Consider the following 71,367-nt stretch of genomic DNA (forward strand, 5'->3'; position numbering starts at 1 on the left):
ATCGACGCATGCTAGGGTTTTGAATTTGTTTTGCACATTTTGTAAATAGGGCATATGACAAAGCGGCAATTAAATGCAACGGCAAAGAGGCCGTCACCAATTTTGATCCCAGCATATATGATAATGAACTTAATTCTGGTAATCGAGGAATGAACTGCGGGTTTATGTAACTCACTAATGTTTCTGCTCGAAGTTTATGTATTTTAATATTCGCATCTACAATTCTCTTTAGTTAAATGGAATATTGGGTGGCAGATTCCTCAGGTGTAGCTGCTGATCACAATCTTGATTTGAGTTTGGGCAATTTGAGCTCTAGACGTGGCAATGGTCAAATATCGGGGAATCACTTCCCAAATTCTGCGTCCGATCAGCACCTGCCATCTGCATCTAATTGGCAGAATGGAGGAACAAAGCCTAAGGTTCGTGTAATATTTCATAAAATTCGTTCTTTACTGGTTGGTTCAATCTTAATTAGATTAATTTTCCGTTGAGTTGTACATTAATCACCCCTTTTGTCTCTTCGTTGTATTTGATTCAGCTTGTAAATATACTACCAAAACCATGTGATAGGAGCAACATGGAAACCTATGCAAGAGATTGGCTTGGGGAGAGTGAAACCTTGAGACTGCTAAACCAAACTCACCTTCAATCTCCAACGACTAAAGAAATGCATAGATACGGTCCGTATAGGTCACCAGCCGAGCCTCAACTGTCTCACAGTTTTGCAATTCTTCACCCACCAAATTTTCATGTGGGTGCCCCTTCATTAATTAATATCCTGGTTTTGGCTCATGCGTTCAATTTTAATGACAGAAGATGGTATTGGGTAAGCGCCTATTTATTATAACATCCAACTGAGTTTAATTTCTTTCCCCGGAACATGCAGGTTCCCAGCAGCAGCAGCAACGGAGGCCGTATTGGAAGCGATCTTTCGTTATCAATGTCTGATCAACAGCAATGGCAAGCCGGGCATCCACATTTGTTAGCAACTGCTGCAGCATCATCAGGATTCCCACCTCAGATTAGACCCTCCCTAAGTTGGTAGCAGAAAAATGGGTTCCACTCCCTCGAATGACCCTTCGAGATTATTTTTATACCCTGCCATTTTACATTGAAAAACAATCTCCCGTTGTTTTGTTTTCTGAGCATGTACAAGTGGATCCAGTTTAGATTATTGTTCATGTCATGTCCAACATCCCCTCCTTTAGGAAGCCCATACATAACTGTAACTTTACTATTGGGGGGAAAGAAGGGATGAAAAAAAAGGGGAAAGCCTAATTGTGAACTCGTTGGTTTTTGTACAATAGGTCAGTCAAGCTAACCAGCAGACGAAATCTTGAATTAGATATTCTGGGCGCTGACTAAAATTTTCTGATCTTATATTGCTCTATGATTGCATTTCTGCGCTATAGTATTTATGACAGCACATATTCGTTTCTTAATTTGGGATGAATATCCAACACACACACATGGTTGTCAATTTGTTCCTTATTTCTGCTCGGATCGGTATTGGCCTCGAAAACTTTGCAAAGGAAAGATGCTAGCTTGTGGATTCCTTAACAGGGTAGTGCAGGTTTTGTTTAGCTTGACATAAAACACCGAGACAGATTTTAGTTTCTTATTAGCCTATAGCTCGAAAGCATGGAAAATAGTAATCAATATTTTTTACTCCTATGCAAAGAGAGACAGTTATACAGAGTGGGTTATTTCGTGTCTTGGAAAAATCACCGGATGGTTATGAGTGGTCTCCATCAATGGTGTCCTTTGAGTCAGTTCACTTGGCCAAAATCAGTCAGACAAGGCTATTATGACGAGAAGGACCTATCATTGTTCGTTTAAAGCTCCGAAAGGACAATGATGCATTGGGAGAGAGGGAGAGATAAGGAAGCTACCAAAAGGGTATAAATGGAGAGGGGGTTGGCTTGCTTGGTGGTTTAAGGCCTCTGTCAGTTTTAACTTTTACGAGAAAGAAAAATTGATGAGTGCTACGTACTAAGACCCATGTTAATTAACTGGGACCATTTATTTATGGGATGTAACTTTATGGGAACAGAGCAGAGGAGTAATTGGTTTGGGTAGAAAGTTAGGTTCAATGATTATAGACTTGTGAGTATGAGAGGGAACAGCATCTGAATGGCTAATGAACCAGAGACTCGATGTGAGCATGATGCCAAGCCTCTGTCGTACAGATCTTACATTTGTGTTGCTTAAAAAATTTCCCTTCTAAGTAGATGGATTTTCTTTAAATTATTTTCATAGTATCTACTTGCAATTTAAATAGAAAATAGTATGAAGCACAACAGATTTCATTTTTCGACGAACCAGATCCAAAACTTTGGTTCATGGTTGGTCGGAATAATGTTAGAATAATCATACTTCCAACCCATTTGTTTTTGGGATGCTGTGCTGGTCGAGTAAATATGACTTAAAAAATGGGGAACGTGCGCTCTTGCGTCATCACGACCGTCATCCTAGATATTTTAGGAAAAGTGGGCCCAAATTCATGCCATACATAGGATTGAAATTACACGTGGAAGTTTTTTTTTTTTGGGTAGACCATGTGAAGTTTTATATGCAGTTGGGTTTCTCACTTTCTCTAATTACTGTCAAAATATTAGGAAAAAGGCAAGAACATAAAACGAGGATGAACAACGTTTACGTGAGAGGAAAAAGAGCTACTTTTTCCAATGATACTTGCTATATTTCTGTATCTCACCTACCAAAAGAAGGCAGTACATGATACTAAGTAAGCTTATGAAATAGTAATATTTGATCACAGCAATGAGAGGAAGAGTGGGTTAACGACAGCAAGTTCTGTGGTCCAAAAAGTCATAGCAGGGCCTCTTACTCTAAACGAAGACAGAGTGGGACTATGTTATTCACTGTTCAGTAGGTTAAAGTTCGATCTGTATTCTTTTACTTTGAATCGGATCCACGTGACATAGATTCATGTATCTCCCTCTCTCGTTTTTCTAACCTAGAAGTAATTTAACAAAGGTTGACAACATTTTTTAATATTTTAACATCATTTACGTGTCATTCTGTAATTGGTTCATGTTGGTGTTTATGATTATTATTATTGATTCTGGAGTAATTTTGGACCAATCACAGAATGATACGTAGATAACGTTAAAATATTATCAAAAATATATTGTCAAAAAAATATTGTCAAAGTACCATTATCCTTTAGCAAAAGAGTCGTGTACACTGGTATCATACTAAAACGATCAAACGCAGCAGAATCAATTAGTACGACCGGACGACTAAAGGTAGGACATCCAGCCGCGATCGAACAATCAGGTTTCGAAACAAAGATTAAGGTAATCGGTGATTAGAAGTATTGGGTTGACATTGAACCGATATTAATATTTCACTAATCTCGAATCCGTGACTATATAGGTCAAAGATAAAAGGTAAGTGTTCGCACTTACTGCACATTTATTACTGTTATATTAAAACACCATATGGACACTGAACTGAATTAACCTCACATTAGAGAAATTGTGTATGTATTAGTGACTCGACCCCGAATATGTGGACTTGTTGGATTTGCTTATAGAAAGTGGACAGTGTAGCATGCGTTTGAGTTTGTGTTTGATTGAATGATAATAAATCTAGGCACATAGAGTTATATACGGAAGGGTGATGGTGAGTGAGAGTGAGGAAGAAGCATTTGTCCTATCGTTCACGTTGTGCCCTAAATTGTTAGATCGCTATCACCTTTCACTAAGACAAACTAGTTTTTTGTTTTCCTTATCTAGGACGCCCTTGCCACCTCATTTTAATTACACCTTCTGCATTCAGTGAGCCACTCTGTATCTAATGTGTTTATGTACGTTTTTTCCTCTCTGTCTTTTCTGTCCATAACGCTTGCTCATATATACTTTCCTTATCTGGCATGTTTTGCCCTCACCTGCATCCTTTTGCATTTTTCTATCTACCTTTTACCCAAGATTTACATGAGTTCAAGAATCCGTATCTTTATGATTTAAATTCTACTATATATAAAAACCATAACAATTTTTTTTTATTAAATTTATTATGTCACTTATTAAATTATCAATGTATAACATGTGCTTCAATGCAATAAACTATGTTAAAAATTCAGAGATAAAGTGAATCCATAGACGTCCTAACTTGATATTAACTTTGTAATTAAATAAATTGTGATGTTTTATTATAGATATACATCATGTTAATTGTGTAATCTATTAAATTTGTTATACCATATTATATGTGCAATTGTTATGCACAATTTTAACTTGATAGTCAAATTCTTGTAATTATATTATTTTTGGACTAATAAACAACTTTACATTTTCAACTTTAAGCAAATATATGATTAAACGATTATAAAATTTTCTATTATATTGATTACATGAACTTTAAAATTGGGAGCTGTTAATATTCATAAATTGTGTGAAAATACTAATACAGTCAAGATACATGATAACGGTTGTTCTGACAATCGACAATAATTTATGAACCAAAACATATTGAAAAAAAAAAGTTTTGACTTTAGTTATGAACCAAAGTAAAGAACTGAAGCCATAAGTCCACCTTATGGGAGTGATTATTTAAATAACCAAAACCATAAGCTCTATTAAGAGACGTGTCAACTTAAAATGTCAGTTTTCAAAGAGAATGTTAGTTTTGGAGGACCCTATAGCAACGATTATGTAAATAACCGAAACCATACGCCAAGTTCAGATACTTGATAACTTAAAATGTTAGTTTTACAAGATCTTATAATAGCTTTAAATAACTAAAGTCATAGGTCCTATTAAAAAACATATCAACTTAAAATATTATCTTTAATTTTTTATTTATTTATTATCATTTTAGGCTTTGAATCTTTTTTAACTTAGGACAAAAGATAAATATGACTTCATTTTTTATTAAACCAAGATTTATATATTCACAACATTTTTAAAGATATCACTGGTCATTTTATGATTCAGTTTTTAGAAACCAACATGTATTGGAGATGTTGGAAGTTTAATTTTGTTCTAATGAAATAATGTATAATAAATTTGAAACATAACAAGAAGATTAAGTTTCAAGAATAAATGAGATAAAAATAAAAAATAAGATTTTAGAGAAGAAATTGTGATTGACAGTGATTGAAAATAAAAATAATTCGTGAAATAAATCAAACAAAGCAAGATAAAAGCAATATTGTCTTATTTGTTCGAGAATAATGGAGGAATTAAATCATTTTCATACTTGTAACACTATTAAAACTGAAATCATTCTCGCTCTGAGGTCATTTGCTTTTTCATGCAACATAAAAATTGAAATAATAACTAAGATTTTTTTTTCTTTGACTGATTTTGATATATCACGTGTGAATAGTTCTTTGTGTTTCATCTAGGTTGCATCATACATGTTAAGAATTTTAGGAATTGAGGATTTGAACATGGATAGTGATTATGGACACCATCAACCCATTCGGTTGTTGAATACAGACAAAGTCCCACATATAAAATATGAAATACACATGGATTTATATATATATTTCTTAGTAAGAGGTTTTTTGGAACGATACTAAAAGCAAATCTATAAGAGCTTAACCTAAAACGGACAATATTTTACTAATAGAATGACATATGAATATGCATGTATATTAAACCTACACAACATCTGGTATCAGAATCCATATTTATTAATGGAGTGACATATAAATATGCGTGTATATTAAACCTACCCAACATCATGGATTGTAGTGAACAATGATGCATCAAGGACCACATATGAAAATGGTGAAAATGGTCGTTTTGGAGTGAAACTTTCTGGTAAAATCTGCTTTCCATACACAACGCTTTTAAAAAATAAAAAAAAATATTATAATTTTGCTTTTAAATCGATATATAAATATGGCTTTGTCATTCGTAATATAATAATATTTATTATTATAAGTTTAATTACTATCTAGTGAGATATAATTTATATTTTAAATATTTATAAAAGATATTAACTTTACAGTGAAGCACGCTTGAGGGTGGAACTACGTGGGGTTACATACTGGACCCTATTGATAAATTGGATGAAAAACCTAAATCAATCAAAACAGGGTTTTTTTTTTTTAAAGTCAAAATAGGGTTGTATAGTGCCACATTCAAATTTAATTATCATTCAGGTCATTGAATGAGAAAAGGGGATGATGAATTTTCAAAGCAAGAAGAAGTTGAAGTGTGGACAAAAAAATACACATGAAAGGGATGACATTTTAAAAGTTAAGACAGAAACAAATACTTTTTATACTATATCACTAGAAAATCTTTAAATAACAATCAGAGGCTAAAAATAATTAATTATGACAATAATTAATTTAAATATCACTTTATAAATTAAAAACTATTAATATAAAAAATAATTTTTATTATAAATAAAAAGTTATAATTAATTTATAAATTAACATATAATATTATTATTTTGGCTAGCGATTAATTAATTCATTATATAACGTAATTATTATATTGTTCATGTGTTTTTTATTAGGTGTCAATAAGATAATGGATTATGAATTTATTTATGTACTATATTAAAGTTTTGTTATAATTAACAACAAAGTATTTTAATAGAAATAAACATTGTTAATTTTTATTATTATTAAGAAAATTATGATATTTTGTTAAATAAAAATCTGGTCCGGGTCTCATATGATTTTAAAAATTAATTACATTAAAATAAAAAAAACCTAAAATTATAAATATTAAATATATATTTGAAATTAATAAATTATATTATTTAGAATTGCTTGACTATATTTTAGCCTTGCATACATGTGAAGTTCTTGCTTCTAGTTCTTTCTTATTGACAATCGTGCTAAAAATTTGATTACAAAATGACTATATTTTGTTTATCCATAAATATTAGTTATTAGGTATTGAGGTTGAATCTATAATATCTTTCACACCTTTTTTTTTTCTAGTTGAATCCATATTTTTCTCACACTTTTTTTTTCTTTATTACTAAGTCAACTTTATTTACGAAACAACAACATATAAAATCTTATTAGAGCTTAATTTAGAATTTTTGAGACATCAACTGAATTTTATATTCAAATCTTCTAATTTAATATAAAGTTTGTTTGATAGTAAAAAAATTATCATATTTACATTGGGGAAAAAATGCCATGTCAATATTAAAAAGAATTTCACTTACATTTTGATGTTAATAGTAAGCTCTGAATGTCTTCAATAGAAAATAATATATATTTATATAATTTAAAAAATTGTATTTGTCAAGAAAAAAACCACGCTTTTGATATTGAAAATAAATATTAAAAGTGTTAGCTAAAAAATAATATTAATTCATCTTAAGAAAAGAAAACTTTCAAAATGTCAAAAAAAAAAAGAAAAAAAAACTTCAACCTGCTTTAAACTATAAAAAATAACTTATTAAAATATATGTTGAGTTCGCTATGATTTAATCTTAGTCAAGTCTATGATATTTACTAAAAAAATAACGGAAGTTCATTGTTACTTTATCCGAAGATTTAGAACATAGTTTAAAAGTAAAAATAGTTTTACAAAAAAATATTTAAACTTTTATTATTAAAAAGTACAATTATAAATAAATTTTCTATTAGTTAAGTTTTATTTTACAAAAATCATTATTAATCTAAAATCTTTTTCTTCTTATTAATTTTTTACTCTGTCATTTACTTAATCAGTTCACATTTTACTATTTTTGTAGTTTTTTTTAGTGAAATTTGTTGTGCATAAGATTTGTCAGGATTGTAGGTAAGAATTAAAGATTCAAAATTAATCTTTATTCGATTAAGATTGTTAGAATATAATTAAATTATTGATATGATTTTTTTGTGTAATTATTACATTTCATGTGAGTAAATGTTTCTAAAAATAATAAAACTTCATGTGTTAGTAGCTTATAAGGAAAGTTAATATTTTATAATAATACTTAAAGTGTTTAATTGAATGTGTGATAAACAGTTCTACATTGTTTCAATTAGATTAAAGTAACCATGATGAGTTTTTTAGTGTTTTGTATGAATTAAATTGGTGCTGGTAAACTTTTGAATGATGAAAGTTAAGATCTGAATTAGAATGTATCTGATTGATTAATTAGTACGGTTTAAAAATATTAAGTTAAATTATACTTATTTTGCAATTTAAGAAGAGTAAAAAATAATTTGAATAAATTAATATACTAATTTGATATATATTGTTAGAATTCTTACGTCGATTAGATATAAGATATATAATTTTATTTTATAAGTTGATTTTGAGTTAAACTTAAAATTTAGTTATGAGATGATATGTCGGGATATTTGTAATGTGTATATAAAATCTCTAGCATATATTAACTACATTTTACAGTTGTTGACACAGTTATAGTTAACTTTACCTGCATAAAGTGATACTATAATTTTCTGCGTCCAGCAGAAAAACAAGATCAGAAGAGGAAAATTTATTGTTGAAAGTGCGTTTTTAATATTCGAAATAATGGATCACTCAAGACTTGTGTAACGCAAATCACAATCTATCTTGCTAACATCCATGGTCAATTCAATCACTTTTGGTTTTCCTTTTACAACGGTTAAGGTTTGATTGGTCAAATGATCATACGTTACCATATGCCTGTATGATTAGGATTTCTCATCGCATTCTGTTTGAGCTGGGTGATTACGTAAATGCTATCACCAATAATGGTAATAGGAAAATGGAGTGGCGAGACGAAGAGGAAAAAGAAGAATCCTGATCAATGATTGATGTTTGACAGTTGCGAAACTAGGAATCCAGCTAGTAAAATTGACCTGCAGAAAAAGACCAGAAAACAGAACAGCCCTGTTTGCGGTTGCTTGATTTCGAGAGCAAAAACAGGTTGTATGAATGCACATGTTTTCCATTTGTGCCTATGCTAATGAGAGATGGTTACGAGTTTCTAATATGGGAATGGGAGGAGTTTTGTTCAGTTTTCTAACCGATTGTTAGTGCCAAAAGAAAGAGGTTGGTGTCTTGTCATGCACTGATGTTGGTGATGGGAACCTACTTTTTCCAAAACAAGCAAAAATGTTTGTGTGGTGAGTGAATAAATCTATAATGTGTCACGAGGTTTTTTCTCGATTGGGTTTGCATTGCTTTTGCTTTTGTGGGAACAAGGTTGGTGTTCGAACGCTAACTTTTTACCGATTACTGAATTCTGGTGTCGGTTGTCACGGCCATATTCTTTTTGCTAAGCTAAGCATAATCACTGCAAAAGGCTCACCAACTCTATCGTGCCTTTTCTTTCCAACTCTCCATAAATAGTTTAAGTGGTTTTATGCCTAATTGTTGCAACTTTCAAGAACCTGTTTTCAGTTTTTTCTTATCTCATCCAACTCTATGACTATGCCCTAATCTGCTAAATAGGTCCAAAAACAAAATGGGAAATTCTTCCAACACCCCCCATATTTTCGTCCTTTCATGATTATAAAATTTCTCATCTATAAAATTTCTCATCTTATCAAATGTGTAATTAGAAAATAAAAACTAATTTTGGATTACACAATTTTTTGAAAGCCAAAATTCACTTTTAGAAGTGGAAAAAGATTAAGAAAAAAAAACTTTTAAATTATACAATCTAGAAATTATCTTTTTTCTTTGGATTGTATTAAAAGTATATTTTTTTAAAAAAAAACTTTTGAAATATACATTTAGAAATCATTTTTTGTCTTCAAATTGTATAGTTTGAAAATCATTTTTATGTTTAGATATTATAATTTAAAAGCATTTTTTACTTCCAAATTACACCATCTCTAAATTAATTTTTATTTTCAGATTGTAGAATTAAAAAAAATATTCATGAGAGTGCAGATCAAAAGTATGGAATTGCAAGAAAAATTTTGTGAAACCAAATTAAGAACCAAACAATATTGGCTATTGCTTCCTACACCCATCAAATTTCTCATCCACCTCATCAAGAAGCTTTCAGGAATTTTTTTTTCCTTAATACTATGGGAAGATTGCTTTCGCAAAAAAAAAAATCCAGAATTGTTTATTGTGTTCCTGAAAATAATTTCCAAAAGTGACGGAGTGCTAAAAAAATATTATGAGGTGCACGAAGTAATAGCTTATCAATGAAAAAGAAGCTCAAAAGTCAACCTAGGCCCAAATTGGCCCTAAAGCCCGTAAATTTAACATTTTTTAAATCGCTAATTGGTTTAGGTAAAAAAACAACTTGCTAGTGTGGAATAAACTAAGTGGTCATCTTATTTATTTACTATTGTACATCCATTTTTCATTTCATTTTCTTATGTTTTTTTCACTTGAATGGATTTGGAGGAGTGATTGAAGGAATTTGAGAGAATTTGAAGGTATATTTTTTTGTTGTTTATTTGAGTGGATTTAGAGGTAAGTAGGAGTGAATTTAGAAGTAAAGTTTACTTCCAAATCCACTCTCACTTACCTCCAAATCCGCTCCAAACAACAACAAAATTTACCTTCAAATCCTCTCAAATCCCCTGCATCACTCTCTCCAAATTCATTAAAGTTAACAAAGCCTTAATTTCCTCTCTCCCCAAATTCATTAAAGTTAACAAAGCCTTAATTTCCTCTGAGATATGAAGATCCTCGTCGGAAATGCTTAATTCGAAAAAAAATGGGCATTTAACTGACTGTGATCATGCTATTTGTTTATTCGTACTATGAATTATTTGAATTTAGTCACTTGGTTTTCTATTATTTTTAAATTAAAAAAAGTTAATTCCTTTATAAAAAAAATTATTTTAAACATTAAAATGTTCATTTTTTTATTAAAATGCCCTGAAAGACCGTAAAATAATATTAAAATTATTAAACAAAAAGAGTATTAGAAAGTGAGACAAAACTGAAGAATTTTTTTTATGGCAGGATAGAATTTGAAATGGATTTTTTTAAATTTTCTCATTGTGGATAATATTTATTATTTTAGTTGATAGAAATTTAATAGAATAATGAAAATGTTTAAATATATTAACCATTTGAACTCGTAAGAACAAATTAAATCAAATTTTTTAAAAACATATGTGAAATCCTAAATTAAAATAAAAAGTATACATCTTATACCATCACAATAAAACAACGCAAAGAGAATTGCTCTTATTTTTCATAAACCTCTCTATGGTTTCTAACTTCTCTCTTCATTTTTTCACTCATATCTCACATATTTAGATCAAAAGCTACTTTTTGAGAGTGTTCTCCAAATCCATTCAAACAAAGATATTAATAGAATCGGGTTTATACGAGGAGTCGTGGAACTGTGTTAAAGAACTTAAAGTTCTTTTAGGGTGATGGGAGATAAATATATAAATAATTGCATGTTGATGTTCATCAAAATTGTTGTTTACATGCATGTTATTGAGGTAAGAAACTTCAAATGTCTTGTTGATTTCTATAATTTTGTGGGAAGTTTCTCAAAGAGTGGTCATTTCCCTGTCACAACTGATGCGAAAGGATCATCCTTTTAGTAAACATATAGGTATGAAAAAAGTTGAAGAATATCGAAGAAAGGGTTTACTAATGTTTTGGTGTTGATAATACCTATTACGAAGAATCTTCTAGAGTTTATCATGAGGTATCGCATCAAGAAGTGGGATATATTTTAATCAGAGGAGTGCAATGGAAGGAGGGTGGGTTATGTTTTTCAATAATGGAGGTGTTATTTTAAGAACATTGGTTACTGATGTCCAATGATCACAAAAGAACTAGAATGTTGGATTGACTAAAGTGAGGTAGAAAGGACGAGAGACGGGTGAGTGAAGTTCTTTAAAGGTTTGGGTTTTGGATTTGTGTTATCACTCGGGAGTGAAGACAAAGCTATTAGATTCAATAGGAGAGCTGGTGTTTTGGTAAATGAAAAGTTAAGCAAGGATGTGCTAAGAGATGGTTACAGGTTAAAGAGGTAGAAAGAAAAAGGTGGAGCATCCAAGGTCAAGGTGGTATGTTGCAACAGTTTGAGATGCTTAAGTGGAAATGAGATAGCATTGTCATATACTTTGTTAACATTTGCCTTAATAAGTGTAGGTTCATGAAGCTTTTGGGCGAAGATGGATAGTTGATGAAGAGTGCTCTCTTCCTACCAGTGAATCTTATGATGTTTATGTCTAAGTTAACTTAGTTATATACAAATGAGATAGTAACGCTAAATAAAGTATCATTAAGTGTCATAAGGACAAAAGTCCCAGTAGGATGATTTTTGCTTATCATTCTCAAACGAATGAGAAATCTGAGAGGAAGATTTGGTCTCTCAAAGATATGCTAAGAACATGTGTTTTCAAGGTGGGTAAGATACAATAAAAGAAGGATTTATCTATGGAGACAAAATCAGTAAGGATTGAGGAGCGTCAAGTTATGTAGCACAAAGGTAAGATTTTGAGTTGGGGTACATATGTGGTGGACGATAGATCAAACGTTGTCACGTTGAAATTAGAAGAAGAAATGAGAGAGTTTTATCCCTATTTGTTTCCTAGTAAGTAAATTTTTTAGGACGAAAACTTTGTGTTATTGGGAAGAATGTGAAATCCCAAATATTTTTTTGAAATACTATCCTCCTTATACCACCATGGAAAACCAACATAAAAGAGTTTCTCTCATTCCTTGAAAACCTTTCCTATGATATTTGACTTCTTTCTTCAATCCTTCACCCATATCTCACTTATTTTTTCGATCAAGAACTAACTTTGGAATCGTCGTAGAGCGTTCTCCAAATCCATTTAATAAGGAGGCAAATAGAATGAGGTTTTTGGGAGAAGGATATGTGGAACTATGTTGAAGAACTTAAGGTTCCTTTAAGGTTAGAGAAGCTAAATTTATAACTAAATTGCATGTTGATTTTCGTAAAATTTGTTGCTTGGATGTTGAATATTTTACTTTGGTATGATTTGTACGATGTAGGTTGAGTTTTAGGTCCATAAATGAGATCGATTTGTGATAGTATCTGAGTTTAGGGTTTGGTAGGACGAGGAAAAATTTTGCCTAAACAAGTAAGGTTATTGCCTAGGAAAAAATAATACATGACTCTACTTTACTCTTTGTCAAAATCTTATTGTCGTCCAAATAAGAAAAATTTTGCCCAAAAAAAATTGTTAATGCAAATTAATTTTTGTTATATTGTCACTTAAGCGACAATATTCTTATTTAAGCTAGTAAATTATCAATTAAACGACACTTCATATATAGAAATTTAGAAAAAGTAATCATATCAAGAAATTGTTATTTATAAAATATTCTAATTTAAAAATTTATTTTTTAGAAAACTAGTATTTTAAGAAATAATGAATTGGGATTTTAGTTTTTTAGAAAATTAAATATTTATAGATGTGGTTATTTAGTTTTATAATCCAATCGAAAAAATTGTAATATTAATAATTATTTATATATAAATAAAATACAAATCAATAAAATGTACGTGTAAAAATATAAAATTAGAGAACAATTTTAAGTAATTTTTCAATTTTTTTTCATCTAATATAACTTTGAAATTTATTTTAAATCACACACATAATTCTTAAAATAATTACGATAGTAAGAATATGAATAAAAAGAAGATAGCGTTACTTATAAAAATATAATTTTACAAATTAATAAATTTTTTGAATAATTATTTACAAAAAGTGTTATTAAATTTATTAATATTTTAATTATTACATTTATTATTCACAAGTCAATAATTTAAATTATATAAAACATTTCCCACTCTTTTTTTACTCTTTTGGTGAAAATTTCCGATTCAAAAGTTACAAAAAAAAATATTTAAAAAAATGTATAAATTTTATTTTTGTTGACAGTTTCCCTATTTATATAGTTCTAAATAAGTACTATTTAAAATATACGTTTTAAAAAAAATTATTTCTTTAAATAATTATTTTAGGAAATATTATTTTCCAAATCAATTCTTTTAAAATAATTATTTTTCAAAATATAAAAATCATAAATTTATTTTTGTTTCAATTTTAAATAAAAAATAGAACAAAATCGAAACAGTTCACAATTTATTTTTTAAAAATCAAATTCTGAACTGTTAAAACAAACCATGCTATGTTTTACACATGATATTTAAGAAAATAAATTTATGTTATTTTAGAATCACAATTTCACATTTAATGATTTTAAATTTGAAGAGTTAAAACAACACTATACGTCCAAAAATTAGTCAATAAATGAATCCATTAAAATAGACAAATGAGACAGAAAAAAACAACGAATTGTGGGCTATGGCAAAGCTTTATTCAAGAAAAGTGTGGGCCTCTCTAGAGCCCAATGTTTCTGACACCTCTATTAAATAAGAAAACTACTTAACTACATTAATTTAATGTTGCAACAACGTCATTCAACTATTCTGTATTATTGCTGCAGGTATAACCCAAAAATAAATTTAATAGTATATCATTGCCGTAGAGTTGAGGTATAGTAACTTTTTTTAAGGAAAGTTTTTTAAATCTGTGATATTCATTTTTGAAAGATTTTTTGAAAATAAAGAGTTTATAAATTATTTGATTTACCAAATCTGTACAATATTTTTAAAATTATAAAAGTAAAAACAATAGTTACTTGAATGTGAAATACACACTATGTATCAATTAAAATGTTTTAAAATAAATTTCAGAGTAAAATGCAAGTTTTCAGATATTTATTACACAGCAAACAGAAAATGTAGAATTTTGTCCTTTAGATATGCTTAACTTAATTAAGTAATTCTAACAAGACTGCACCAAAATTAAAATTGAGTAATAATAAGATATAAGAATTATGATTCCTATTCTATAAATTGCTCTGAGTTTTCAATATTCTGAATTTCTGCAGAACAGGATCTGTTCCTGAAGCTGAAAGGAAGGAAAAATTGCAGCCTAAGCTAGCTAGAGAAGAAACAGTGCTGGCACATTCTCTTTTTTTCTTTTGGCCCAGATATACTTTAGGATCACTAATGAATTTTAATGTTCGAAATTCATGCAGAACAGAGATAAGATATTTTTAATATATAAATGATAAAAATAATATTTTATAATATCTAAATATAGTTGTTATTTATTGAACTTATAAGTGAAAAATCTCATTTTATAAAATTGAGTAAATTTAAAAGTTTATTTCTCAATATTTATAATCACCTCATCACAATATTAATTATTGGTGAAGATCAGTTTAGGAAAGATTAGAGAGTAAGATTGAATGAGTATAATCTAACTAAGGCTTAAAAGGTGTATCTCTCTTATTAAACAATTCATCCAGTTGAGCCTTTCTACTTTAAGTAACAAGCACTCTATTTCTTTGTCCTCTTGTCCTCAGAAACACTTGCCCATTTTATAATATCATTCAAAAGTTTATATTTTATCAATTATTTCACACATCTTTATATGTTACACCAGAAAAGATATTCAAAAAGATGCTACTTTACTGTTTGCTTTTTATTAAATGTATAATAATTGGGATATAAAGAGAAGTTCGATAGAGTTAACTGAATCCTACTCTCCAATTATTTAGTTTATAAACAGAAAAAAAAGGGTAAAATAAAAATATTAAAAAAAATAAAGGGTTTATGACTTGCATTTAAAAACTTTCATTTTGGTTGAAAGTTTTATCTTAAAGTAATTTAGAATATATAAATAAATATAAATCTTATTTTATAAACCTTTAAAAATCTCTTTTCAGTTAAAAATAAAATTAATTTAAAATATATAAATAAATACAAATTTTGATATTAAAAATCAATTTCATAAAATTAAATTAAATTTAAAATTTACTCCAACACAACTTCGTACAAATCCAAATGCAAGTAAGACATCATCAATGATAACGGTTGAAAAAGTTAGAAAATGTATAAGAAGTGTTTTGTCCTCATAATGATTTTGGTGATAAAGGAAACATGTCTGCAATTTGAAAATACAATTGAAAATGGTTTTTCTTAACCTGAAAGAAAACTGAACAGAAACAGAGAAAACACACCAACCAGGTAAAGCAGTTTGGCCATACAACCTAATACATGGATTTTATTGTTTACTGCTAACTGATATTGATTTTCTTTGCTTCTTGTGACATCTATCAGTCGGTATGAAACTATATAGCATAGACTTCTTGGAGAATGCAATTCCATTGCGAAAGAAGAACAAAATAGACTAACATCATCTTTGGAGTATTTTTACCACTAGTACAATAAATAAGTTATATATTAAGCATTTATAACTTTTTTTATGATTTTTTTAAAGCATTGTTAGAGGGGAGAAAAATAAAATAAATTATTTTGTAAAAAAATTATCTAATAACTTTTTAATTTGTGTAGAACAGTGTGTTTTCACAACTAAATATTATTTAAAGACACTAATCTAAGTATTTTATTTTTTGGAGACTAATAGTTACATGCAAAGGAAAGGTAACTGAAACCTATATGAATAACAATGGCAATGGATGTAATAATTCTGGTGAAAGTTAAAATTTTGAAAAAAGAAAAAAAAAATAGTCGTTAGAGAGAGTGTTTGCAAGGGAGAAAAATTTAAATTTGAATATGGAAGTTTAATTGTGACATTGAATATGTGTTTTCTTTTTCAGGTAGATAATCAAAGTTTTAAAGTACTTTCTTGGCTGTTGTATGCGAAGTAGGTGAAAGATTGTTTCAAAGTACTTTCTTTCTTGTGTTTAACATATCCAATTTTTGTTCTATTTATTATAATGTAATTTTTTTATGGTGAATGGTTCTTTATATAAGAACAAGTTTCAAGATGATTAATTAATTGTTTTTGGGGAATTTCGGATATCCGAATTCTTAATCTTCTTCCAAGGTGGTCACGAGCAAGGTTTTGGTTTTTGTCATTTGCGAGGAACACACTTATCACCTAAGGAAACAACCATACACATATTTTTGTTTCATTTACCCGTGAGCATTCATTCAATTGGAAAAAGACACTTATTAAAAATCTGAAAACCCCAGATCAGATTTTTTTTTCTGAATTTTTTATCCTGTCTATTTGTTAAGTGTTTAAAATATACTAATGATAGTATATTAATTTTTTTAATATATTTTATAGCATTAAAATTAGCATTCTTTATTGATTTAAAAACTTAGTGAAAGAACAATACTCAATAATAATTCAATTTTTTAAAATTTTATTTTTCATTTCAACAAGAACATACAGAAAAAAAAAGCAGAAATAACACAGTTTTTTTACTATAAAACAAATAAAATTATACATGTTTCTAATATCTGAATTTTGATATAAGATTATAATTTATTTTTGTCCGAAATTTTGATATACTTTTATCTTTAAATTTTAAAAATAAATAAATATAGTATTTAACTCAATTACGATAATTCTTTTTATATGTTAAACGTAATTTCGGTAAATATTAAAAAGAAACATATCAAATATATAAATAACTCAAATATTAATACGAAATGTCTTTGATATAAATAAAAAAATTTAACATAATTAAATTAAAAGAATTATATTTATTATGAGAACTAAAATATATTAAAATTTTACACAAAAATAAATTTAAACTTTATGTCAAAATTCAATGACTAAAATCATGCTTATAAAAATAAATAAGGAGATCAAATATATAACACTCAAATTAAGTAACGAGAATAGAAGTAGGGTTGATGAAATTAAGTTTTAAGGAAAGCAGAGAGGGGACAAATATGAGCAATAATAGGAGGAAGTTGAAACTTGTAAGGATGGAGAAAAGAGTACATCAAATAACTTAAACCTATTCCACGTACCAGGCCAACATTTAAATTATGCAATTTTGGTTTAACCAAAAATTAACCTGTAATAGTTTAACAAGATGTGGTTTTTTCTTCTATGTTGTGATGCTAACAAAATGTTAATGTATCACTCTTTTGCATAATCATAATAGTATTTTTATCAAATATTACATATTAAGATGCACATGCACAACTTTTAATAAATTTAAGTTAGTGGTAAAGAAACTGTTATAGAGTGCATTACTCAACTGTTAAGAGTTAGAGTAATTTTCAACATACAGTAAATTAAATTTTATTCAAAAAAAGATGTCTGTGTTCGGAACAACATTAGTATATATCTGTAAAACAATATTGTTTAAGTCGAGCAAAATTAATCACATTAGACCATATTAGGAAATATTATTTTTTTGACATGCATGAAAATATGGTTTTTCTTTCGTTCTGAAATTGGTTAATCTTAAAAGACATGTTTTCAATAATTTTTACAATCAAAATTTGCATCCATGGCAGTGTCTTTTTGCCGTTTGACTTTTAGTCCAGCAGGGAACACTTTACTGTCTTTTCACTTCTTTCTTTTCCCTTTCCTGCAACCAAACTCCCCTCTTTTTTCTCTCTTTAAGGTTGGGAGTTGTGGTACCCTCTGCGTCGGTGAAAAATCAAACATTGCACGTTATCATATGATGTCTGTGTCTCTCTTCCTTTAACCTTCTCAACTCCCATTTCCTTAATCTCCACTTCTATCCATTTTTCCTCTCTCGTTAACTGTCCGTGCCAGAGTTAAATCTCCTCGCCATTGGGTCTCGGATGTTGTTCTTTTGTCTTGGATGATCCACGTACTAGCAAAGTCTCACACTTCATTCTTAAGAGGTCAGAAACCAAAGCACACACCTTTCATCATTATGTTCTTATATTGTATCATCATTTGATTCTGTTCTTTTAAAGAACCTTTTTTTTAACTTAAATTTTAGAAGAATGAATTTTGAGCTTTCGGGCTTTCTGCTAAAAGAGGTTTATAGTACTTTATATATATATAGAAACATTGATGCGTGGAGATTTATATTTATTTAGTGATGTATGTAATATACCTCTTTTGCATACTGGTAAGATTCTGGTAACGACCATTGCATCCTCTGCAACCACGAAACGACAGTACTCTCGAGGGATATATTATGCTTAGGTTAGAAATTAAATGAACAGCACATCAACCAGTTCGTGATTCAGTTTATTAACAGTACTTCAATTAGCTCAGAATTTTGAGTTATTTGTGAAATCAACCTAGTTTAAGCTTTTCCAATTGGCTCATTAGTCCATAGGCTGATTCATATATAGTAATGTAGTGTCCTAGAGAAATGAATATGTTAGCTGCAATTTTTTTATTTAACATATATTAGCATTCCATTTTGTTTTTGGTCTCATCAAGGGGATGTTTGGTTTGAAGTCTCTCAACAGTTAAATTGTGTCAATGTGAAGCAGTTCTGTTGCTTCTGCGTCATTTGCTCATTTGGATATTATAACTTGCGATTTATGTGCATCTCAGATATCATTCCAAAGAATCAGTGAATCATTTTTATGGAAGAGTTTGCTTTTAGCGTTATACAATTTTGAACCCAATTGATTGAGCTTTAATTTAAAGCTCAGTTAATTGTTGCATTAATTAGATAGGCTTAGCTCATGTGATTTCCAATCCTGGCTATGGTTGAGTCGTTCTTACATCCTTTTATAGCATGACATCAATGATGAAATATTGAAATAGTGTTTCTGAATAGCAGCAGTTATTTACTCAATAAGTTATCATTGTTGTGATTTATTTCTTGTTAGCTCATCCTTCCAGTTTGACTGTAGTAGCATACTTTCCCTAACCGAAATCTCCATTCAGGCTTCTCACATTTGAAGCCTTCTTATCGTTATGGATCATAAGTCTTGGCTTTGGGGGAAAAAATCCACACAGAAGACAATAGCAACCGACAAAGCAAATCTCACCTCAAAAGAAAATGGAGAGGTAATTTAATTATGTCTCACATCAAATATTTCAGTTCTCATTACACACACATACATGTATACACACACATATGCCATCGAAAATTTATGTTCATGTATAGATTAAGAAGGCTGCTATAGTAATTAGTAAAAGTATTAATCGAGAAGGGCTTTTTTCCTGTGCCCTTGATCTTGAAATGTTTTGTAATTGCAAAATGGGCAAATAATTGTTTATGTATGTATTTGTTAGAAACCTAGATTTTTCCTCCCTGGAATTTTTGAAATATAACGATTTCTTTATTACTTGATAAAATAATCAATATTTTTGTCTTGTTTTGCCTTGCGGTTTTAGGTACAGGAACCTCTAACTGATAAAGAAAAATTGGAGAAAGACTTAAAAAGATTAAATGATAAGCTTGCTTTTGCACTTTCTGAATGTACTGCTAAAGATGAGCAGCTGAAGAAACAAACAAAAATTGTTCAAGAAGCAGTGGCAGGTAATGTTCATGCAGTTGAACAATAATAATCATAGAATAATTTTACCTGTATCTCATTAAAGATTCCTTTGAAGGATGGGAGAAGGCGGAAGCTGAAATATTATCTATGAAGCAACATCTCGATGAATCTATACGGCAGCAATTAGTTTATGAAGAAAGAGCGGCCCAATTGGATGGTGCTCTCAAGGAATGTATGCAACAGTTACGTTTTGTTAGAGAAGAGCAAGAGCAAAGGATGCATGATGCTGTGATGAAAGTTTCTAAAGAATTTGAAGAAGCACGCACAGTTTTGGAGGAGAAGCTATCAGAGACCAGTAAAGGGCTTGCTAAATTTGGGGTTGAAAATTCTCGTCTTAGTAAATCTATTATTGCTAAAGAAAATTTGATTGAAGATTTGAAAAGACAATTGGCTCATGCAGAGGATGATCATAATGCATTGGTGATTAGATTAGAGTCCATGGAGAGAGATAATGCTTCCCTGAAGTACGAAACTCAAGTACTTGAAAAGGAACTTGATATCCGGAATGAGGAAAGAGAATTTAATCGTAGAACAGCTGATGCTTCTCATAAGCAGTACTTACAGAGTGTTAAAAAAATTGCCAAGTTAGAATCTGAATGTCAGAGGCTGCGTGTTCTGGTTCAGAAACGGTTGCCAAGTCCAGCTTCCTTGGCAAAAATGAAAAATGAATTTGAAATGTTGGAACGGGATTCGCTTGAAATGAGAAGGAAAAACTTGAACTCAACCAGTTTGGTGGTTGAATCTGCACTTGACAGTTCCGAGACTGCCATTAGAAGAACCACTGCTTTGACCGAGCAACTAAATGCAGTGGAAGAAGAAAACAAGACATTGAAAGAATCACTAAATAGGAAAATAAATGAAGTCCAATTCTCAAGAGCAATGCTTGCTCGCACGGCTTCTAAACTGATGCGACTTGAGTCAGAGATTGAATCTAGAGGCCATGTGACCTTGGAGCAGCCTATGTGTAATCTTGCAACTCGAGATTTATCTTTGTCGTCAATGTCTGATATTGGCAGTGATGACAAGGTTAGCTGTGCTGATTCCTGGGCTTCTGCATTGATTTCAGAATTGGAGCACTTTAGAAGTATACGGCAGAAGGAATCATTATCATGTAAAAATGTTGGACCCTCAGATTTAAGCCTTATGGATGACTTCCTTGAAATGGAAAAATTAGCAGTGGTCTCTGTTGAAAATGCCACTGAAATTTCGCAAGCTTCTGTAGAAGAAAATAATGAAATAGATGGCTTCTCGGAGACTAGACCAAACGAGATTAGCTCTGGAGTAACAGGTAAGGAGATCGTTCCTGTGTCTGATCATTTGTCAGAGTTCTCCATTTCAAATCAGGAATCATGTTCTAATGACATGTTAAAGGGTGATATTCCTGGCTGGCTTCTGGAAGTAGTTAAAATGATAATGGATCAAAACGGTGCCACTCATAAGAACCTCGATGACATACGTGAGGATATTAGACTGGCTTTGAGCTATCTAAAAAATACAGATCAATATACGTTTGATTCAAGCAAAGGCTCAGGTCACTTTGATGGATCTAAGCCTCTCCATTTTAGTCAGCACACTTCATGGGAACCTTTGAACAATTCTGGGCAAGATCCGTGTGGTACTGATGCTCAGATTTTATCAATAAAGGGAACTAAACAGCAATCTCAAAGGGATATTGGCCAGTCAATAGGTAAGATAATTGAGCTTATTGAAGGGATCAGCATGCCTGCTGAGGATTTTGATAATTCAGATTCTTTGTACCAAAGAGAAAATAGCGGTACAGATAAGAGTCAAGGAATGCCTACAGGCTACATGGTCCGTGTTTTCCAGTGGAAAACATCTGAACTTAGTAGTGTCCTACAGCAATTTCTCAATGTGTGTTACGATTTACTCAATAACAAGGCTGACCATGAAAAATTTGCCACAGAACTGACTACGGCTTTGGACTGGATTATGAATCACTGCTTTTCTCTTCAGGATGTTTCAAGTATGAGGGATGCCATTAAAAAACAATTTGATTGGGATGAGACACTTAGTGAAAACGAAGCTGAAACAGCGATGTCTGCAGATGCATATAAGTTGCATCTTACTAGGGAACAGGTATCATGTTTGCCTCCTCTAACTAATTCAGATTGTCATGGTGTTCCAACTGAAGAGATGCCATATGTTGACAAGGAAGAAATTAAAAATATTGAAGATAAAGTGATCAGTTCTGAATATGAGAAGGAAGCCTTGGAAGGGATGCTCCAATCAGCTACAAATCAACTTCAGGAATCAGAGAAGACTATTGGCAGCTTGAGATTGGAGTTACAAACTGTGAAAGAATTGAATCGAATACTTGAGGATCAAGTACAAAATCATGCATTCATAAATGAAGATCTTGACACTCAGCTTACAGAAACCGAACTACAAGAGGCTAATCACAGGGTTTTAGCATTAGAAGTGGAACTGGAGAGCAAAAATCAATATTGTGAAGAATTAGAGACCAAATGTGTCGAACTTCAGCTCCAGTTTGAAAGGTATCCATAATCCTAATCTTACAATACTTGTTACTATATGATATGATTTTCAAACATTTAGTTTTTAATCTCTTATTTGAAGATTGACACACTCACATATCAAATTTATCTTCACAGCATGACAAAGAAAGACAAGGACATTAATCAGAAAGATGAGCCACTACAAACTGTAAGCTCTTCTCAATCCCATTTTATTCCTGTTTGGCCTATACTCAATGGCTCATAGATTAATTAGATCACTATCTTATATGGCATTCTGGAAGATATAATAAATTTGAAGCGTTTTCAACTAGATATGGATTTGATATTGAATAATATATAGTTCTTATCCTAACTTGGATTTTAAAGCTAAATCGGAAGATCCCAAATTCGAGGATGATGAACAACTTACTTCTTCAGTTCATTGATTTCTTTTAAGTGCTTTTGAAGCATTGAATGCCAAAACCATATCCAATATACAATTCTCCTAAATCTAAGAAACAAAATGGAAATTGGCTCACATAATTTGTTTCCTTCCAAATAATTATACCCAGGTGCTAGGCTGCTGTAATTTTAGTGTGGGAAGGTGGAATAGGAATTTTGATTAGTCATGAAACGAGACAATAATTTCAGGAGACTATTTTATCTTTTTTGCATATTACGGCTGAAAATATTAACAAAAAAGTGTTTTCCCTCTTTAGTTTTTACTTTTGATGAAGGTACTAAATTGTACTGCCAGATATCAATATGGAACCCCATACGTCCTGTTTCCACTCTATCATAGCCTTTAGCAACTGTTAGATATGAACTTGTAGCAATCCTTTAACAAATGGATACAAATAAATGAAAATGAAGCCTGATTATGTGTTTAATGTTTTGAGAGGTTTGATCAGACCAAGGGCCATCTACCCTGGTGAGTGAAGAATGGCTGCTATTTAGTATAAATTTAACTACTCCATTATGCAGTAAGTAGAATATTGACTTCATTGATTACGTGTGCATATCAATATGTACTTTTTGATTTGAAGGCTGTTTATCGATCCGGATCCTGCAGGACTGGGAGATTACCGCGGCATCGGAAAAGTTGGCAGAGTGTCAAGAAACCATTCTTAACCTTGGGAAGCAGTTGAAGGCATTAGCTGCACCAAAGGATGCCTCTCTTTTTGACAATGCCATTGCCTCTCAACGTCGTACAGTCACAAACACGAATCCTGTCCCCCTGAAAGAAAAGAAAGTGAAAAATCGATCTTCTCTGTTTGATCAGATGGTGGCAGATGATGATACCAAAGCAAATGGAAATGCTGTCACAGCAAGTGAAAGAAGCTCCAGTCCTATCAGCATTCCAAGTTTCAAACAGCCCCTGGAAAAGATTTTACTTTTGAATGGACTTAAAGGCCAGGAAGACAGTGCTAGTGTTAATTCTTTGGCCATCGTACCTACCAAGAAATCTGGTGGTCGAAATTTTTGGAGAAGGCTATTTGGGAGAAAGAAATCCAAAAAGAAAGCACAGTTTTCGTTGAACACATGAAAAGCATTTGTAGTGCTGTTTTAGTAATTCCTGAGACAGGGTAACAAATTACATCTTTGCTATATTTCTAATGGAGTGATGTTTATTGTCTTTGCTCTTGGCTCTCTTGTTTATACGACTGAATTAACTGCTGAAAGTTCCAAGTTATTGGATGCATGAAACAGTTGTTGTGGCATATACACTTACCAGGTTTTGTGAGTTCGTGTCAACCTTCCTAGTTGTGTAACTTTTTCTTTTAAGTGTTGAGCTAGGGTTATAACATATTGTTTTTTCTATGTAAATTTTATTGATGAAATAATTACCAAAATTATGTATGGAAGACAATTTCATTAGTGGCCATCTGATTTGTACAAGCACAGGTATATTCGTCTAGGGCGAGTTTGTATCAAATTTAAGTTTGAATGAATTTTATTTCGTAAATTGAATTTGCAAAAGTAGCTTTTGATTTTCTTCAATTCCAAGCTTTGTTTAGGATAATATTCAACTTACAATTGGATCAAACAAAAATTAAATAAAAGCCTTGTCGGATAAATATAACATCTAATATTTATAAGCTCTCTTTAATGTACTCAATATTTTTTTTTAATAAAAACTCTCAATATTTTCAGAATAAGAAAATAAAAAACATATTTTAAGTGATCTCCTACTGCAAAAAAGTCGTGGGGCCAACAAGAAATTAATAAGATCTTAAAAAGATATCTACCAGTAGAGAAAAATTGAAAGACATTGAAGAGATTTTATATCTTGGCATTGAAAAACTTACCAAAAATTAGTACCAAATTTCAAAATAAAATCTTATAGCAAAGATGCTTTAATATAGGTTTTTTGACTTCATGTTGATGCACCTTTTACTAAACACCATTCTTAAAACATACATTATTTTAACTAAACTCGTGTTTAATGTCTTTTTGCATAAAAGAAACTTAATGGACAGTGAAGGAAGTGAAACTTGAATAAAACATTAAGATTGTAGAAGAACTAACATGTTATAAAATTGAGTGAAGAGGTACGTCTCTAAGCATAGAAGCTAAATTTAAAAGGTATCCATCCACTCTCTTATTCTAGTTGAACACTTAATATTTTTATATTAATTGTATTCATGATAATGTAAATTTTTGAAGTATTAAAAGAAATAAAGACTATTTACACTAACAATTTATTCCTTCTTACTATTCATAACAAGGATAAATTAAAACTTCTGTACTTTCCTCAGATACTTCAATATAAATACATTATCATATATCCATATGCATAAGGTATCGTGTGGTGTGCTGTTTAACCTGGACCAGAACAGAAGATGAAAAAAAAGTTCAAGCGAGTAATCACTAAGCTTAACAGCGTGGGACGCACATGAATTACAAGTTACTACTGGCACTGATGTAGGCCTCGATTAGCTTCAACACTAATTTGCTTGGCCAATCTGCAATAACATGATAAGTATTGATTGTAGGAGTAGGGAATGCAAATAATCCAACAGTATACATATATGTTTACGAGAGAGAATAAAGACTGAGCCAAGTGGATTAGGAATGAAAAAAAGTCATTTATTTTTGCATGTATAGAATGAAACAAAAACAAACAAGCATCTTAGGAGTTCAGGTTAAATGGATTGACTGTAACGAAACTCAGGGAAACAATATCAAAACCTGCGGAATAAATCGTATAATTTTCCTCTAATTATTTTCAAAACTTCATACGAAGCACTGGACATGCCAAGATGGACATGCCAAGATGGACATGCCAAGATGGACATGCACTGATGCATGTTGGAAACAAAATTAGTTAATTAAATCAATCTCTATAAAGTATAAATTTGGCAACATCTGGAAGTCCTGCTTCCTCGTAACATTTGGCTATCCGCTCTAAGTAGTCATCCCATTCTCCCTCTACAGAAGCTAAATCCAACAAGAAAGCGGCTTCGTCTAGCACAACCTGCGGTTGATTTGAAGATTAAAGCAAGATGAAGATGAATACCAGCAATCACCCCAGCCATGAATGTTTGATGCTATAGACTTGAATTAGATATTCAAATTAAATTAATAAATAGTTCGCACTATATTGCACCTGCTCAGGGGCCTTTCCTTTTTTAATATCTTCTTGCCTTCCCTCTTCAGTCACCCTCTCTTTAATGTACTCAATTTGCTCATCATCCCATTGTGCTATATTAGCTACGTCCTACACAAAAATGAATATGACAAAAGAAATACAAAAGGGTAACACAGAAAAGTATGTAAAGAAAGAAAAGAGATATGACACAATTTTATAGTTAAACTAGAAAACCAAACTGATGATCATTTCATACCTCATACTTGCAACCCAGAGTCCACCACGGTGATTTCAAAGCTCCCCTAGCAGCATCTTTAGCTTCTACTTTACGACCAACCCTGTAGAAAATTATTAAACAGAAAGGCAGCAATAAGCTCAGTTTTCCCATCTTGAGCAACTGGAAGAAGTATCAGAAAATTTTTACACCAACCTCAGCAAAACCTCCGCATTGAACGCAAAAGGTCGTGCAAATCCTGGAAAATGCTCCTTCTTGGTATAAAATTCTCCAGTTACTAATGCTGAAACCTTCCCACACACAAACAAACTCAACACGTATCAACTTATATGAATGGCTAATAATTGAGTGGCAAACTAAAATGTAAAGGCGTCTTACATGATCTCCTTCCTCAAAATGCCGCATCACTTTGCGCTCTATGATATCTGGAAATATACCGACCTGAAAACAAGTTAGGCTGACGCATGATTTTACAAGAAGGTCAAAACCACTGTCTAAAATCTTGTAAATACCTTTTTCAAAAGATAGACATCAAGGTTAGAAATTCCAGACTCTGCAAAATCACCCGTTCTGTAAAGTTTCTTCCCAGCATCAGCCGAAGCATTAAATACGGCTTCATTTCTCTCCCGACTGTTCTTTACATCTTCCTCAACTATCATTCGGTGTATAAATTGGTCTACCTGTAAATTGAAAATAGACAATTGAAATCGATTCCCAATTAATCAACAGCACAATGTAGTAAAACCAAACATGGTAATGCAGTGAAATGACCAAGCACACTCCACTTACAGTCTTGGCCAAAAGCCATACTCCATGTTTTCTTACTTCCACCACTGGCATTTCCATCCTGCAGGTATTTGTTCATAACCATGGGATGATTCAAACAGTAGTAAGTAAACAACGGCAGAGAACAGTCACGAAGCCTTACTCGGGTGGAGCCGTGGGCCACCGCAGCAGTGCAGTCACATTACCTGCCAAGAAAGTTGTCACAAACAGTGCTGAACTTGAAAATTTGTCACAGTACATAACTGGTTAACCCTAAACCCATACCAGAACTATTTTTTGTCAGCGGGATGGCAAGAGGTATTAATCCTTGCCTGGCACCCGGTGAGACAATAGTTTCACCTGTTAAATCAAAGGCATAAACAAAAATAAAACATAATTCAATTACTAAAATCATTCTTCAGTGAAAGAAATTCAAACCACATGTCTACCAAAAAAATGAGCTACAGGTTCAAGTATAACGACACAAAACTTCAGATTCATGAAGGAATTCATTTACCTCTGGTTTTCAAAATATTTAGGAGATGTGAAAGATGTTGAGGAGGCTGAGTCGCAGCCACATCCTTCACGAAAGAAACGTGGTCTGCGGAGGAAGAATGAAAATGACAAATGAAAAAGAGCGAAACGGTTTAAAGGATAAGAAGATAAATGCATTACCAGAAATGGAGGAGTAAGAGGAAGAAGAAAAAACGCGGAGGGAAACTCTGCGGCGGCGGAGAAGCAGAGGCACAACGCTGCCACGTGGAGCTCCGCCGTATACGACCACGCCGCCGATCTTCATTATCTATTCGCCTCATCATTTGTTCTCACTCTCTCTCCTTTTATTTATTTTTCTTTCTTTTTCTCGGAAAAAACATTGCCACATAAAACGAAAGGTGAGTTCCATGCCCTTTCATCCAAAACAAAACCACAATTATCTTACGCGATAATAATATTCCAGCAAAAACACTTAAAAACATGGTAAGATTAATTTTCTAAGAAAGAGAATTATATATTAATAATGTTAAATAGTATTGTCTTTTACAATACTTAATTCACACATTTTGTAATAAGTATAAATATGTTTCACCGGTTATTAGAATAAAATCTTGAATTGACGTTAAATGTAATAGTTATATGAAAAGTTATTGATTTACGTAAATTTATAGTTAAAATTACTTTCATTGTTCTTAGAAGATTAAAGAAGAATAAAGTTGATTCAATAGTTTTCTACATTCGAGATAAGATTATCTGGAGAAGATTGTTTGTTGCACAGATTCTGAGATACATCAAATGGCATCACTGGTTCATTAGACATCAATTGACGTTTCCAATTACAGAGAAAAAAAATGGGAATTAAATTGTTTGTTGGATAAAAATGAAAAAAAAATAGTATTGACATTATTTTATTTACTATTATAAAAGCATTTATTATTTTTTCAATTTATTAAAAATAAATACTATTAACTTGTATTACTAAAATTATAAAATGTAATTGTATCATTAATATTGCTATTGTTATTTTAATACCCAGAAAGGAAAAAAACTGAATTGTTATGTTTATTGACACCTTTTCATAACGCTTGGATTAATCTATTACTTTCTGTTTCGGCTGAGTCCGGGCGGATCCTGTAAAAACACACAAACTTACTGTCGAAGACGGACGGGCGGGCGGCGAAGATACATGGACCGAGCGGACACTGCTGAATCCTACGAACCGGAGCTAGCTGCATTGACGGGCGGCACCAAGATGGACGATCGCTGTTCCATGGCGCTTCAAACCGGGCGGACGTCCTCCAATCCGGGCGCTCCCTCTTTGCTCCAAGACGGGCGGACGTCCTCCAATCCGGACGCTCGCTCCACGCTCCAAACCGGGCGGACGTCCTCCTCTCCTGACGCTCCCTCTTTGGACGAACGTTGTTCCTGGATGGGCATCCTCCCTCTCCTAGCGCTGCTCCACACTCCCAGTTGGGGAGGGGCCGGGTACCTGCTAAAGGCACTCCGACGCTCAAGTCAGTATTATGACAGAGCGATTGTAATGCGTGTATGCATCGTTATTCAAGTTAGTCCAGAGTTCATACCTGAGACCTTTATTTATAGCGAATTGTAATGGGCTTTTACCTTTTGGGGGCCTGGGGACGGCCCAATAATACCTTAATCTTCGTTAAGGACTTTAATGTGTCATTAGCATTTAACCGTGTAATCAGCAACGTGCGTCGGTTGGGAATGATGGTCGGTCAGGGATGTTATCCTAGGTGGGCGTCCTGCTCTCGGGCGGACGTCCAATCCTTGGGCGGACGTCCAGCTCTTGGGCGGTCGTCCATTCCTTGGGCGGTCGTCCACTCCTTGGGCGGACGTCCAGCTCTTGGGCGGTCATCCACTCTTTGGGCGGACGTCCAGCTCTTGGGCGGTCGTCCACTCCTTGGGCGGACGCCCAGCTCTTGGGCGGACGTACAATTCTTGGGCGGGCGTCCGGCTCGTGAATACGTATCAGATTATTGGGCGGACTGGCGGATGACGGACGTCCTTGGACGGACGTCCGGTTCCTAAGGACGCTCGGTCCAGACTGTTTGGTGGACGTCCGAATTATTGGGCGGACGTCCACTTCTCAAATGGTTGGCCGCTCGTTCGGTCCAGCCTCCGGGGCGGACATTTTACCTTGCGCGGACGTCAAGCCTCGGGCGGACGTTCTACTTTGGGTAGACGTCCTCTATCGGTACATATGGCGCCGTCTATGTGGGCGTCCTTCCGTACGGCATCCGGCACCTCTGGTACATAAGCCCCCCAAGTCCTAGTGCACGTAGTGTGCGTAGGATTATGAATAATCATCTAAAACACGAGAAGATTTGACGCCATGGTCATACATATTTCCCAGACGTTTCGTCCCTCGACATTTTCCTGAAGAACACTTTTTGTGAGTGTAGAGAGTGCGGTGCTATCTTGTGGTGATAAAATTCCATGTGAGTTCTTCAAATTTTCTCTTACAAACAGGGGTTCTACCCGGTTGGCGGATGTGCATTTGGCCATTTAGGTGACGCTCTGCACTCCCTGGTACATACGCTCTGCCTTGGTTGGCTGGACGCTCGCCTCATTGGATGGGCGTTCCATCTTGGGCGGACGTCCAAATGGCTGGACGCTCGTCATGAATTCCATCTCTGGGCGGACGACCCCTCTTTGGGATGACGTTCTGTCTTGGTTGGCCGGACGCTCGCCATCTTGGGCGGACGCTCGTCATTTTGGATGGGCATGCCATCTTGGGCGGACGTCGTTGGACGCTCGCCACATTGGACGGGCGTTCCATCTTGGGCGGACGTCCAAATGGCTGGACGCTCGTCATGAATTCCATCTTTGGGCGGACGACCCCTCTTTGGGATGACGTTCTGTCTTGGTTGGCCGGACGCTCGCCATCTTGGGCGGACGCTCGTCATTTTGGATGGGCATGCCATCTTGGGCGGACGTCGTTGGACGCTCGCCACATTGGACGGGCGTTCCATCTTGGGCGGTCGTCCACATGGCTGGATGCTCGTCCTATGCCGGGAGGTCCTGTTATTACACTTTCAATTCATAATTAATTAATCGTAAAAAAATATCTAGTTGCTCTCTTTCAATAAATTAACTTTAACATAATGTAAATTAGTCTGATTTTTTTAAAAGTATTTAATAAGATATTTAAAATACCTTATTTAATTTTCTTATATTATTATTTCTTACACTTTAATATATTTTATATCATTATTAATCTTATTTCACCTATTATAAACTTCATTTATAAGTATTAAATATTTATTATTTTTTTCATTTTTTATTTATTCTAAATTGAAAGAATTAGCAGTAATTCATATTTAATCACGTTATATTCTTTCAGAATTCAGTATTAAAAGAATATTATGTAAGATTCATTAGAAATATTTATAATAGTAAATTTTAGTATTTTATTAGTAATAATATTTTAATGGATAGAAAAATGTAAATTTTGGATCTAAAATTATAGTAATTCTAGAAGGAGAGGTTCAAATTTTTGATAACTTATTTATGATTTTTTTTAAGAAAATTGAATAGTAAAAAGTGAATAGTGAATAGTGAATAGTAAAAAGTGAATAATTTTTTTTTTAAAGGATAAGAATTCCTTAGCATGGAAGGAATTAGGATCAGATTTGATCAAGTGGACGATTAAAATATTATTTTTTAAATAATATTAAAATAATAAATAATATTAAAAAATTAATGAATAGTAAATTTTTTTACATAAATAACCATGGGAGTGAATGGTATTTTGCACAAAGAGAAGAAAGAGTTAGGGAGAAATTTTTAGTTGCAAGAAGAGTATAGGTTCTGAAGGGTTTTCGGGGAAATAAATTCAAAGCAAGAGAAGTCTAGAGGGGAGCTAACCCTTCTAAATTTTTATATTATGATTTACTATTGCTTTATTACTATTCATGTCTTGAAATTTTGTGTGAATATTGTTAATGCTTACTGTATATCTATCTATATTGAATCTGTAAATAATAAATTTGTTAAAACTAGTTGAGGAACATTTTGGCTAAGGAAAGATTTGGTTCTTAAGTTGTCCATTGTGACGCACTTCTAAATTTTGTTGAACAGATTATGTACTGTTAAACTATTATGCAATATATCTCGTTGGAATGAATTCATGTTATTGTGATAAATACGAAATTATGAATTATAATTGTGATGGTAGGATAGAGGAATCTTAAAAACCGAAGTTGGTACATCCCTGGTCATAGAGCAGCCTTGGTCTAATCCAGTAAGTTGTGACTAGTCATATGTACTGGCGTTTATAGTGAGTTTGATTCGTCAAACATTTGATTCTTCTCCGGTGACCATTTATAGTAATATTTTAGTATTGTTAATTTATTTATACATTCATTTTGTATGATTTCTGTGAGGATTGCATTTTATTTGAATTTATGCATCTGAACATGATATAAGTATTATGGGGAGATTTTGTAATGGTATAATGTGAGTCGAGGAATATGAGCATGGTATGAGTCTCGTGGAGAGATTCTGTAATGATGTGGTATTTGTGTATATGTTGATGTTGAGGGTCCTGTTGTTGGAGGTTATCCTGATACTCTAATAATCATCCAGTCTCAAGTAGAGAATGATGAATTATGTGGTGCGAGGGGCAGGAGGTCCTGGTCTATGTACCGATTTTGAACATAGTGGTGAGGACTAACCTTGTGAATGGTATGGAGTATTTTGGAAGTGTATTTATAAGAAGAAGTAGAAGTCATCACAAGTGCATAACCTCCCGTGATCGCTCATCAATGTATCATCCAGATGAGTGTCTATTGGGTATTGTGGTGTTTATTGGGTATTATGGGACAAGTGTCTAATAGGAATTGTGGTATGATGGTATGAGGGTGTCGGACATAATTATTATATGATGTTTATATCAAAGTAATTATGCATGTTTTATAAAAGATTTGTTGCATGTTAGCTCATCTTACTTGTTTTTGTTTGTGTATGTGCGATGATCGTATAATTCGTTATACGGAGCAGATGAAGGAATGTCGTCTGATCCAGTGCCAATAAAGAAAGAGATACAAAAATAAATTAGAATAATTTGAGTTATATTTATGAGTTTGTAGTTGAAATATGAGTTTAAAACATATGTATAGATATATATCAACTATAATTTTTGAAAGTGTGAGATTACGGGATGTTAGCGTAAATGTAATGTTATAATATATAAATTATGAATTATCAAGTGTGAGATTATGAGATGTTACAAATTAAACGTATAAAAAAAAATTAACTGATACTCTAATCAATTTCTGTTAAATAATTTATCTATTTATCTCTCTGTATATATAACTTTTGAAAAAAAAAAATAAAAATATATATATATATATATATATATATATATATATATATATATACATACATATGTGTGTGTATTTATATAACATAAGTATGAATTTAACTTTTGAATGCATGAGTTAAAAACTTATTCCAAGACCAATTATTCACAAACAAATAAATATCACCATAACATTATCACAACATTTAGCGTGTGTTCGTTTGCGTGGATGTTCCTGTTCACGTTAATATGAGAAGATAGATTTGCGAAAATTAGGACGTTCGTTTGCACTGATTTAAAAGCGAGTGAGAACGTGGATTTAAAGAATTGATGAAGCTTTTGTATCTTCGCAAAATGCTCGGATTTGCACTGATTCACGATGAAATGACGAAATTACCCTGCTATATTAAGATGTTTAGTTAGGATTTACTTCTTATGCACAAACATCAAGTGCAACTGGAATCAATTCTAGGAAAGTTTATTTAATTCTAAGCCATGTGACATAATACAAAGCAACTGTATTTGATTCCGTAGACAGTGTATTCGATTTCAACAAAGAACAAAGCACTTGTATTCGATTATAGAGAGAGTGTATTCGACTACATCCTCTTCAGTTTCAGAGTTACGTATTCGATTCCAAAAAGACTGTATTCGGTTCCAGCAGCGGTTAACCCATTCCACAATTTTGGATCGAGTTACATGGGCTTTGAAAGCTTGATGATGACCTTGTGCAGCAGTGAGAGACGTTGTTAATGGCAGCAAAAGTCCACTAAACGGGTTGTTTGTGGTGGACCTATGGTGGATGTGATGCAACTTTGAACAGGGAAAACACTTTGTCAAGGTGGTGGACGTTTATCTCAACGTGAATGAGTTTATGGAGGTGGTGCGCGTTGTAATGGAAGCACCGCTAGAAGCCTGCACATTCGCTGTAATTGAAGCACTAGAAAAGAAATGTTTTCCCTCTGGAAAATGAAAGAAACACGTTCCTCTGCACATTCTATTTCCTTGAAAAATGAAAGAAATAGGTTCTCTTTCTCTTAAACATAAACTATGCAAAAGCTCTCCTCGTTTTTCTCTCTCTTTCCATCAAAGTGGGTCCCACACGTCAATAATAATAATAATAATAATATAATTTATTTTCATTTTAATTTTTTTTCCTTTTTTTCTTATAATAATTTTTGCAATTATATACAATATTAACAATTATCAAGGATAGTAAATTATATCACAAAAAATAATAAATTTAAAAATAATTTTATTTTACTAAATTATATTTTTTTTACATTTTTAAAATTAATTTTAATAATTAATGTTAATTGTTTACTCTTTATAAATTTTTTTATAATTAAATATAATATTAACAATTATCATTTTATATTACATTAATAACTAGAGACATTTTGGTAATCTTCAATTTCTATCAATTAAATAAATTCTTTTATCTGTCACATCGATCAAATCTACACTAATTGTGATAAACTTTATTTCTAAATCCACTTTCAATTATCTCCAAATTCACTGAAACAAAAAAAAAAAAATTTATCCTCAAATTCATTTAATCACTCTCCCCCAAATATTTCCTCCAAATACCCTCAACTCAACAAAGCATTAATACTTTTTATTACTATTTCTACAATATTAATAATATACCTTTAAATACAATATTTATTTTTGTTGTTTTCTAATTAAATTCGATTATTTTTGTATCAATGTTTATACTAGATTATTTTTATCAAACATCAATACGTAATGCCAAGATAAAATTATATATCTAATTAAATAACAGCTTAAAATAATATTATGTCTAAGTTTTGTTCATCTATTTTTATTATCAAATATAAAATTATTTTTTAAACTTATTTGTTTTTTATCAATAATTTGAAATAGGCAACTTTATTAACTTGATAAGATGTTAATTCTTATTAATTTGTGGAAATTTCGTAATGTTTTGTTTTATTCACTTTCAATGATAGATTTTAACGAAAATTAATGAATGGATTTAATGTGATTGAGAGAAAATTGTGTTGTTATTTATTTTAATAGATGAAGAGATGAAAGTGAATATATCTAAAGGCAAAGTTTGAGAAATATTTGATAAATAAGATAGATAATAAGAAAACTTACAACACAACACACCCAGTTTAAAAAAAAAATGGAATTCAACCAAAGAAAATCGGTTCCCTCAAACCACAATCGTTTTCACCCATTTTAATAGGTTCTCTCATTTGAAAATTTGGTTCCCTTACATGTTATATACAGAACTAATTCCCTCTTACCATAAACCACCTAAAATCGATATCATGCAACTTGTCTCAGTTTCCTCAACATCATCTTTCATCTCAACTTTCATTTTCACCTACAAAACAAAAAGATCTAGAATATATAAAATATAAAACATTGTAATAAAAACATCCACCATAGACCGTGTTTATCGTCACATCTTCTTACGAATATGCCCTCTCCTACCCATCTCTTAAATTAGCCCCTTCAAACACATAAATTAACATGTATAAGTTCGTTGAAAGGAACGCATAAACCACTTCACATGTCTTAATAATAAATTTGTGAAAATAAACATAATATGACATCACGTTTTTGCCAGAGTTATTCTTACTATAAAGAAATATCAAAACATTATTAAAGGTAAGAGATTATTTTCCTTAAAAATATTGAGATTTATTTATTCAATAAATTGATTTTTAAAGTACTATCTTAAACCTTAATATTCTCAACTGAACTGTGAAATCGGAAAGAAGGATAATAATATTTTAAGTGGTGAGTAGCAACAAGCGAAGAAAAGAAATCTAGGGAAGGAAATTAGCGCAGGGGATAAGAGCGTGGTTTGTTGATTTCCACAGTGCATATAAATTCAAAATCTCGTTCCCCCCACTCCGGTCGCTTCCCCCAACAAACAAAAAATACGTAAAAAATAAAACGAAAAACAAATAAGAAAAGGTTTCGTGAAAAGCGGCGGAAAAAAAATTGAAAGCATTTCCCTAATTTTATTTTTTAAAGGATTTTGAGACGTGACTTAGGGTTTCAACTTTCAACTCGCCCCGCCAATTCCAGTCCTCAAACTCAAAATCCTTAACCATCGCCTATCCCTTCTGCATGATTCGGATCTCGATCCGATTCCCATTTTCGAATCGGCTCCGATAAGCTTCGCTGCCATTGCCTCAGTCAATGGCGTCGTCGAAGCCTTCGCCTTCGCCCTCATCTTCCAGATCGGAGCTTATCATCGATCCTTCCGTACTCTCTCTATCTCTTAAAATGCATTCATTAACTCGTCCTCGCCCAAACTCGTTCTCGTTGACTTGATTCCGCTGCCGATTTTTTTTTTGTTATTTCCAGTTTTGCTTCGATCTGGTTTTAATTATGTCTTTAATTTGTGTCTCGTTTTTATCCTATTGGTGTCGTTTCAATATAACGCAACTATGCTACATAACTTTTGGGGTAAATGCTTCCTAAAGTAGGCTGAAATGGAGATGCAACTGCATTATATATTGAATAGGCTATTCAAGATGCGCTTTGGTTTTCCAACATTTAGGGAAGCTTATCGAACATTTATGACTTTCCTGGTTCTTTTGGTTACCGGAGATTATGGTTGTTTTGAGCAGGAGTCTGTTTCCATTGGTTGTGTTGTGTCAGATGAAATATTCTTGCAATCACTACACGTTGGCTGTGACTTGGAAATTTATTTCGACTTTTCTTTTGTAGCATAGTTGTGAGTGTTATATGGTGTTATCGTTTCAATGCAGGGTGAGAAAGTGGACGCTGTGAGTCAGACTGTTGAAGATGTGTTACCGGTTATTGATTCTTTAAAGAAAGAAGTTGCTGTGGAACGGATTGTTTATGTAAAGGTGCAATAGCTGAGCTTATGGCTGTAATTAGTTGTTGATTTCGATTGGGCCTTATTCTTTTTTCTCATAATGTGGGTTTGTATATCAGAATAGAATAGAGGAAAACAGACAGAAGCTGGTTGGTGTCACAAATCATGTCTGCAAAATGGCAATGGAGAGAAGGAACAGCAGCGTTGCTGATTCTAACAGAAGTCTAGACCTGCTTACAAAGAGGCAAAAAGATGCAATTGATATGCACAACGGTGTTCATGCAAGTAATGGTGATGTAGAGAGCAATGGCTACCATGAAGATACCCATGGTTCTACAGCAGTTCTTCTAGGGTCTAATGTTGCTGTTAAGAATGCTGTTCGTCCTATCAAATTACCTGAAATAAAAAAATTGCCTCCTTATACTACATGGATATTTCTGGATAGGTTTGTTTTGTCTTAATCTCTGTTTTTCTTTCTTGTTTATAACACCTACAGTGCTGTATGTCAACTTTATGTTAGGTTGCACTACCCACTATTATCATAGGTGCAGTGTTGCAAAGATTAGGATGTTGTAGTTGACGATTCAACAAAACACAAGTTAGGATCATGAATGAGTTGTGTTGCGTAAAAGAAAACACATTAAGTATAGTAGATTGGATGAAGTATAGTTCTGTGGTAGAGGAGGAGAGCCAAGGAAAACTGTAGGTGAAATAAATCATTGAAAAGGTCCTAGATCTAAAAGTACTTTCTGGGAATTTGGTTCGTGACAAGAAATATTGCTTTCATTGAATTCATATAGATGACTTCACCTAGTGGATAAAAACTTTGGTTGTTACTTTGCTGTTTACCCGTCATTGTTGTGATTCTTAACTAGTGGTTAGTTATGGGATAACCTGAATCATGACTCGTTGCCACCTGTTTGCAAATCTAATCCAAATGTCTCAGGTGAATGTATCATAATAACTGAAAGAAATAAAAGGCAGAGAAAACGGTCATTTTTTTTTGTTTATCTTTTTATGTAGTCCCTAATTTTTCCTGTTTTTATATCAGTTTCTCCTTTTCAAGTAATTTAATTTCTATAAAACTTTTTTTTCTTCTGTTTTTTGATGTTAAAATGGGATCGTTTGAAGATATATTTTACTTGTGTCCATTCTGGTACAGAAATCAAAGAATGACCGAGGATCAATCAGTTGTAGGCCGAAGACGAATTTATTATGATCAAAATGGTGGAGAAGCACTTATATGCAGTGACAGTGAGGAAGAAATTATGGAGGATGAAGAGGAGAAAAGAGAATTCATAGAATCAGAAGATTATATACTTCGGTTGGTATAGCTTAGTAAACTATAATTGGTTGCTTTCACTGTCTTTTTTTCCCTGTCAGATATTTTCTGTTTGGATGTAAAATAAAGTTTCAATGTGTGCCTGACTGTGTTGTAACCAGTTCACCAGGTTATGTTTTTAGAGCAGGAAGCAGTGTGTCCATTTTGTTGTGTCACCCCCTCTCTTTTTTCTGTCTTTTAGTGTGATTCAGAAGTTATTGTTTTATGTTGGGCCTCTGTTGACTGTCTGTGTTACATAGGTTTGCTCTTTTGTGAGTATTTTTCATTGGAGCATTGATGGCAATATCTTTCAGTTATTTTCTTATTATTATATTTCCTATGTATGGAGAATAAAATCAAAGAAAATATTTGGTTAAATGTATAATTTAATCCTTCAGTGGAAAATGAAACTAGTGCATACACTTTTTGTATTGACAGAAAAATTATATGCTTGCTTAACCTGTCAAATAATCTTGTTAATCCCACTAAGCTAATAAAAACTCTGCAGTTATTTAGCACCCTTCTGCTGTGATTTTGTTTTTGGTGAAACCTTATTTGGTATGTTTGCATGCTGCTTCTTGAATTTCATGACTATCATGTTGTATATGTAATATTTAGATATTGTTTTTCTTGTGTTGCATGACACAGTTTTGTGGATTTTCATAGTGTCTGATTTTATTTTACAGCATGACTGTCAAAGAATTCGGTTTAACTGACAGCGTTATGGAGTCATTGGCTCAGTGCTTTTCTAGAAACACTAACGAAATTAAGGTATATTTTTATCATTCCTTGAAAACTGGTCGTAGTGTAAGCTTTCGTCCAGCTGTTTCCCATTTTCTTTGTGCTGGCTTTACAGAGATATGAAACACCATCAAACATCTTATACAGGCAAGGTATGAAGCTCTTAGTATTCAAAACAATGCTGATGGGTCTTCCAAGGCTGTAGATTCTGGAGAGAACTCTCAGAGTGGAAATTCTTTTCTGGAAAAGGATCTTGAAGCGGCTCTTGACTCTTTTGACAACCTCTTTTGTCGACGATGTCTCGTGAGTTATTTTTCCCATGAAGGCACTGTATAGTTTGAATTATCTTTCTCTAGATATCTCATTTTTTGCTGCATTCTTATTTGCAGGTTTTTGATTGTAGATTACATGGATGTTCACAGGATCTTGTCTTCCCAGTAAGTTCTATTTATTGGCTACTTTTATGAAGTAGTGTACAGTTTCTATTTGAGTTAATGACCTGGTACTTTAACAGGCTGAGAAGCAACCTATATGGATCCCTCCTGATAGTGAAAATGCACCCTGTGGGCCAAATTGTTTCCGATCGGTATGCATTTCAGTTCTTAGGGATTTGTTTATAATTCCTTTTAGCAACTAACACAATCTGCTTAAACCTTGATTTAGGTGCTTAAGTCAGAAAGATTTGCCAAAACATCTTCTGCCCAGGCTGATGGTGAAGATAAGTGCTCTGGTGGTGTTTTATCTCGGAAAAAGTCTTCTGCCAAAAGGCGGTTAAAAGGAAGCCAAAGTGAAAGTGCTTCATCTAACGCAAAGAACATATCTGAGAGTAGTGACTCAGAGAATGGTCCTGGACGAGATGCTGCTTCAGCATCTCACTCAGCTCCTCCTAAAGCTAAACCCATGGGGAAAGGAATCGGTAAGAGGAACAGTAAGCGAGTGGCAGAACGAGTCTTAGTATGCATGCAGAAAAGGCAGAAGAAACCAGTAGTTTCTGATTCCGATTCCATAGTAAGTAGTGTTAGTTGTTTATGCTACTTCTTCATTTATAGCCAATATAAAGAAGAAACAATTATTTATCACATAAATCTGTCAAATTGCTTTTGCATGGCAAGATCTAGGAAGAATGTACTCATAATAAGCTGTAAATAATGCAGAGTGAAGCTCTTGAGCGCTCATCAAATGATATTGTCACTGATCTACATGCTATGAGCAGTGAAGACAACACAAGGAAAGAAGATTCTGTAGATGACAATGTTTGCAAACAAGAAATCACAGACAATAAAGCTTGGAAAGCTCTTGAAAAGGGGCTTTTAGAGAAAGGAATGGAGATTTTTGGTAGAAACAGGTCAGCATATGTTTGGATTAGGGATGCTTGTCTTAATTTTTCTTTATTAAATATTAAATATAAATATATAATATGATGCAAAGCATGAGTACTGTCATTAGTGCTAATATGAATATAACAAGAGTATGACCTCTTTTTCAATTGTGTAAATGAAATTAATCTTGTTTTCAGTCAATTTCATGGGGAATGGGTTGGTTCAATTTTGTAGTATTGCGTCAAATTGTTTATAATTGGTCGGGCTCAAAATGTGCAATTCACATAGTCGATAGGTTTTCATTTTTTAAAAATTTTATTTTTGAAACAAATCTCAAAGTCATTCCTTGGCTACTTGAAACAAGCACAAGCCTCTTAGTAATATATTTATCTCACTTTTATATATCAACTATCAAAGCCATAGATTTTAAAACGAAAACTGAAAGGTTGACAAGGGTGTTAGAGGCTTACTACTTAACTAGACTAAACCCACACGATGCATGGGGAACAGCTTTTATGAGAGAACTGTATTATTATGAATTATAAATAGTTATGTAAAATAGGTCACTTATAGACACCTATTATGAAAAACAGAGACTCAGATTCATGGCCAAGAAATTTTTAAAACATGTTATGATATAGGATTGTCATGTTAAAGGCCAAAGGCTTATATCCATTAAAACATAAAGTAAAAACAGAAAAATCCCTTATCTTATGCTTAGTTTTTTTTGTTTTGTTTTTTTTTTTTTTTTTTTTTTTGTAGAAGATATTTTGAATCTGGATTTTAAGTCTAGAAATTTTGCTTAATGAGAGTTTGATATCATAAAATTTATCAAGCGTATAATCAGTTTCCTTTGTGCTTGGTATCTAATTGGAATGTTGTTAATATAAGGAAATTTAGAAATAATATCTACCAAAAGTTTTGAAATGTCTTTGTTTATAAAGAGTGAAGTAATAACAAAAGTTGCAACAGTAGCAATGTCATTTAGTTTCCTTAAAAACTTAATCAGAAGTGTAACAAATGATAGTGTACTACCTCAGTTTCTAAATATAAAACACATAACTTATTTTCACATGTATAGGATGTTGTTAATTTAGTAACATTAAATTTGCATTATTTGTCCAAAATTGAAAAACTGAAGCCCATCATATCACACTTTGGTCTTACTTATATTCTATGTAATTAATTAAACTGGACAAGTAATCTCCTCCAATCCTCGCATGAGAGAGAATGATTTAGCCTATTACCAATTTATAGTATTTATTATAAAGTAATTAGGTGTATTTTGTTCAAAATAATTAATGCAAGAGACAACTTGGAAATAATCTTATAAAAGCAAACTAACAAATAGTGTCATCTTGCACATAGGGATTAAAGTTGTATTAAGTGTTCGTGAAAGAATAGTTTAGTTTATATTACTTTTTGAGTGAAAGATATGTGTTGTATTTATATGTAACTCATGTTTGTCTCTCTCTTTCCTTTAGCTCTGTTGTAAGCCACTGATCTATACAGGGTGAATTCAAAATAGTGTTGCCAGCATTTTTCATGTGTAAATGTAAAGTATCAGTGATAAACTATTTTAAGTAATTATCAATAAAATTTATATATTTATTATATTTACCATCTCTTTTGCGTATTCTAATCTTACCTAGTTGTTACACTGACCAACTATTCATGAATAATTTGTAAATAAATCTCATTCCTCAATATGTTGGTTGTATGTTAAAGGAAACTTTAGTTTGCGTCATGCACCTAAAACCTTCCATTGAATTTTAAAACCAAAGTTCTGGTTGAACCTAAAAGTTTGTTTGCAACTGTTCTGAATTGGTATATTGTATTGTTTTCCTTGGTCTAATCTAATGAAAAAGTTAGTGGTTAACAAGTTTTATTGTTAATTTTATTTTTAATGTACAATTAAATCTATTAAAACTTGGAAGATGAAAATAAGTGAAAACTAGTTGTGACATAAGCTAATTTGCTGGTATTACAGAATGATGTTTAAAGAATAGATATGGTTTCAAATCAAGCTCAAACTTTTTATTTAATAAATCATAAATATAGGGAAAATTAGAGAGTGTGGTTAGGGTCTACTTTATTTTAATGAATGTAGTTTCAATTGTATCACTTTTGCCCACTCGTTTCTTGTTTGATCCTTGCCCTTGTTTGAATTTATGATTACTTTTAGGCATATATTCTGTCAACGGCCTACTAAGTTACAATTTTTGCTTTTTACTGCAGTTGCTTAATAGCTAGGAATCTCTTAAATGGTCTAAAGACTTGTTGGGATGTTTTCCAATACATAAATTGTGAAGAAGGAAAGATGTCTGGTCCCCCTGGGGATGTTGCAAATTCCCTTTTGGAGGGCTATTCCAAGGTTGATTTAATGCAATTATACTTTTTTCTTTGGTCTTTTTAGCTTTCAAATGGTGCTTAACGAAGCCTTTTTTTGTTGTAAAATTAAGGGTAATAATGAAGTGAGAAGAAGATCCAGGTTTTTACGCAGAAGAGGAAGAGTCCGTCGATTGAAGTACACATGGAAATCCGCCGCTTATCATTCCATCAGGAAAAGGATTACAGAGAGAAAGGATCAACCCTGCCGGCAGTATAATCCATGCGGTTGCCAATCAGCTTGTGGAAAGCAGTGCCCTTGTCTTCTTAATGGAACCTGCTGTGAGAAGTACTGTGGGTAAGCTTTTGACTTTGCTGCATAGAACCTTGATGGAAGACAGGCGTGTAGAGTTGTAGCGTTTTGCTTAATTTTGGCATTTCTCACCAGCTAAACAACTTCTTAGAAGGTCCCAGGATCTTTATTTCCATGAGAATGAAAGTTATTGCCTGTAATGACTACCTGTTTACAATAGATTCTTCTCTCTTTTTTATATTTTAATGTTCAAATTAAACAGTTTTTTTTTTTTGTAATATTTTTAGTTAATAGATACCAACCAAACATGTTCATGGAATATGGTTCTTGTGAATACAAAGTGATACTGTGAAACAAAATCCACCCTAGGAGTTATTGTACTTACTGTTTATATGGATATTTTATTCTAACATTCCTACCTGCCAGCATGTGTACCTAACACCAGTTAATTTCTTTGATGATTCCTTTTTGCTTCTCCTTTTTATCAAGGTGCCCCAAGAGTTGCAAGAATCGGTTTCGTGGTTGTCATTGTGCTAAGAGTCAATGCCGAAGTCGACAATGTCCATGCTTTGCCGCTGATAGGGAATGTGATCCAGATGTCTGTAGGAATTGTTGGGTCAGGTGAGATTTACTTGTTTATGGTTATGTATGTGTAGCATTGCCCTGTCATCTGTAAGATTCATACCTTTTGCTTCTAAATGATAATAGGTCTTATCATATTTGAGGTGGATGGTATGATTTCTTATATTCATTGGAAGTAATTATTCTTTTCCAAAAAATGTAATTGTTGACTTAAGGGTATGAAAAAACGAAAATAAGTAGAGGTGATTACTTATGATTGGGATGATTTTAATGATATATTCTTTTTATCGTTAACTATGTTATCGTGGTAAGCAAAGAGCAGGTCGTGTGCTATATTCTCACACGCGCACACACATATAATGTATCCTTAAGTTAGATTTTTATAGAAAAAATTGAGCTGATGTGATCCTGTATCTGTTAGCTTCCTACTTTTTGATTGATTGTGTGTTGATCCTTGAGTGTGCATATTTAAGAATGTGTTGTTTTTAAGTCTTGTTATTTCTGAGAATATGAGTTTGGATTGTAGTATTCCCAGGTTTAGTACAAGAAGATATATATACATATGCTGCTTGATATGATGTATTCCTAGGAATATATATTGCAAGGTTCTCCTTCCTTTTTCATGTAAAAGGGCGAGAATCCTATAAAACCTATCTCATTCCTTTTTTTAACATTTTAATTTTTGAATTAAAGAAATTTAAATATATTCCAATATTTTTTTATGGTATTAGTATTCCATGGAATATCAAATTTAATCCAAGAAACAAATAATTCCTGAGATTTATTGGAGCTGTCTCATCATTGTAAACTTGGTCATAATATGACCCATTGATTTGATTGTTTCATCCGCAATGTTTAAACAAATGTCTATTTTAGTTCTCGCACAATGAAGGATCTGAATAAATTATTCGGCTTTTAGGAAAAGATTTGGTTGTCTGTTTTCATGACTTCTCTGCCTTTCTTCTTAAGTGCTTATAATATGTATTACTACTTCATGATTTGGTTGTCACCGTTCCTTTTGCTGTGTGGGTCAATTATGGTTGCAGTTGTGGCGATGGTACTCTTGGGATTCCTAGCCAAAGAGGGGACAATTACGAATGTAGAAACATGAAGCTTCTTCTCAAACAGCAGCAAAGGGTAAATTTCTTTGACTGCCTTTTTCTTTTTTAAATCTTACATATGTATTAAGATTTGTTTGCTCTCTTTGCTGCAAATTTATTCTTCTATCAAAAATAATAGTTCATATTTATCAAAGATTGAGAGAAGTGGATGAAATTATGTTTATAGTAGAATTAATCTAGATTACTAGAGAGTGATTTTGCTTGAATTTGGTCTATCCCATAAAGTATTCTTTGTTTTCAATCAATTTCGTGCCTGTTATTTTGTTTTGCTAATTATACTCTAATATAATTTTTTTTACATTATTTGTGACTGCAACTAACATCTAATATGCTCATAGGTTCTTCTTGGAAGGTCGGATGTATCAGGCTGGGGAGCCTTCTTAAAGGTATTCATCTGTAAATAAATTATCTTGTTTGAGCACGTGTAGTTTTCCTTTTCCTAACTCAATCTTTTCACACTCCAGAATAGTGTTGGTAAACATGAATACCTTGGAGAGTATACAGGAGAGTTGATTTCTCATCGGGAAGCAGATAAGCGAGGAAAGATATATGACCGTGAAAATTCATCTTTTCTCTTTAATTTGAATGACCAGGCAAGCTTTTACATATCTGTTGTCATGAAAAGTTCTCCATCTTACATTAATCATGTATCAAACATAGGATGAACCACAAATTGTTTTATGCAGTTCGTTCTAGATGCTTACCGAAAGGGTGATAAATTGAAGTTTGCGAACCATTCGCCCGATCCAAATTGCTATGCGAAGGTATTTCTTAGTTCTGATTCGTATTTAATATGTTGATTATGGAGCTCTATTTTACATTCGCGCATTCCCAGGGGTACAGTGTCATTCACAATCTGTATAAATGCTTAAACTGGCAGGTTATAATGGTTGCTGGAGATCATAGGGTAGGCATTTTTGCAAAGGAACGGATTTGCGCCGGGGAGGAACTGTTCTATGATTATCGTTATGAGCCTGACAGGGCCCCTGTCTGGGCTCGGAAACCTGAGGCATCTGGATCCAAAAAAGAGGACGGGGCTCCTTCAAGTGGTCGTGCAAAGAAGCTTGCTTAATGTTGTTTAAAAATCAATTCTTTGATATTCTTTCACACGTAGGGGAAAGCAATCTCATTGGTAGCGGAAAGAAGTATTTTTTGAGCTTTTTGTTCGTAGCAAGGACATGCAATTGTTGCTGCATAGGTAACATTTAAACAATTCATTTTAGTATCAACCTACTTTATTTGCCATTCGTAATTGAAAATATCAGCTTAATCAAAATTTCATGCTATTCTTTCCCGAAGAGGAATGTGCCAGTTCAAACCAGAAAAACTCACTTTTATCATTTACAGTTCTTACAGCTAACTTTTCATTGATTCAGTAGTTAAAATTGGCAAAATATTATTTAGATTTTACTAGTGGAATCTCTAATGGTATAAATGTTCTATTATGATTTTTTTTATAAAATTATCTATTTATACATAATAAAATACACTTTTTAGATTGTAAGTGACCTCATGCTACTGTAAAATTGTAGAAGACATGATGAATATGATATGGTTTATAGCTTAATTAAGTTTTAAGTTTCATCAATTTGGGTATCTTTATTTTCTGAAATTTGTTGTTGTGTGACATTCAAAATTTTAATATTTTTTAATTAAATTTATATTATCATTTAAAATTTAAGGGTGATTTGATTTTACAGAAAGTACAACACAATGACTTGGACACTAAACATAGTTTTGGAAGGTAACTTTATTTTACACCAAGCACAACACAATGACTTAGACGGGCTCGTCTTTCAGTTCACAATAAGATTAAATGATGTAAACTTAGCTCAAAATATTCAAATTAATTTAAAACTCAATTAAGTTTAATTTTATCATATATGAATATTATGGTTATTTTCATATTTTAATTGGTGAATAATCATTATTGATTTACAGTGGTGCGATACTACTAACTGAAATAATATTAAATTATTGAAAGTTTTTGGTAGCATACCGAAAGCTGATTCATTAAATTGTTTTTTATAATGAAAGAACTGCGAATTTATGAAAGTTGTACTTTTTAAATTTTGAAAAAACTTATAAAAAAAATGCAGAAAGTAATGTATGAAGTTGTTATAAATTTGGATAAACTTATTTATAATTATAAATACCTTCTTTTGAAAGCATCAGACAATTTCTTTTAAGACAATCTAGTTTACAAAATGAATACATCCATTTTAGTAAAATGAATCATATATTCATACCGCAAATTTCACAACACAACAAGGGGTATAAATTAATTTTCATTAGCGCAATATTTGATGAGAATGATATGCATGATACATTTTAATCTAATAAATCCTTTGATAATTTATTCTGTAAGGTTATCTGCTTTCATAAAACTGAGATACGTTCTCATAAATAGTTAATGATACGTTCTCGTCAAAATACTCGTTTCCATGATATATTTATTAAAGTTGTTATAATTTCCCTGAAAGCTCGTTTCTTATTTACGCTATTTCTCCATCGTCAAGTGATTTATAAAGGTTGTAACACTCAGGATCATTTTAATGAATAAATTGAATACTCATTCCTAAAAATATTAATGAATTGACTAATCTATTAAATACCTTTCCAATTTATCATAGCGAATTGCTCTTTCTTGAATCCAAAACTTTCATTAAAAATCCTGTGCCTGAAAGACATGTGAAAATGGGCATGAAATTCCATACTTTGTTGCCTATCATAAAACTGTGTGAAATTCACCTCTAGCAGTAATTTCTGGGCAGAAGCAGAATACCCCACCACGTGAAAAAGCATAAATAAAGAGATCCCAGAGAGTGCTTGAAGCAGAATGGAGTAGTGGAAGATGTAGAAGAGGAAACTTGGAAAAGTGGGGAAAATTCAAAAAGATAACTCTCAACCCAACGGATCACATTGCATTTAGAAGAGTCTACTGCCTTTTGTCAGCCTTGTATTAAACAAACATTTATCTCAACAATTTTTCTTCTTAATTCAAATAATATATTAAAGTGCATCATTACATACTAATACCTACATAAACGTTAAGTATAGTTGCCTCAAAATAAGATAAAATTAAAGGTGACAAAGCCAAAACTTTGATCAGCCTCTCTCTCTCTCTCTCTCTCCTCTTGCACAGTAAAATCTCTTTCTTTTCCTTTCAACTTTCAACCTTTCCTCTTTCTCTCTCTCTCTCTCTCTGGTGCTGTGGTGCCATGTGCTCGCGTTTCTTGGATTCCCGTACCAAATGCAGAACCCCCACCATCTTTGCGTCATTCTTCTTCTCCCTCTTCCTCACCTCTTCCGCCGCATGCTTCAACTTGAATTGCCAGGTTCACTTCCTTTTCCTTCTCTTCCTTCACACTCAGTTATGATCCATGCAAACTCGTTTCAGTTTTTGATATTCACCTGAAAAATTCACCAACTTTCGCAGGTTCTGGAAGCATGTACAGCTGCCACCGATTGTGGGCCGGGTCTCTATTGCGGCAATTGCCCTGCTTTAGGCCGGACTCGACCCGTTTGCACCAGAGGCCAAGCCACCATCGTTACATCTCTCGTAACCTCCAACCACATATCTGACATGACAGACAACATATCATATCTATGTAATACAACAACATTAACTGTCTCTTTTTTGGGACACCCATGCAGGTGAATGGTTTGCCCTTCAACAAGTACACGTGGATCATGACCCATAATTCATTCAGCATCGTGGATGCACCATCTTTGGCTGGTGTTCAGAGACTCACCTTTTACAATCAAGAAGACACTGTTACTAACCAGTTGAGGGTATGTATTGCTGTTCCTTCTTGTCTTCTAAGTGGGATTCCTTGGATAGACAAAACGTCACATCGTTTCCTTCTTCGTTTTGCATTTTCAAGATTCTAGTTTACCTTCATGATGAAGGGAATGTCTGTTTTAATTTCGAATGTACATAGTTTACTTATTTTTTGGTGATTCTTTTACATAGCTTCAGGATGAAGGGGTTAAGTGAGTGGGATTAATTATTATATGCTCGTATCTATCTATAATTTTGTGTTTTACTTGTTTGTTTAGTGATTCTTACACATTTTTTTATGGGTGGTGTTTAGAATGGAGTGAGAGGACTGATGTTGGATATGTACGACTTTGAGAACGATATCTGGCTCTGTCATTCATTCCGAGAGCAATGCTTCAACTTCACTGCCTTTGTAATCTAACTATAAACTTCTCTTTGATATTCATCTTACTATATATAATTTTGCTGGTGTGGTCTAATGCTGAAATATTTTTCAGCAACCTGCAATAAATACTTTGAGAGAAGTGGAAGCATTCTTAACTGCAAATCCGACCGAGATTATCACCATTGTAATTGAGGATTATGTGCGTAGTCCAAAGGGGTTAATTAATCTGTTCTCAAATGCTGGACTAGATAAATATTGGTTCCCGGTGTCTGATATGCCCAAGAAGGGTGAAGATTGGCCCACTGTAACAGAGATGGTTCAAGCAAATCGTCGTCTCCTTGTTTTCACTTCGGATGCTTCTAAGGAAGCTGAAGAAGGAATCGCTTATCAGTGGACTTATATGATTGAAAATGAGTGTAAGTGCAGTGTTATTGAAGCACAGATATCATTATAGTAAATGTTGTGAAATGACAACATCATAACTACCTTGCAGCCGGAGATCCTGGAGTTCAAGGGGGTTCTTGTCCACACAGAAAAGAATCGAAGCCGCTAACTTCTAGAAGTGCATCACTGTTCTTACAGAACTACTTTCCAACATATCCGGTTGAAGCTGACTCATGCAAAGAGCATTCGGCTCCACTTGCTGATATGGTGAACACATGTTACAAAGCTGCAGGAAATATGTTGCCTAATTTTATAGCAGTTAATTTTTACATGGTATTCCTTATGTTGGATTATTCATTCCAATTCGATAATGTGGAAAATAACTCAAATCCATTTCATAATTCTAAATTAATTTCATGCAGAGGAGTGACGGTGGGGGCGTGTTCGATATCGTGGATAAAATGAACGGCCACTCGCTGTGCGGCTGCAATACAGTCTCTGCTTGCCAGGTTAGCTTGCATTTCTTGTCCAGAAATGTATTGCCTTAATGCCATTTGTTTGTGAACTTTCTTCTTTATTTTTATAATTTCACATCTTATATTCCTACGGTTAGTGGAAACCTAATTTAGAACAAGTTCAGTTCGACTTTCTCAAATTCATCTTGGATTCATAGTTAAAACCTTTTCTATTGGAATATATAAGTGACTGAAAATGTTATTTTCCATGTCAATTTTATGAAATTAAATCGAACTTAAAATCTACTTCTTAACTTAGAATGAGAGTCATGAATTAAAAAACTTTATTGTTGGGTTTATTATTCCATCCAATGCCAGCTTAGTGTTAGATCACCTATTTAGTCTGATCTTACATTCAAGATATATGTGTGTCAACGTGAGAGAAGTGTATTGAAAATCTCACATTAAGTTGAAATAAGATCAATTTAAAGTATAAGACCAATTTAAAGTATGTAAGTGAAGGTAAATTTTATCTTACAAGTGATTCTTTCAAGCCTGACTTATATCTATATTACATTAATGAATTTGATTCGAATATTTCTGTTTGAATGCGTCTTTAAATTTAAAGTATGTAATTCTACGTGTCTTTGTTAATTATTCCTTAAAATCAACTCTAATGCAAGAGATAATTAATCTTGACAGGAGGAGAGAAAGGTTTAGTTTAGTTATTGTTAAAAATAGCAAAAATGTAAAATCATGTTATGGTTGGCTTTGACTGTATCCTCAATTTCTTTTTGGAAAAATATAGATTGAAATAAGCTTCTCCATACGTGCTTTTTCCCCAAAGATGTCTGACCCTCATGTAAAAGTAAGGTGTTGGAATAACATTTGTGTGTATATCAGATGGAATTCTTAATGGATTGATTTATATCCTAGCACAGCTTCTACCTACCTGAATAGATCAAGGACAATTAGATAATTTCTGCAATTATGCAGGAGGCAGCACCGTTTGGATCTTGCAAGAATATTACTGTACCTTATACAAGTCCAGTGACTAACACAGCTGGAAGCTTTACAGGATCTGTTCAGTTCTCTAGATCAGCTTCACCTGCTCTTTCTCCAAATTGCTGCCTTTTCGTCTTGTTTTATTTTCTCCTTATTTCTGTTTTATTAAGATTGTGATTTATTATCACACAAGCAAAGTCTAACAAGAGAAGCTCTTAGAGTTATGATATTTGTCTATCATGAATGAGTTAGTCTTTAAAGAGGGGCTTCTTGTGATTTCGTGTGTACACTAGTACTTCCTCAAACTCTGGAATGCCATGGAACTGCTCATAGGTTATAAATGAGATAAAACAAAATTTTGGAATTGCTGAGGCCATAGTCACGGATCTGTGAGGTCATCTGAGGTAGATGGTAACCCACCAAGAAAGACTAAGATGCATCCAGAGCAGTTCAGGTATGTTTACCTAATTCAAGTCTCCAAGGGTTCAAAAACCATTGTTTCATTGTTGTTGTTTGTGGTTCCATGCATATTATGGCACTCCGTTGTCATAGTGGATATGATGTCTTATCTGCTACCCCTAAGTAATTTTCTTTCACTCTTATTATATTTGTAATGTTTCCCCTTCTTGCTTTCCAGGATTTGTACCAAGGTATCATTAGTCAAGACAGAATACGAATTTGCAACATAGGATCAGGATGTCAAGAAGCTCTTGGTCTTTGTTACGGTTTGTTCCGATTGTATTCTTCACAATACTTACCACTTGTCCTTTTTTCATTCACTTTTGTAACTTTTTGTATTGATGTTTGAACACTATAGTGCTATTCTCGTACATTTTAACAACATAACATAAACATGGAGCATGGACCTTATAGTTTAACAGAGGAAGTTGCACAAGGTTTGCCAGCTTTTAAAATCAGGAACATCGTGTACATTTTTTCAAACACCCTAAATTTTGTCTGTAAATGAAAAATAATTTGTGTTAAGACAATATCGATTGAGCAAAATTGTTTTGAAGTTTAACAAAAATGTATAACAAAATAGAGTTTATCAATTAAGTCTTCTATAATAAGTTCATTTAATGTGGTATCTATAAACGATATCATAAACTTTGAATGTTACTCAAATCGACTATGCTTAAATGTTTATACACGTATAATGCCTAAACCTTTAAAAATGTTTAACACTTTTAATGCATGTACAAGATAGTACTTCATTGTTTGCTGTGTTGTTCTATCTTTTTTACTAAGCCTTATTAAAAGTTTTGCATCGGATAAAAAAAACGTTAAGAGATAGAAGATAGCATCTGATCTCGTATTAAAAAGTTATACTCCTACTCTAAAGTTAATGTTTTGTATGAAAGATCTTTTTCGAAGAAATTTATATAAAGAGGGTTGTATGAAGAGAAGAGAAGAAGAATCAAAATTTATTATTGTTTTTACTCTGTTAACATTCTCTTAAGCTTACGTTGTCTAGACTTTATTTTTAAGAAAGAAATGTTTTATTACAAATTTTTAGATTTTCTTTGTATTTATTTTATATCTTCTGGAAGAGTACACATTGTAGATTAAGAAATGAATCAAAACACTTTTAGTTTAACTTATGAGTAGAGTTAAACGATATAGTCAATTAGACAAGTGTTATATCAAGAATAGTGAAACTCGTCTAATTAGTTAAGTTAATTTGTAAAATTAAAAGTGGTTAAACTCGTCCACAATCTCTAAAGATTACTAAAACCTTTTAAGAGTGTTTAAGAGAGGATTGAATGTAACTCAATTTAAAATAAACGAATATAAAAATTTGTCTTCTCCTTGTTTTGGTCTTAAAAGAATTTTTAAACACTTAAAAATCTATAAATGTTCAACAATACTTAATACTTATGCTTATAGAACATCTAACTTCTGTAATAACATCTAATATTTATTTGTAAAAAAGTTTTTAACCCTCTTTACATTTTTTTTTCCAGAGTTTACATGTGTTTCAAATCAAGCAGGAACTATTATAAATCCTTGAAAAAATCTCACAATTTCACGTTCATACCATGATGTGGAATTTGACCCTAAGTATGCAGTTATCAGCTATTTTCTTTCCAAGTATTAATCTCTTCTTTTCATTCTATTAGTAATGCCTTTATCTGCTTTCTTTCATTCTCTTCCTGACTTAACTGGCAATTCCTTATTTGGAAGAATATAACATTGACGTGAATATAATTAGACAAACAAAATTTACGTGAAACAATTAATTTTAACTTTGCACGCTAGTTACCATCTAGAAGTTGAGTTGCCAACTCAAAACCTCATCCATTCCACCTGTTAGGGCTGCATCTCAATCAGATTTCAGGTCGGTTTTTGTTCTTTTGGATTATAAATTATATGAATACAAGTATCATGTAATTTATAAAACTAAATTTTGAGATACAAATAATAAAATCTCAGGTAATTTAAACTTGTAGTATTGAATACTTTATAATCCCTTAATAAGATCTCAGGTAATTTTACATTTGTTAAAAAAAGTCCATAAATAATAAATATTCTTAAAAATATATCAAATATAAAAAATTATAATAATAACTAATAGCATGATCGGCTTAAACGGCTTTTTTAAGTTAGGTGTTTGATTTCTTTATTTTTCTCTCTCATGATATGACTATTTTATAATATAGATATCTTTTGAAATATGCAAAAACGCCGAATCTTTTTCTCATTATTATATTTTAGTGTATGATTGGTAAAATCAACTTGCCACTTGAATAAACTTTTCAATAATTAGTTTTTAGAATAGAAGACAAATAATGATTTAAGTACAATTATTTAAAATCTTATAATCTCAAATCAACTTGTAAAGGTTAGATAAAAATATCCTTCTAGAGTGTATAAATTAATTTTAATGTACGGGAAAATTTTGATTATATTATCTTAATTTTATTTTTTTTATAAATACTTGTTAGTTAAGCAATTTTTCTAAAGTTGGTCTCAGCTCAGTACAGCTGTACACTTTGAATGCAACTTCCATAGGTAAAGTCTATATACAGAGACAATGTAACAATTAACATAAGTCGGTAAATGAATAGATACAGTTCAATAATCTTTCTTTACTCATGACTTTGTTTTTGTGAATTGAACCTTTACAGCAATAGCTACTTGCAGAAATGGATTTTGACATATTCAGCTTTTGAGGCACGTTGAATTGAATCTATGAATTGAAAAACGAAACAATCTGTACATAAAAATAGCAGTAGAAAACAACCAGGGACACCATTCTATACATTTAGTCTAGTTTCAAACTTTGATCATTAGTGCTGGTCTTAAAACAAGTAGATTGTTGAGACAGTCCACAGGAACTCTTGTTCCCCATAAATTCATTGATTTCAGCTCCACACATTTGTCAACTAAGGCAAAAAGCCCATTCTCAGTTACATGGCGACAGCTCCAAAGAACAATGGTCTGAACAAAAACAATAAGCAATCATTTCACTTATGATGCAATGGAAAATCACAAACATTGAATATGAAGCCACTCAAGATTGATTATCAGGTTGATACATACTAAATACAGACAGTTAGATGAATGAAATGTCATTTCTAGACTATATATTATTTTCTTTTTGTTATGGGAGGAGGAAAATAATTGAACACAAAAACCTAACGTTCAATTTCTTATAATTTACCTCCAACTTTGGACAACTTCTTGCAATGGCAAACAGAGATTCATCCGTGATAAATGTACCGCCAACATTCAGATGTTGTAAAGATCTAGTTCTGGATATCTGTTATACCATAGTTGTCGTTAGAGAAGAAGAAGGAAACAAAAATAAAACAACACTTACATAGACTATGTTTTTGGAATGTGTCCTAATTTTGGTTTGAGGACAAATTTTGTGGCTATAAACTGAAATCCACATAGGCTATTAGTCAAACTAGAAACACCCAAAACAACAGTTCCTTAACCTGATAAATGTTAGAATAATATAAGCACAATCTAGTCATGACAGCCTTAAATTCTCAAAATTAATCTAATTTAATTTAATTCCAACTGCAATAGTCTGCACAAAATGAATATATGTTGGAAGGGGAAGTGGGAAACATATTGAATAGAAAAAGATCAATCCAAAGAATGACCCATATATTTAGTATTTGAAAACTTTGGGTTGGATTTAATGTCAAGTTTACTGGTATAATCAGATGATGGAGATTTTCAGGGAGCTGAAACTAAGCCTTGTGATTTAATCCCTTCCTATTTTCTAACACCATTCCAAGTGATATGTCACACAGACCCAAGCATATAAGTTACAAAATCAAAACAATGGCATACCAGTTGAACAACACCTTCATCTGTGATGCCAGTCAAACCCCACAATGATATAGATGTGAGATTGCTGACACACTTAGCAAAAGATATTCTGACAAGTCCTGCATCAGTTATTTGGCAACACCAACGGCTTCTTGGTCTGAAAATACAAAACACAATAAAAGTTTTCCATCTTATAGCTACATTCTTGAGACCTTGACGATGGAAACATAGCTCATAACTGGTTATAAACTACCAAACTCTACAATTGCTTGTTTCAGATTCCAAATTTTACAAGTATGCTTGTCAAAGTTAATGGCACCTTACTTATTTCATGTATTCTTTAGAGTTAAAATGAACCAACATGTATAATCTAATCCATTCAACCAACAGTTTCGGTTACGACAACCTCTTACTCAATATTGGCATTTCCATGTCAGAAAGCTTTAAAATCAAGAAAACATAGCTGTTCTATTAGCCAAACATTGCCAACACAAATCAACAGAAAAGGGTTAGAGGTTCGCCTTAGGACAAATGGTGCAGATTCTTATCAAAATCAAAATTACAAATACGGCTTTTACTTAGCATCATTCAAAACCCTACCAGATTCATATCCCTAAACAAACATGGTATCAACCTTCTCCAAATTGCTAGTTTCCTCTGGAACCTAAAATAGCACAAATAATTTCCATTGAATGGTTGAGACTCAAATTTATAATCCATCTCCAAAGCTTTAATAATCAATACTTATGTTCACTTCGATGTTTAAGAAAGATCATCAATCAAAAACACTTGAGCCTCCTTGTAATCAACAAAGGGGTATAGAGTTATAAATTTATAATCAGGAAAAGCAAAAGAACAAAACCGAAGAACAGTAAAAGAATAGGATAAAAAAGGAGTGAGGGTATGAAAAGAAAGAAAAGTATGTACTATGTACACATACATATGAAGTTTGGTGAGATTGTAGGCATGACAAACAAGACGAGCAGTGGATTCATCATCCATTTTCCAACCTGCAAAGCTGAGATTCTCTCTGCATGCCAGAGACTCATTCACCCCTTGTTTCCATTTCTTGCAAACCTCGCTCGCTCTTTCAAAGCAAAACCACATCACAAAGCCAAATTCATGATGATTGGTGAATGAATTGTTAAAACAACGAAACAGCTATGCAGCCAACATAAAAACTTACTGTGCCAAATCAGTGAAGGAACTGAAAAGAACAAAAATATTAGCCAACACGTCAACGGGCAAGCGATCAATCTCTGCCTCAACTTCCATTAGATCCTCTCACTGACCAATCACAAACCCAAAATAACCTTCACAAACACCACAGAACCTTCACCCTGAAATAACCTTAAACTCTCTGTTCTGTTCTTATGAAAAGTGTTTTCTGTCAGAAATATATAATAATACAGCCAACAAGGAAACTGAAAAGTGTCCTCATGTTTTCGTCATCCCTTTTTATTGTCACGTCCTTCCTTACTGTGTTCACGGAACTTTTCTCTTCATTCATTATCTATTTTTGTTTGAGTTAAAAACTCTTTATATGCAGTAAACTGTTCTGCGTTTTAAAATATTTAGAGCAATTACAAATCAGGGTCCAAATTCGAAATAACTAATTAGCATGAATGCCAGTTAATTCAGACGTGGATACACCTTTTTTAGTTAAATTAGTTAAAAAACGGTGGAACATACTGTTTTATTCACACACATAATAAGGAATAACCTATCTGTGTTACATAGATTCAGATTCTAGATTCTCTGTTCAGTTTAATTGAGGATTTATATCGATGTGCATTATAGCACCCATCAATCAATATTCTTTTTTGGTAATATCCAACTATTTTTTTCATTTTAATGCATAATTAAATAATTGGAATTTTGAAATGAAAATGAGTTTGTTGAGTTGTTGAGTTTTAATTAGCTGCTTTAAATTCCTTGGATTTAGTAAGGAAAATAAAATGTGGTTGGAAAAAATTTTAGGTGTGGAATGACTAATAATTAGCTCATTCCGGAATCGTGTAAAAGTTGTATGATGACTTATTTTTATTATATTATTTGTTACGTGTATTTTTTATCAAAAGAAAAGCACTGGCATACATTGTTTGAATTAATCTTTTACGTTTAAAAGGTTGAGGTATTTTTTGGATATATATATATATATATTTGTTTTTTTTGACTTGGTTAAGATAGGTGTATCTGACTGACTAATCTTGAAATATCTTCAGTGGATGGTCCCAATTATGTTTGGCTAATTTTAAGTTTTTTTTTAGGTCCATTTTATATACTTTTAAAAGGTTAAGGATTTTGTTTGTGTAAGTTTGCTCACAAGTACTTATTTTTCATTCACGTCTCTCCGTTGACTTTTATTGTGGATTATTAAAAGGTCCTTTGGGATACAAGTAAATGCAGCTCCTTCATATTCATTTTTCACCAATGTCGTCATTATTTTAGTATTATTGTTTTGTATTACAAAATATTGAATGATATTTTTCACAAAATTCTGTTTGTTATTTATTAGAGAAATATCACTTTCTTTTTCTATGGTTATAATTTAGTTTTCCTGGGTAGGAGGCTAGATAGATGGTTTGGGTACAGTACAGGAGTAATATTTAGTTTTTCTCCTGAACCTTATAAAAATTAGTTTATACTTTTTTTAATCAGAAAAGGTTAAAGAAGATTCTAGATTTTGGGTTACTTAATTGGGATTTCACAGCGAGATGAGATGTTGGCTAATTTTACAACACGGAAAGAAAATATATCGCCTTTCTTTTTCTGCTTAATGATGCACTTGATACGAGGTTACTCCCTGTACCATCTCATATTGTTCTCTACACCATCATATTTTTAAAAATTCTAAAATTAAATTTTATATTTTAAAAAATCCTACACTTTCACTTCTTTTCTTTAATAAATGTCAATGTTTGTTAAAGAAAAAAATTCTTCAACGGATATGCTAAATCCGTTAATGTAAGAGCCTGAAAATGTAAGGCTATTAGACCCTGCAGTCTGGCCCAAGAAGCTAAAGACACTAGGACCTTAGAAGAGGTCTCATTTTCCAGCTCTGAGTTCTTCATCCAGTTACTCTTTCTCTCTCTAAACTCAAGTTCATTTTCTTCTTCTTGCTCTGACTTCTCTCTACTTTTCCACCACTTCCCACCGTTGAAATTTCAAATAGATACTGTGCTTTCGTTCACGGAGTTGAGAGCTTCCCATTCATCTGATTAAAATTCTGCTTTGGACAGGTAAGTTATCTTTCTTTGTTCCTCCCTTTCCTTTGAACCTAGGGCATGCAATTTTCTAGTTGCATGAAATCAATGGATTTTCTCTCTACATTCTCTACCTATTCTAACTCTAAGAGATGTCTCTGTACCCAATTTGACATTTTGTAGATCCTGTTGAACTTGCTTCTGTGCAAGAGTACTGTTTTGGGGTTTCCTCTAAAGAGTGTTGTGCTTTGTAACCACTAAGGTAAGGGGATCTAGTCATATATTGTTTGGACTGTATTATGTGTGTGTTTAAATAAATTGTGATTTATTTTACTGTTATGTTATGTTTTTGGTGATGAGCATATTGGTTTGTATGATTGGATGAGTAACAATAGCATAATCATGGTGTACTGAATGTTTTTGACTTGGATGAGTTGTTGGTTGTACTGAGTTTAAGGTTTGGGGTAAGAATTATGATAAAATAGTCAATATGGATAGTATATGTACTGTTTTAGATTATTGTGAAGGGAAGTGTAGTATTGGAATTGGACAAATTGAGTCTAGAACCCCTTAGGACAGTTTGTATAACTTAAATAAATTAACTGGGAAGTTCTAAGAGTACTTTGTTGGTAGGATAGAGGAACCTTAAAAACTTGAGTTGGCACATCCCTGATCATAGAGCAGCCCTTGTGACTAGTAATATGTGCTGGCGTCGAAGGTGAGTTTGATGCGTTCAGACATTAGGTTCTTCTCCGATGACCAATTGGGCAGTTTTGGCTAACTTGGATGAGTCAATTAGAACTTATTAGAGTCATAAAACTAGAATAGAACATTTTGAAAATGACAGAATTGGATTTAGGTCCTTAAGTTGTGGATTGTGGTGTTTTAGAGAAAAACGAGAGTATAAATCACTTTAGAATCATAATAAGAACATTCATGATCATCTAGGCGAGTTTAATGGAGCTTAATACACAAATTAGAAGTCTTAGAAGTTGGTCAAGAAGTCTAGAAATGGTAAGGGCTGGTGTGAGTGTATGATTCTGCATAATTCGCATTCTGCAGATGATGCAGAGTCGCTATGCGATCTGTCTTGCATAGCGAGACCCTATAGAGGGTGCTTACTGTCTGGGTAATTTGCTGGGCGAGCTGGTGCGCTGTGCGAATTACCAGAGAGTGTTGCTCTTTGCTTGCGGATTCGCATGGCGAATCCTGTCGCTATGCGACTGGTGGTGGTCTGGGATCACTGCCTATTTAATTCGAAGGGCGAGTGGGGCGCATAGCGAGAGCTTTGGGGAGGTTGGTCTCTGTCTGGGTTCTCGCATAGCGACCTGGGTGCGGTATGCGAGCGATTTGAAGTCTGATGTATGCTGCGACTTAATTCGCTATGCGAATTAAGGTGTGCGCGGTGCGAGATGATCATGTCTCGCCTTGCGGATAGTATGCGTTGTGCGAGAAGTTATGATGTCTAGTAGATTAATATACTCTTGTTGTATGATTGACTAAGGGGTGGTTACATTGGTTGTGAAATATCTATGGGAACATATTATACTGTATGAGGAGATTCAACATGTTATGTATGGTTAAAGTAAAAGGATATGTGGTTAAGAGTATGGTGGATTGACGTAATTCCATGATCTTCAAGGAGAAGATTCATGGTGGTGCCTTAGTGTTTAGAATTATCTGCAGGGAAGCTTAGTCTTGGGGGTTTTCCTGACGTTCCAATGGTCTTTTATTCTCAAGTAGAGAGGATTGAACCATGTGGTGAGGAGTAGCAGGAGGTCTTAGTCTTGGGAGCTTCCAGTATGCCTCAAGGCCCGGAACAGGCTAACCTCGTGAGTGTGGTAGGGTGGGGAACCCAAGTTTCATAAGCCACCACGAGTGCATAACCCGCCATAGCTCGGTAGTCATTCTAAGTCCGGACGAGTCAAGTCTAGTTTATGACATGTTCCTTTGTATGATTTAACTTGCTTGGCTTAAAGTATTTGTTTGATGAATTGTTTACTCTAATATAGTATGCTTGCTTGTAAAAAGTAGCTCACTCTTGCTTGTGTATTCGTGCTTTGTTTGGGTATGCTTTCTGTTGCAATGATCATCCAAAATTGGATGTGAGCAGATGAAGTGGAGGTGTCTGTGGAGCAAGCGCTGGAAGACGATGATGATGCAACTTAGTATGTTTAGGATCTTGATTAGTAGTATTATTCTGATGATAATTCCCAGTGGTCCTTTATGTTTAAAAGACCAAATTTGATTTTATTTTGGATGACTGTAACCAATATAGTATGTTATATGTCTCTAACTGCTTTCCAATATTATAACTGAATGACGTCTTTATTATATATGCATTTCGTATATTTTGAGATGTCACAGGTAACGGATGTATCCACATCTGTTTAAATTTTATGTTCTTTTTTTAGTTTTAGTTAATTAATTTGTTGTATTAATAATAATTATTTAATTAAATAAAATAAAATTAATTTACGTAATATATTATAATAATCTATTAATTAAAATATATTATTTAAATAAACTAAAAATTTAAAAAAAAAACTTAAACGTGACCACATCCGTTGATTATAATTAATTAAAAAAATTTATAATTTAATTAAATTAATAATTATTATTTAATTAAATAAAATAAATTAATTTATTACGTAATTATATATAAATTAATTTTATTTAATAAAATAATTATTATTAATTTAATTTATGTATTATTATTTAATTAATTATTTAAATATTTTTTATATAATTACTTAAATGGATGATCCATTCAGGTTTTCTTTATTTTATTATTTTAGTTTTTAGTTTATTAGTTTATTGTATTTTAAATTAATATATAAATATCATTTAAATCTTTTTAAAATTTATTACGTAATTATATATAATTTTATTTTATTTTATTTAGTAAAATAATTATTAATAATTTAATTTATGTATTTTTATTTAATTAATTATTTAAATATTTTTTATATAATTACTTAAACGTATGTGTCACATCCGTTAATGGATTGGCCACATCTGTTAAGATTTTTTTTAAGTTTTTAGTTTATTAATTTATTGTATTTTAAATTAATATCTAAATATTTTTTTATATTTTAAATTAATTTATGAAGTATTTCATTTTTTTGTTTTTATAATAAATTATGTAAATAAAAAATATTATTAAAAAAATCTAAAATAAAAACAATAAACTAAAATATAATAAAGAAAGTTAAAATATGTAAAAGGATGTCAACATCCATTAAAGGTAAAATGGATGTTGACATTCGTTTTATAACAAGGATACGTTAGATATGAAGTGATGTAGAAAACATTTGGTGGTGGTAGAGGAACAAGACTCACCTCATATTTATTTGTGAACGAAAAAAATATCGTTTCTAACATGTCCAAGGAATTTCTTCCTGTACCTCCAATTTTTCTTACTGTACTTTCAAAACTGTGGTACCAAATAAGTCCTTTGAAAAAAACTTATGTATATATATAAATATATATAATATTAAATAAATTATGTAAACAGTAATTATTATTACTTTTTATCAAACATATTTACATAATTTGAAACTTCACTCATTGGTTCATCTTCCTTCAGGTCTACATATTATATTCATTTTTGTAGATATTTTTCGTTCATCTTTATTTGAAATTGAATATTTAATTTTATTATATTTTGCACATTTCAAAATTTAAAATCCAGATTTGTAAAAATATTTATCAGATTTTGTGATTCAGTTTAAGAAATTCACCGAATTTCGATTAAGAAAATTTACTAAATTTCGAAACTTATGTTTTTTCTCAAATTTTAAAATACAAATCAACTTTGTTTCAAATTTCAAAATTTGATATTGTTTTTATTTTATTTTTATTTTTTTAAATTGTTTTGTTTGTTTTGTTTTATGAATTTCTTGATCTCTAGTTTATTATTATTATTGGACAAGTAAAGTATGATGAGGTCATGTTGTAGGTGGATAAAGTCTAAGATGAAAAATTATTTTTTAAGTTTGATGAAATTACAAGAAAATTTCAACTTCATGTTAGATTTATCTTCTTTTATAAATGAAATCTGCGAGAAAGATTACATAACTAACTTTATATCTAATAAGATATCTTTTGAAACACATGATGGGTTAATTAAGTGAGTTTAAGGAATTGTTTTTATCTTGTCAAAATTCAGTTTAAAATTTACCGGATTTTGGTATAATATTAGATTTTGAAATTCGATTAAGAAGTTTATGGAATCTCAAAATCTGATTAAGGAGTGTACTAAATTTCAAAATTCAGTACATTTTTTAATCGGATTTTAAAATTTTAATATTCAGTCCAAATTCAGAATCATTTTAACCAGATTTCAAAATTTGGTACAACTTTTAACTAAATTTTAAAATATGATATTCAACCCTAAATTCTCAAATTCGATTTTTACTTACGCTTTTGACATATAATTCAATAAAACACATACAAAATTTTATTATCCGTAATATATGATAAATGTAATGTGTATCTTGTTTGTTGTTAGTGGCAACAACCTTCTTCAACATGGGTGTATGGTGCATTATGTGAAGAGAGGGATATGTGTTGCCTAAGGTACAGGGTGAAGGAGAGTGAAAACTGCGACGTAAGGGTTAGGAAAATTAATTTTGAGGAAAAGTAAGTGGTGGGTTAAATACAAGGAGAGAAAATAAATTACCTGATCAAAAAGTCTAAAGTCATTTTTTAGAAAAAATTGAGGTGCAGAAACAAAAATTGGAGGTGCAAGAAGAAGAAAAGTACACAAGATAAAGCTCACATATAGCCCAAAACCAAATACTATAAGGGCTCTCTTGATTATACGAAAGGGCTTTTTTATTCCTAGACTCATTATTATTATTACTAATTGTCACCCCATACAAACAGAGTAAAAATTCCTACTACTACCATCATTACTAGGGTGTTGCTTACTCCACCACCACACCTTTCTCCCTCCACCTCTCCTTTACTATTTTGTCTCTCAGTAAAATTATATTTTTAGGGTTATTATTTTTTAATTTTACCCATTCATAATTTATTTCACTAATAACTTATTCTAGTCCCGTACATGATTAAAATATTTTTCTTTCATTTTAACATTATATTCTTCCTCTCTTTCTTTCGTCGTTGTGAGATGCTACAAGTTGCAAATGTTGGTGGTGGTGGAAAGAATTATCAAACAGTCTCCCTCTCGTGGTGCAGTGTTGCTCTCGTGGTGCAGTGCGTGGAGTGCTTCCTCCAGGTGCGTATTCGAATAAACCTTGAAATAAACAGATGTTGACATTCGTGGAAGATGTCACCTCTGTTTAAAAGTTACGTTTTTTATTTTAGGGTTTGTTTTATTAGGGGACATCCGTTGAAGGATGTCACCTCCGTTGATGTATACTTCCTCATGCTGGTTGATGCTCTGAACACTCCTCGATGTTCCTCCACACCACGGTAGCGACGCTCCTTCACACTATGGTGGCAATGGAAGCTTTCAAACAAAAAAAAAACTGGGAAGAAAAAGAAATGAAAGTGCGGGAGGTGGGGAGGTGAAACGAAAATGGGAAAGGGGAAGAGAGTTCCCTGGGTGGGCGTTGGAAAAATAAAATTAGGGTTTCAAATTATTTAAAATAGGGTAAAAGTAAAAATCTTTTTAACTTAAGTATATAATTGTATTTAAAATAATGTGGGGAGGTGGAAGAAATATAGGGTGGTGGTGGAGGGAGAAACACCTTTATTACTACTACTAAGGAAGAAAAAGAGAGAACAAATTGCAAAAAAATATCATTTTAGAAAACTCATTCGTTCTGGAACTCATCTCGTGTTCTAGAAAAACTTATTCAAGACTCATTCCCCAAAATTCATTCAGAAAAGTATTACGAAAACTTGTTCCAAAAAACTTATTGCATTATAATTTTATGTGTTCCATAAAACTTATTCTAATTAATGTTATTCCAGATATCTGTTTTGAAAAACTCTGTTTCGAAAATCATGTTACACAAATTTTAAAATTTGTTTTGAAGATTTTCTTAAACAAATAATCTAGAAGTAATTTTTATAAGAGATAAAATGTCATTTTAAAAATTGAGAGTGCAGCGAAAAAGAAAAAAAAACGGAAGGAAATTTTGAATGTCTTCAGTGAAAAAGGCTTGTAAAACATGCAATCTAAAATTCTTAAAAGCTAAAGAACGTTATGTTCGCACTGCAAAATATTTATCTTTTAAAATAATTTATTTCATATTTAAAAAAACATCATTAAAATTTCAAATCCTATTGAAATCTGTTTGTAATTTAATTCGCTTTATACATGTTAATGATTTTCGCGTCATATGAAATTACCTTCAACCATCGCTTAATATAAATAATATTAAAAATCTTAACTATTCTTTTCTTGTCTTCTTCCCCCTATCTTTAAATCAGCACATAAATTCCGCACCTTTCTCTATTCTCAAATCATGCCACCATATTATATATAATTGAACTTATTATTACTCCACTACACACTATATATAAATATATTGTAAATATGATTTGGAATGAATACATGTGTATTGTGTTGAGGAAGAGACACGTTATGAATGTATTCGCTTACAAGACAAAAATTCAAATTCATCCAAGCAGCACACATTATTTTATTCATGGATTAGGTAACATAGTTGAAACTCGTGTTTTTCCGTATGTTGCGGGTAAAAGGAGCAGAGTGATCAGATGATGCGGCGGCACAGTGTAATGCCGTCACCAACGGGAAGCTGGCAAATCTCGACCCTTGAATCAAGTGCAAGTGCTTGATTCAGCTCTATCACAAAATCGCGATAATACTTAATATAATCCAAGAGAGGAGCATCGGATGGGGCGGCCACAGAGCCGTTCCACAGGGTGTTATCGTAGGCGATCATTCCCCCAATCTTGACAAGCTCAATCACCCTATTGTGATAGTTCAAGTAGTTATCCTTATCAGCATCGACGAAGATGAAATCGAAGCTTCCCTTGTTATTTTCCTGTTCATGTTCATGCAATGCAATACACATTCATCAACAAACACCATAGACTTATATACACATAATTTTGACACTGATTCTTTCTTTTTCTTGAAAACAATGTGCATGGATTGATTGAACTCACGTCTTTGATGAGTTGATCAAGAAGAGGAAGTGCTGGACCTTCTCTGAAGTCAATCTTGTGAGCCACTCCTGCCTTTTCAATCACAGGCAACCCCAGTTCATAATATTCCCTGCTAATATCCATTGCCAGGATCTGTTTCGTTTCAACAAAACCTTAATTTCATCACTTATATGCACCTTATATATGATATATATATATATATATATATAGATATGTTAATGTATATGTATGAATTAAGCACCTTTCCATCAGACGGAAGAGCGAGGGCAGTGGAAAGCAAGGAGTAACCGGTGTAGACGCCAATCTCCATGGTGTTCTTCGCATTGATCACCTTCAGTAACATCCTTAGAAGTTGTCCTTCGTCAGGTGGTGTAGCTAAGAGGTTCCTGTTTTACAACATAGGTATATTTAATGATGTTGTCACAATTAAGCTTTTGGATTTGAAAACCAACATAATCGATCGTGATCTTACCAAGGGTGTTTTTCCGTCAACTCGCGTAGCTCCTTCAAGCTCTCGTGCTCTCTTGGGTATACACTGGTCTCAAGTATATACTGCAAAACCAGTAATTGTAGATGGAATGAAAATGTTGGTATCGTTACTATGGAAAAAGAAGAAGAAAATGTTAGTAATGGAATGAACCTGATAGAGTGCATCGCTCTGAAGGAGACTCTTGTGACGGAGATGTTTGTGGCCAGGTATTTGAATTTGTTGTTGGTCTTCGTTGGTGATAGTCATGATTGATATCTGCCTATGGGATTTATTCTCTGAATATTTGCTCAAGGTAAACAATGGCCAAAACCTGTTATATATAGAAGCTAAGTGCAAATGTCAATGGGTTGTTATGGGGTTGGTAAGTTGAAGCTTCCGTATTCCTTTCAGTATAAAATAATATATTTGAAAGACCTTCAGGCAATCCTATAATTAACCTAACGTGACGATTATTCATTAATTATACTTATTATTTTATGATCCACACGTCATCATAACTAACACACGATCGTCTTTAAGTGTTTTGAAAATCTTAAATTTTTCTTCTAATAATGAAGGGAACTGTAGCAGTATTTGGATTTTTTTTTTTCTTTACAAATAAATATCCAGTGCATTATTAAGAAAAAAAAAAAGGTATATTTTCTCTCGTCTTGTGAAATTAGCCAACATCTCACTTCAATGTGCTAGAAAATAAAATATTTATTTTAATTAATATTTATGTAATAAAGGAAGCACCTCATTGTAGATTCCACTGATCCAGAATTTAGATTCTTCACAAATTACCGATAAAAGATGCTTAAATATTCACAAATGTACAAGTTAAGATCCTACCACAATTGATACAATCCAAATACTACGAGTACAAACATATGAATGACTCAGATAAAATACTTTAACGTAGTATAAGCTAACACAAAGACATTTTTTAAAATATTGATAATGTATAAATTAAATTCAAATAAAATCTATGTTACATATCTTTTAAGGAACAATATTATATATATATATATATATATATATATATATATATATATATATATATATATATATATATATATATATATATATATATATATATAATGGTTTTAAAACACATTATTGCAATTCAAAACACATTCCTAAGTTCCTCTCATTGTTGCAATAGTGACTTATGTAGTCTATTTTAATAAAAAAAAAATAGGCTATTGTTCATTAATACCGTAACCTATTAAAAATTATCTACTACAATTTTTAACTATAGTAAAAAATATTTATTTTATACTATGTTCTAATTGACTATAATTTTTTACCTGTAGCCGAACATCTAAAAATAAGTTGAATATCTTCACTATAGTAATGTATTGTAAAAGAACAAAACATATGTAATAAAGTTTAGAATAATGTATGAAGTCAAAATTTTAGTGAAAATATCTATCAGGTATAAATACTTCATTATACTTTACTTTTATTCAATAAATTAATAAATTGAACAATACTTTCTTAAATAAACTGTTCATAAAATTGTAAAAAATACAGTATACTAGAACCTAAAGATTCAAAAATATCATTAAGGTAAATAATAGGAAATGATATATCAGATAGAATAATGTAGAATACACGTTTCCTTCTCTCTCTTTTTATTCGCTCTGCCATAAACAAATATTATCTTATTTTGAGTAATTTTATTTTAAATTTTAATATCTTTTCATTATTTTATTTTACTTCACTTATTTTAATTTTATTATTATTTTTTCCTCAATTCAACTGTAAGACATTACCTCTCCATGTACATGGATCTCTATATATTTAATCCCTCAATCAAAGTTTAAAACATGCAAATGTGTTTCAACTATCAGTAAAAAAAAATACGAAGCAGGTAGACACATGTTGATCCAGAATAATTTAATCCATGTAATATATGATACAGCCCACATGTTCAATCACTTTCATTATTTAATTTTAGGGTAAGATGTTGTGTGCTTAATCTCAAACATAAATTAAACTCACTAAACTTATAGAAAATGAGGGAAATAATAATCATGAACGAATATACCCATTAATTGTGATACGTTTTTCTGATTTTATGTTTGTAAAGTTTTATGATTATTAATAGTAGATACAATTCTATCAGAAGATCAATATTTATTTCAAAGTTGAAAACTTAGACAAAATAATTCTAACATCGAATCATTCTAAGGAGAAATGACCTTTACATAAAGTGTTAAAACAAAAATAAATGTTTTTAAATGAAGATACTACGAAACAAAGTCGTTTTAACAAAATGATTAACTTGTTAATCAAAGTATCATTTAAAGACTCCACACATAAAGGATTATTCAAAAACCAAATATTGACTCTATAACTTTCATAAATCAATCAGAAATGGACTGTTTCTATTGTACATAATGGACTTCTGAGTTTCAAAGACTTTTGTGTACATTCTATAAAAAATAATCGGCTGGCTATAAAAAAAACGACACGTGCACACGTGTTAACAAGTTGTTGAACACAACGTTTCAACAGAATTTTTTTTCAAACTTTATAGAAATAAATATAAATAAAGAATAGGAACAACTTGTATATAAATTAATTTTAACTTATATTTATAGATATAATGTTCTTAGAAATATGATTATTGTGAATGCAAAATTGTACCATGAAAGAAACAGCCCCTAGTTGATGCACTAAATGGGGTTATTTTACAAAAATATCAAAGTGGGTGTTTATTAAATGTATTTTCTAGAATGACTTGTAAAATCAAGTCACATTCTTTTTAATTTCAGGTATACATTTAGTTTTTTTAATTAATTTTCAAAAAAATTATTGTTTTATTTTTTTAAAATCATAGCAATTTAGTTTATCTGTTCAAATTGAAAAAAAAATGTCATAAAAAATATAACCTCTCAAATGTTGGACATTTGTTTTTTGCACCCCAAATTTCAACTTGCACCTATGGAGTGGTGAAATACCTAACTTATTCATATTTTTTTATTTTATCTTTTTCTTGCATATGTTGTGCACCCTTTTTATAATTTGGTGAATGTTTCATTCTCTACAGTGGTTTGTCCTTTTGTAAGTGTTTTCACTTATATTCCTTGAAAGTTAACAAGCCTTTTTCATTAATGTTGTATTTTTCAAATACTTACTTCATTTAAAATTATATTTTAGATGGTATAATTTATAATATACATTTTCTTTTTGCTATTAATTAGATTCTAAATTGTTGAAATATATTTTTGATTTTATATTTTAAAATATATTTTATATTGTATAATTTGAAATATAAATTTGTGTTCTAATATATAATAAAAAAATATAATATATAACATAAATTTGTATTTTAAATTGTACATTTCAAATACAAAATTATTAGATTATAGATTTCAAAATATAAAATTATATTTTGAATATTATATTTTATAATTCAAAAAGTTTAATATTTAACATTGGAATATTTTAAATTAATGGGAGTGTAAGAGCAAATTTCCTTATATGTATTCATAACATATAATTTATTCATGTTCATATCTCAAGGTAAATAACATATACCACACAAAAAAATCATTAATTATTAATGAATACAATTCATCAATAATAATAAAAACTCATCAAGAATTCAAATTTATAGATGAATTACTAACAATATTCAAGGATAAAATGCTCATTAATAAATTATATTAATTGTCAGAACCCATTAAAAACTCCAAGTAGTGGAAGTCAAGTGCCAAGGATTCGAATTTTTAGATAGTAGAAGACAGGTGTGCAGCGTTGAGTGGCCGATCGGTTTTAGTGACGGTAGTATTTAAGGCTAAATTTCAAACTTCGTGCCACTTTTCTGCATGCACCCTTCATCTTCAACCTTCTGAACCTCCATTTTCTCCTCCTTCTCTCTACAATCTCCACCTTCTCTCTAAGAATTCTCATCTTTTTCTTCTTCCGATCACAAATCAGGCACCGTTTGAACTCTTCTGACGTCAAGGACTTTCATTTAAACCGATTAAGTTGTGGTTTAAACGGGTGAGTACTTCTATTATAAGACCGTTCATTTTTCTGTCACGTGCAAACCCAGATTATGGTTGCATGAGTTTATCATCTCATTCTGAGTATTTTTGGTCTTTCGTTTGGTTAGTTTCATAAAGCGTGACTGTAAAATTCTAAGATTTCTGGTAGTGGTGAGCCAAATACTACATCGTTGAGCGTTCGACTATGTTTAGAGGTAAGGGAAGCTTGTAATTTAATTATAATTATTGTTTGATGATGATTTATTGGATGGTATGATGTTATGTTTGATGAGTTGGTTGATCTTGTAATACCACATGTTTGTTTGGGTGTATTGTTGATTTAGGAAAAGGTATAACTGGGTAGAAACATAGTTGATCGTGATTCTACATTAATCTGCATAATTCTCGTAACCGAAAGTCATTATTGACTGTTCGGTTTATCCTTGGGTATTCGGTCTGAACTAGATTCTTCTTCTGTGGAGAATTTCAGTTAATAACCGATCGGTTTCCTCTTAGTATAATTGTAAGTAAGCGTTCGGTCTAAGTATGGTTTCTTCTTTTATGCTTCCTAAATAGTTAGTTAATATATTCTATAATATTTAAAGTCGTAGACGTTATCTTTATCCTTCATTGAAAATAAGTGTTGTGTAATTGTGTGTGTGTGTGTATTCCTTCATTTTGATTTAAGTTCAGTAGTGTTCGGTCTTGAATCAAGCGTTCGGTCTCAGTAGTGCTCGATTTTGAACCAAGCGCTCGGTCTTTATAGTGGTTGGTCTTTAACCAAGCGCTCGATATTTTATTATAACCATTGTGTATTCTCTTTGAACTAAGAGTGTTCGGTCCAAGTCAATAGTATTCAGTTAAATATTGTAGGGTTCGGTGAAGTTCTTAGGTTCTAGCAATAGTTATTATGATTTTCGGTTAAGTCTAAATTACATGTAATATTTAGTATTTGGTACATTCTTAGGAGTTCGGTTTAGTAAAATACTGTTTTGTAGTAACTGTTGAGTAGAAGGTAAACGTTCAAATCCTATTGCTAGTGTTCAGTTTATGATGAGTTTTATCTAGAATGGACCGTTCGGTTCTATTCTGTATATAAGTGGAAGACCGCTCGATCGTACACTAAGTGTTCAGCTGTGTTAGTCTGGAACGTATTCAAAACGTTCGGTCTTGTCTCTAGGGGAAATGTTATTGTTCAGTTTTAGTTTCAGATGGGATCGGTTTTTATCAGTTCGGTTTGATTTTATTATGGAATATAAATAGAATAGTATGGAAGTGAAAGAGTATTCCAGGGAGGAATATCTCATGAGTGGTTATTGAATGGTAGAGTATGAATGTGGTTATGCTTAGCTGGAGGTTATCCTGATATTCTGTGATTACTCATTCTCAAGTAGAGAGGAGTAAGTCATGTGTGAGAATGGTAGGAGGTCCTAGTGCATAAGCTGAAGTAGGACAGAACGGACTAACCTCGGGTGACAGTTGTTGAGGGCATCCCAACTATTACATCACCCGGATGCAAAAACATCGTAGCTGCACAGAATTCATACAGTCCGAACTGTCAGAGTAAAGTGGTCGGTCATTGCATGCTTTGACTTGAAATTATGATTGGAAGTGCATGATTGGATGCTACATGATTGTATATTGAATTATGTTAGATTTATTTGA

The 71,367-nt window shown here is 32.1% G+C and overlaps 7 protein-coding genes across 7 annotated transcripts in view; 4 read left to right on the forward strand and 3 right to left on the reverse strand.

The window, feature by feature from the left end:
- Nucleotides 1–1,442, forward strand: part of LOC148191975 (AP2-like ethylene-responsive transcription factor TOE3) — a 3,405-nt gene extending 1,963 nt beyond the window's left edge. Inside the window, exons 8-11 of the mRNA XM_088100385.1 lie at nt 50–138; nt 256–419; nt 539–751; nt 887–1,442. Coding sequence (XP_087956511.1) covers nt 50–138; nt 256–419; nt 539–751; nt 887–1,045 — 625 coding nt within the window. The 3' untranslated portion in view covers nt 1,046–1,442. The remainder of the gene's footprint in view (nt 1–49; nt 139–255; nt 420–538; nt 752–886) is intronic.
- A 16,802-nt stretch (nt 1,443–18,244) lies between these two features.
- LOC124831171 (filament-like plant protein 7) lies at nt 18,245–24,288 on the forward strand. The gene is made up of 6 exons (XM_047305081.2): nt 18,245–18,546; nt 19,556–19,678; nt 20,009–20,153; nt 20,228–22,688; nt 22,806–22,857; nt 23,722–24,288. The coding sequence occupies exons 2-6, from the start codon at nt 19,586–19,588 to the stop codon at nt 24,193–24,195; spliced, it is 3,225 nt and encodes a 1,074-aa protein (XP_047161037.2). The 5' UTR covers nt 18,245–18,546; nt 19,556–19,585; the 3' UTR covers nt 24,196–24,288.
- Nucleotides 24,289–25,718: 1,430 nt separating this feature from the next.
- LOC148191976 (protein IN CHLOROPLAST ATPASE BIOGENESIS, chloroplastic-like) lies at nt 25,719–28,109 on the reverse strand. Its single transcript, XM_088099886.1, has 11 exons — nt 27,917–28,109; nt 27,759–27,842; nt 27,527–27,601; nt 27,405–27,447; nt 27,266–27,323; nt 26,989–27,156; nt 26,855–26,917; nt 26,672–26,766; nt 26,498–26,579; nt 26,260–26,370; nt 25,719–26,127 (listed from the first exon to the last, which is right to left on the reverse strand). Exons 1-11 carry the CDS (start codon nt 28,038–28,040, stop codon nt 25,987–25,989), a joined length of 1,044 nt encoding a protein of 347 aa, XP_087956012.1. The 5' UTR covers nt 28,041–28,109; the 3' UTR covers nt 25,719–25,986.
- A 7,777-nt stretch (nt 28,110–35,886) lies between these two features.
- Nucleotides 35,887–45,914, forward strand: CLF (SET domain-containing protein). Its single transcript, XM_047305046.2, has 18 exons — nt 35,887–36,311; nt 36,821–36,922; nt 37,011–37,336; nt 38,054–38,215; nt 38,899–38,983; nt 39,101–39,256; nt 39,343–39,390; nt 39,468–39,539; nt 39,617–39,961; nt 40,108–40,298; nt 42,511–42,646; nt 42,735–42,958; nt 43,403–43,534; nt 44,542–44,632; nt 44,955–45,002; nt 45,081–45,209; nt 45,303–45,380; nt 45,497–45,914. Exons 1-18 carry the CDS (start codon nt 36,246–36,248, stop codon nt 45,686–45,688), a joined length of 2,583 nt encoding a protein of 860 aa, XP_047161002.1. The 5' UTR covers nt 35,887–36,245; the 3' UTR covers nt 45,689–45,914.
- Nucleotides 45,915–47,727: 1,813 nt separating this feature from the next.
- Nucleotides 47,728–51,555, forward strand: LOC124831129 (PI-PLC X domain-containing protein At5g67130). Its single transcript, XM_047305034.2, has 9 exons — nt 47,728–47,954; nt 48,056–48,178; nt 48,274–48,411; nt 48,714–48,812; nt 48,898–49,201; nt 49,279–49,502; nt 49,592–49,678; nt 50,621–51,083; nt 51,267–51,555. The coding sequence occupies exons 1-8, from the start codon at nt 47,838–47,840 to the stop codon at nt 50,804–50,806; spliced, it is 1,278 nt and encodes a 425-aa protein (XP_047160990.2). The 5' UTR covers nt 47,728–47,837; the 3' UTR covers nt 50,807–51,083; nt 51,267–51,555.
- Nucleotides 51,556–53,698: 2,143 nt separating this feature from the next.
- Nucleotides 53,699–56,400, reverse strand: LOC124831050 (F-box/RNI-like superfamily protein). Its single transcript, XM_047304940.2, has 5 exons — nt 56,103–56,400; nt 55,857–56,003; nt 54,938–55,073; nt 54,294–54,392; nt 53,699–54,070 (listed from the first exon to the last, which is right to left on the reverse strand). Exons 1-5 carry the CDS (start codon nt 56,189–56,191, stop codon nt 53,906–53,908), a joined length of 636 nt encoding a protein of 211 aa, XP_047160896.1. The 5' UTR covers nt 56,192–56,400; the 3' UTR covers nt 53,699–53,905.
- Nucleotides 56,401–64,562: 8,162 nt separating this feature from the next.
- On the reverse strand, nt 64,563–65,990 carry LOC124831121 (caffeoyl-CoA O-methyltransferase-like). The gene is made up of 5 exons (XM_047305022.2): nt 65,873–65,990; nt 65,705–65,784; nt 65,474–65,618; nt 65,233–65,364; nt 64,563–65,108 (listed from the first exon to the last, which is right to left on the reverse strand). Exons 1-5 carry the CDS (start codon nt 65,966–65,968, stop codon nt 64,815–64,817), a joined length of 747 nt encoding a protein of 248 aa, XP_047160978.1. The 5' UTR covers nt 65,969–65,990; the 3' UTR covers nt 64,563–64,814.
- Between the last annotated feature and the right edge of the window lie 5,377 nt (nt 65,991–71,367).

Source organism: Vigna umbellata, chromosome 10 (assembly GCF_029865625.1).
Source record: "Vigna umbellata cultivar VRB3 chromosome 10, Vumbellata_1.0, whole genome shotgun sequence".
NCBI classification, from domain to species: Eukaryota; Viridiplantae; Streptophyta; class Magnoliopsida; order Fabales; family Fabaceae; genus Vigna; species Vigna umbellata.

Bases quoted from the DNA above. Each gene is read 5' to 3' on its own strand.
- LOC124831171 (XM_047305081.2), top strand. From the start codon at position 19,586: ATGGATCATAAGTCTTGGCTTTGGGGGAAAAAATCCACACAGAAGACA. The intron at 19,679-20,008 runs GTAATTTAATTA...TTGCGGTTTTAG, and splicing joins CCTCAAAAGAAAATGGAGAG to GTACAGGAACCTCTAACTGA. The intron at 22,858-23,721 runs GTAAGCTCTTCT...CGGATCCTGCAG, and splicing joins AAGATGAGCCACTACAAACT to GACTGGGAGATTACCGCGGC.
- LOC148191976 (XM_088099886.1), bottom strand. From the start codon at position 28,040: ATGAAGATCGGCGGCGTGGTCGTATACGGCGGAGCTCCACGTGGCAGC. The intron at 27,602-27,758 runs GTAAATGAATTC...TTGATTTAACAG, and splicing joins AAATATTTTGAAAACCAGAG to GTGAAACTATTGTCTCACCG. The intron at 27,448-27,526 runs GTATGGGTTTAG...CTTTCTTGGCAG, and splicing joins GCTGACAAAAAATAGTTCTG to GTAATGTGACTGCACTGCTG.
- CLF (XM_047305046.2), top strand. From the start codon at position 36,246: ATGGCGTCGTCGAAGCCTTCGCCTTCGCCCTCATCTTCCAGATCGGAG. The intron at 43,535-44,541 runs GTGAGATTTACT...TTATGGTTGCAG, and splicing joins TGTAGGAATTGTTGGGTCAG to TTGTGGCGATGGTACTCTTG. The intron at 45,210-45,302 runs GCAAGCTTTTAC...TGTTTTATGCAG, and splicing joins TCTTTAATTTGAATGACCAG to TTCGTTCTAGATGCTTACCG.
- LOC124831129 (XM_047305034.2), top strand. From the start codon at position 47,838: ATGTGCTCGCGTTTCTTGGATTCCCGTACCAAATGCAGAACCCCCACC. The intron at 47,955-48,055 runs GTTCACTTCCTT...CAACTTTCGCAG, and splicing joins GCTTCAACTTGAATTGCCAG to GTTCTGGAAGCATGTACAGC. The intron at 49,503-49,591 runs GTATTCCTTATG...AATTTCATGCAG, and splicing joins TAGCAGTTAATTTTTACATG to AGGAGTGACGGTGGGGGCGT.
- LOC124831050 (XM_047304940.2), bottom strand. From the start codon at position 56,191: ATGGAAGTTGAGGCAGAGATTGATCGCTTGCCCGTTGACGTGTTGGCT. The intron at 56,004-56,102 runs GTAAGTTTTTAT...TTGCTTTGAAAG, and splicing joins TCCTTCACTGATTTGGCACA to AGCGAGCGAGGTTTGCAAGA. The intron at 54,071-54,293 runs GTAAATTATAAG...GTTTTTGTTCAG, and splicing joins GAAGTTGTCCAAAGTTGGAG to ACCATTGTTCTTTGGAGCTG.
- LOC124831121 (XM_047305022.2), bottom strand. From the start codon at position 65,968: ATGACTATCACCAACGAAGACCAACAACAAATTCAAATACCTGGCCAC. The intron at 65,785-65,872 runs GTTCATTCCATT...CTGGTTTTGCAG, and splicing joins AGAGCGATGCACTCTATCAG to TATATACTTGAGACCAGTGT. The intron at 65,365-65,473 runs GTGCTTAATTCA...GAAACGAAACAG, and splicing joins CTCTTCCGTCTGATGGAAAG to ATCCTGGCAATGGATATTAG.